Raw genomic sequence first — 72,089 nt, forward strand, 5'->3', positions numbered from 1 at the left:
GATGAGATGCTGAGGCTCATCAAGAAGAGCGAGTATAACGTTGTAGACCAGCTTCTACAAACGCCATCCAAAATCTCCATACTATCCTTGTTGTTGCATTCAGAACCCCATAGGGAGGCTCTGCAGAAAGTCTTGGATCTGGCGTATGTTGATCACGACGTCACTATTGAGCAATTTGATAGTATAGTTGCAAACATCACTGCTTGCAACACCTTGAGTTTCAGTGACGCTGATCTCCCTGAGGAGGGAAGAGACCACAACATGGCTTTACACATATCTCTAAATTGCAAATCTGATGCTATGTCCAACGTGTTGGTGGACACTGGATCGTCTCTTAATGTATTGCCTAAATCCACACTCGCTCGATTGTCACATCAAGGTCCTCCTATGAGGCAGAGTGGGGTTGTTGTGAAGGCATTTGATGGGTCGCGCAAGACCGTGATAGGGGAAGTTGATCTCCCTATCAAAATAGGACCAAGTGATTTCCAAGTTACCTTCCAGGTAATGGACATCCACCCATCATATAGCTGTCTCCTTGGCAGGCCATGGATTCACGAGGCTGGCACCGTGACATCCACCCTACACCAGAAGTTGAAGTTTGTTAAGAATAAAAAACTGGTCGTGGTAGGGGGAGAAAAGGCTCTCCTGGTTAGCCACTTGTCTTCTTTCTCGTATATCGATGCAGAGGATGAAGTTGGAACTCCGTTCCAAGCTTTATCTATTGATGAACCGATTGAGAAGAAGTCTCCTTCATTCACTTCCTACCGTGATGCAAAGCTGGCCATTAAATGTGGTGCAGTAGCTGGATTAGGGAAGGTGATTGAACTGGAAGACAATAAATCCCGGGCTGGCATTGGCTACTGTTCTGGGGCACTTAATGAGCAAGGTTTGTTCACGAGTGGAGGATTCATCCATGATGATCAACCTGAAGAGGAAGCTGCTGCTATCTTGGAAGAAGATACAGAGGATATGAATAATTTCGTCATTCCTGGTGGTGTCTGCCACAATTGGGTCGCTGTAGATGTCCCTACAGTCATCCATAGATCAGAGTAATTGTTCACTTTGTTTAAAACCCTTCTCCCATGCCAAAAGAAGAAGTGATGACATTGTTGGCAGCATATATACAATGATATTTTCATTCAATTAATGCATTGTTAAACATTTGTTTTTCTATTTGTTTTCACTTTTTGCTTTTTTACATGAAATCAGTGATCACAAAAAACCCATAAAAACAAGAATAAAAGCAATCTTTTTCATCTGCATAATGATTTGCTTGCTCAAATTCTAAAGTTTTTCATTAACCAAAATCATTATGCAGGTTGATCTTAAAACCCATTGAACATAATGATCCAACGCCATCTCCCAATTTTGAATCCCCTGTATTCGAGGCAGAGGAAGATGATGTTGAAGGAATTCCTGATGAGATTACCCGTCTCCTTGAGCACGAGAAGAAGATCATTCAGCCGCACCTTGAAGACTTGGAAACAGTCAACTTGGGGTCTGAGGATTGTGTTCGTATGGTGAAGATTGGGGCACTTCTTGAAGAGTCTGTCAAGAAGGATTTGATTGAATTGCTACGAGAATATTCAGATATCTTCGCTTAGTCATATGAAGACATGCCAGGTTTAGATACAGATATTGTGCAACATTTCCTGCCTTTGAAGCCTGAGTGTGTGCCAGTGAAGCAGAAGCTCAGAAGAACTCATCCAGATATGGCAGTGAAGATCAAAGAGGAAGTTCAGAAGCAAATTGATGCGGGGTTTCTGGTGACTTCTACATATCCTCAATGGGTGGCCAATATTGTGCCTGTTCCTAAGAAGGACGGAAAAGTCCGTATGTGCGTTGATTATAGAGATTTGAATAAGGCTAGTCCGAAAGATGATTTTCCTCTACCACACATTGACATGTTGGTAGACAATACAACTAAATTCAAAGTCTTTTCCTTTATGGACGGATTTTCCGGTTACAATCAAATCAAAATGGCACCCGAAGATATGGAGAAGACAACATTCATCACACCTTGGGGAACATTCTGTTATCGAGTGATGCCCTTCGGTTTGGAGAACGCCGGAGCCACGTATCAACGAGCTATGACTACCTTGTTTCATGATATGATGCACAAGGAGATAGAGGTCTATGTTGATGATATGATTGCTAAGTCCCGAACGGAAGTTAAACATGTTGAGCATTTGTTGAAGCTTTTTCAGCGTCTGAGGAAGTTTAGACTTCGTTTGAATCCGAACAAATGTACATTTGGAGTCCGTTCCGGAAAGTTGTTGGGTTTTGTAGTCAGCGAAAGAGGTATTGAGGTTGATCCTGCCAAGGTCAAAGCAATACAAGAGATGCCTGCACCCAAAACTGAAAAGCAAGTCTGAGGTTTTCTTGGCCGCTTGAATTACATTTCCAGATTTATATCCCACATGATTGCCACATGTGCGCCGATATTCAAGCTCCTCCGGAAAGATCAGTCTCATGATTGGACCGAGGATTGCCAGAAAGCTTTCGACAGCATCAAAGAGTATCTGTCTGAACCTCCGATCTTGTCTCCGCCTGTGGAAGGAAGACCTCTGATTATGTATTTGACTGTGCTTGAAGACTCGATGGGTTGTGTCCTCGGTCAACAAGATGAATCAGGGAAGAAAGATTTTGCTATATACTACCTCAGTAAGAAGTTTACTGATTGTGAGTCTCGGTACTCCATGCTTGAGAAGACGTGTTGTGCTTTAGCGTGGGCAGCTAAGCGATTGCGCCAGTACATGATAAATCATACAACTTGGTTGATATCCAGAATGGATCCAATTAAGTATATTTTCGAGAAGCCTGCTTTAACTGGGAGAATTGCCCGTTGGCAGATGTTGTTGTCTGAGTATGATATTGAGTATCGAGCTCAGAAAGCTATCAAAGGTAGTATCTTGGCTGACCATTTAGCGCACCAGCCGATTGAAGATCATCAGTCAGTTCAGTATGACTTCCCTGATGAGGAAATTCTGTATTTGAAAATGAAAGATTGCGATGAGCCTACACTTGATGAAGGTCCGGAACCTGGTTCCAGATGGACGATGGTGTTCGATGGCGATGTAAATCAATACGGAAATGGTATTGGGGCAGTAATCATTACTCCTCATGGCACGCATATTCCGCTTACAGCAAGGCTAACTTTCAAATGCACGAATAATATGGCTGAGTATGAGGCCTGTATTATGGGACTTGAAGAATGTATTGATTTGAGAATCAAACATCTTGATTTATATGGTGATTCGGCCCTGGTTGTCAATCAGATCAAGGGTGAATGGGAGACGAATCAGCCAAGTCTCATTCCGTACAGAGATTATGCAAGAAGGATTTCGACTTTCTTTACAGAAGTTGACTTTCATCACATCCCTCGAGAGGATAATCGGATGGCAGATGCTCTTGCTACGCTTGCTTCCATGATTGTTATCAAGTATTGGAATGAAGTTCCCAATATCGCCGTGATGCGCTTGGATAGACTAGCTCACATATTTGCAATTGAAGAAGTGAAAGATGACAAGCCTTGGTATTTTGATATCAAGAATTTCCTCCAGAACCAGGTCTACCCGCCTGGGGCATCTGTGAAAGATAGGAAAACCCTGAGAAGGTTGTCAGGCAGTTTCTACCTCAGTGGTGAAGTGCTGTATAAAAGGAATTTTGATATGGTTTTGCTCAGATGCGTGGATAGACACGAAGCAAACCTATTGATGACTGAGGTCCATGAGGGTTCATTTGGTACTCATTCCAATGGACATCCCATGGCTAAGAAGATGTTGAGAGCAGGCTACTATTGGCTGACAATGGAGTCCGACTGCTGCAAATATGTGAAGAAATGTCACAAGTGTCAAATTTATGCGGATAAGATTCATATTCCTCCGACACTTCTGAATGTGATTTCATCACCATGGCCTTTCTCCATGTGGGGAATCGACATGATTGGCATGATTGAACCGAAAGCGTCCAACGGACACAGGTTTATTCTCGTAGCAATTGACTACTTCACCAAATGGGTCGAAGCCGCTTCGTATGCGAATGTGACCAGACAGGTGGTTGTGAAATTTATCAAGAACCAGCTGATTTGCCGTTATGGTGTGCCAGAGAGGATCATTACTGATAATGGATCTAATCTGAATAATAAGATGATGGATGAGTTGTGCGCTGAATTCAAGATTGCACACCATAATTCCTCTCCCTACAGACCTAAGATGAATGGGGTTGTTGAAGCTGCTAATAAGAATATCAAGAAGATCATCCAGAAGATGACAGTTACGTACAAAGATTGGCATGAGATGCTGCCATTTGCTTTGCATGGTTATCGTACATCTGTACGCACTTCAACAGGGGCAACCCCTTTCTCTCTTGTTTACGGCATGGAAGCTGTTCTCCCAGTAGAGGTGGAAATCCCATCAATGAGAGTCTTGATGGAAGCCAAGTTGACTGATGTTGAATGGATTCAGAGTCGTTATGACCAGTTGAATCTGATTGAAGAGAAGCGATTAACTGCCATGTGTCATGGTCAGTTATATCAGCAGAGAATGAAGAAAGCATTTGATAAGAAGGTCAAGCCTCGTGTGTTCCGAGAAGGAGACCTTGTGCTCAAGAAAGTTTTGTCTTTCGTGCCCGATTCCAGGGGCAAGTGGACTCCAAACTACGAGGGTCCATATGTTGTTAAGAGAGCCTTTTCAGGCGGAGCTTTGATGCTTACAACAATGGATGGAGAGGATTTCACTCGTCCTGTGAATTCAGATGCAGTCAAGAAATACTTTGCCTAAAAAAAAAGTATATGCAAATGAAAAACAAAATTGCTCGCTAAGTTGAAAACCCGAAAGGGCAGCTTAGGCAAAAATGAGCGTCTCGATGGAGAATCCGCAAGGGTAATCCAGGCAAAAATTAGAGACTTGAAAAAGATATATATTTGCATCCCGCTAGATTGAATACCTCACCCTGGGGAAATCTAGGCAAAAATTAAGGATTCGGCAAGTAACTGCGTCCTGACAAGACTTTCTGGTCACCAGCCGTCTTTTCTTCAGAGGATTCTCGATTCGTCGTCAACTGAAGCTTCGCATACATCGAGATTCAAATTGGTAGAGAAAGGATCATTATGTTCAATGTAGCCCTCTTCCAATATATATCATTGATTTCAAATTTGTACAGATCTATGGAGCCTTGCCATTTGCAGGCTACCATTCTATCAAATAAATTTGAGCTTTTATCCAATTATTTGCACTCTTATTTGTTTTAATTCAACAAATGTTTTGCATGTTTTAATTGATAAAATGTCATTGTTTTAAACAAATAAATTTTTGAAATCGTTGTTTTAGACAAAGTGAATATTCACGATGACAAAAGGATACTCCGGGATGTCTCAGTGCTCTCCCGAGGGTGGTATGATTCCCAACAGGTAAGACATTAGTTCATATTCCTGGCATTTGATTGTATCCTCTTTCTCCCGCTTTGTTGTTGGGGTTGTTCCCCAAGCAGAGGTGGTTGTTGAAGACTCAGTTTCTTCTCCAGCAATAATCTCCTCAGCATATTTGTTCTCCTTGTGGTAGATTCAGTGGTAGGTGGATTGATATCCTGATACTTTACCGCTTTCCTCAGCGTTGTCGCGAGCAGAATTGTTGGTGGGGTTGTTCCCCAGTATAGTCGCAAGCAGAGATGTTGTTGAAGACTTCACGTTCTTCTCCAGCAGCAGTATCTCCCCAGTGCAGTTGCCAGCGGAGTTATTGTTGTGTATCTCCTCAGCATGGTTGCTTTCTCATTTTTTTCCCAGCTTAGTCTGCAGAATGGTTGTTGTGGCAGTTTATGCCTCTTGAAAGCTATCTCAATCTCCAGTAAGGTCGGTTGGTGGCTCTAGCATCCCGAAGATTGGGTTGATTTCCTGATTACTTTGATCCTCAGTAGAGTGGCTTATTTGCAGAATCTACTTGTGTGATCCGTCAGATGTACGTTCTCCCCGAGTAGAGTGGCTTGTTGCAGGATCTACTTGTGTGGTGCTTTCTCCCTCAGTGGGTTGTTCCCCAAGAGGATAGCTGACAGCTTTCCCCAGTAGAGTTGCTTGTGCAGTTAGATTCTACTTGGATGATTCTCCTTCTGTGGGTTGTTCCCCGGAGTTGTTTGGATTTGCTTTTTCAGTAGTTCTTGGTTGAGCCATGAATTTTTGTCTCTCAGTTGATGCTGGGATTCCCTGCAGATATCCTCAGGATTCTCCTGATCCCCTACAGATTGGTCTTGGTGGCGGTTTTGCCTGTTGCGACTTTTTGTACCCTGTCTGGGTTGTTTTGCTGAGTCTCTTGCCTCTGCTTCCCCAGCAGTACCCGCAGATCCTTGCTTTACAGCATGTGGATCTCTAGCAGATTGGCTTTCCAGTAGGTTTTTCCCCTGGAAGTATAGTACCGGGCGTTTGATTCCTGGACCTGGTTGTGTTAGATATGTCTGTTTTGTCAGCATTCATCAAACATAAATCACGCATATTCATGCATATTCATAAAACATTCAGATATACATATTGCATTTTTGCCATATATCTCTTGATTGTTATTCTCCTGCTATGGGTTTCATAGATCTCTTTATAGATCTTCCCAAGCAGATGTCGGGTGGTTAATCTCTCCATATAGAGTCAGCCCATAAGCAGAAAGTGTCTGTCTGTTTTCTTCTGCAGTTCCCCACTGAGATGTCCTCGTGGATGACGGTTTCTTCTGTTTCCTCCCAACACATATATTGGGATGGATTTTCCTATTGAGTTATATCCTCATAGGACGTGTTTTGATTCAGTCTGTCTTTTCGGATCAACCCCGAATCGGCGTTTTGTCAGCTGTTTCTTGTACTTCCCTATGGAAGAAATGGATGGTTTGCCCAGTAACCGGCATTAATTCATTTATCCCCAGCGGAGTTTGTGGGCCTCTACCCTTATACCGGTAGTTGTAAGTCCTATGTTACTTGCTTCTTGGCGGAATTTGTGGTTATATACCTTTTATTCCTCAAGCAAGAGCTGTTGGTCTTCTACCCAGTAGTCGGTAGTTGTAAATCCTGTTTGCCTGCTCTCTAGCAGTTTGTGGTTTGTTATAAACCCTATTTTGTTTCGCGTGCGGATTTGTGATTTTTCCCATCCCCACGTGGAGTTGTTGGTTTTCTATCCAATATTCGGTAGATGTAAACCCTAATTTGTGGTTATTTCCACCAGAGTATGGCTACTACCCCGTATTCGGTAGTTGTAAGTCCTATCTTGTTTTCCCCTAGCAGAGGTAACCTTTGTGGTTCGTTCTGGTTGACGGTGGATTTTTTGTTGTTGTGGTTTTTATCCCCACACAGAGTTTGCGTTTCCCTGTGGTGATTTTTATCCCCAGTGGAGTTTGTGGTCTTCTACCCCGTATTCGGTAGTTATAAATCCCATCTTGTTTTGTTCTCCCCATTGGAGTTTGTGCCTTATAGTACAGTCGGATAATTGCCGGTTGCTAGCAATTTTATCCCAGCTGAGTCTTTGGTTTATACCCAGTAGTCGGTAGTGTTAACCTCTTGTTTCCTCAGCCAGATTTTTGGTATTCTACCCCGTATTCGGTAGTTGTAAACCCTAATTTCTCCTCTTTGCAGAGTTAACCTTGTTGTTCATCCTAACCGATGACGGTTACTCTTTGTGGTTATCTTCATTCGTTGTTCGATGATTGATATTCCTCTTTGCTTTTGGATAATTGCCGGATGCTAGCAATTTATCCCCAGCAAGTTGTCTTCTGGATCATTGCCGTATGCTCGCAATGTTATCCCTTTTGAAGTTGCCAGTGGGTCTTTTCACCGTTTGCTAGTGATTTGTTCCCCGGATCATTGATTGATTCTCAATGTATCCCTAGCCAGTCCCTGTGGATAATTGCCGGATGCTTGCAATTCATTCCCAGCGGATCGCCTTTCATATACCCGTTTGCTCGGCAATGATTGTTGCTCCCTTTGATTGGTCATCATTATATACCTAGTTTGGTATTCCGATGCCTTTCTTTTCGGTCGATTTATCCTTTGTTAACCCTTATACCGGTTGTGGATAATCTTCCATGCGAGTATGTTATCCACGTTTTGACGGTAATGGACAATATATCTCATGCACTCTTCAGCCGAAGCCTTTTGTGTTTCCCTCATCGAGTAAGATTCGTTATTTCCCTTTGTGGAGTCGAATATTTGTTTCGGATAATTGCCGGATGCTTGCAATTTATCCCTTTGAGTTGTCTTTCGTTTACCCGGATGCTTGGTATCGATTGTCTCTCTTTTTGGTTAGTCACCTATTATATACTTCGGTAACTCTGGTGTCTTTTCCTTTCGAGTGTATTATTCACGGTCTGCCGGTAATGAATAATATATCTCTTTCACTCTTTGGTTGGAATCCTTTGTTGATCTTCCCCAGTAGAGTAAGATTCGTATTCTTTGTAGAATCGGATACCCATCCTTTAACCAGTTTGTGTTTTGGATGTTGAGTGTCTTGGCATATATACCAATTCACGTTTTTCGGTAGATCACCTATTATATACCCAGTAACCGGTATCTCTGGTGTCTCTTCCTTTTCGAGTATATTATTCACGGTCTGCCGGTAATGAATAATATGTCTCATGCACTCGTGGATCAATCTTTTGATTGTTTTCTCCGCAGAGTAAGATTCATATTCCTTGTGGAATTGGATATCCATCCTAAACAAGTCTGTTTTTTAGCTTTCTTCAGGATGATGAGTGTCTTGGCATATATACCAATTCACGTTTCGGTCGGTCACCTATTATATACTTCGGTATCCCTGGTGTTCCTTCTTTTCTGCTCCCTATTATGACCTTGGTCCCCTGTGGAGTCAGATTTCCCTGAGTTTATGTACCTTTTTCAGGTCCTTCTCAGATGTTTGGATTGATTGATATCTCTCACCCTTATACCGGTCTTAGATATTCATTCTTCCTGAGTTTGTTGCCCTTATACCGGTAACATCTCATCCTTTGGCTTCCCCTGGAAAGTCTTTCCTAGATTTCCCTAGCGGAGTTGTATTGCTATTTGTGTTGCTGTATTGGTGTTATCCCCAGTACATGCATTTTGTGAGTCAGCTTGATGTCTTTCCAATGGGAGTGTTTTCCTTTGGAAGTGCCTTTTTCCCCGGCTTGAGTCCTTTACTTCCCCAGTGAGGTATCCAGTCTGATTTCTGTTATTCCCTAATCAGAGTCGTGTCTTGCGCACGTTATGTCAGTTTTGTTTCCCCAATTCGAAGTCGTGTCCTGCTCACGCATTCTTTTTCTTTTATTATCCCCAATAAGAATCCCAATGAGAGTCTTGTTAGAGTCTCTGTTCCTGGTGAGTGTATTACTCCGATGGATCGTCTTTTCTTCTGTGTGAACCAGATTCCCCACAGAGTTTGTGTCTTTTACATGCATACATCTGCATCATGAGGTCTCTTAGGGACCAAAATTTGTCTCATTACTGTTATTTAAGCCCACTATACCGCGTCGAGATGAAGATTTCTAAACTTCACTTCTCCGGCTAGAATGACCTTAAATAGGGGCATCTGTAAGACCCCAATTTTGGCCCTAAGATCCCTCATGGCTCATATCATATCATATCATGGCCTCAAGGATCATTGCATGCCCTAGCTTCCCTCCTAGTGGGTGGGTGTCTTGTGAGTGTGATTCTTGATCACCAAGCATGTATTGCATTTGTATATCATTGCTTTTCATATGTTTACTAACCAAAAGTACAAGAAAATATTGTCATCTAACCATGTTTCTTGCAGTTGAAGCAATCATCAGTCAAACAGTCAAAATCAGCCATTGAGCTATATGGTGGCCATTCTTGAAGAATTTGGGCACCATGATCAGTCATAAAGAGTTCATATAACTTGTGATGTCATTTGGAACCAAGATCCCATGTGAAAGAGGCTTGGAATTCATCAGAACATGGCCCAGTCCACCAAAACCCTAGAAAAGTCAACTATGGTCAACTGTGCATTTAATCAGGAATTTGAAGGTGTGAGATGGTTGGAAATGTCTCATTCATGTCTATATAGGTCCCATTTGGCATTTCAAAGATCAAGGTTGAAGGATTTGAAGTCAGGCAAAAAGTTTCCCAAAATGGAAATGACCTGTAATTCTCACCTGCCCAAAATGGAAAGTTATGCTCCCCAAAATTACATCATGAACCAAGCTTCAAATCAAAATTTGTCCAACATGAAAGTTGAAGATCTTGTTCTTGCCTTTCCAAAAAGGTCAAGAACACTCATTTCCCATTTATGGTTGGCAAGATATGGTCAAATCATTTTCAGAAAATGCCCGAATTCAAAGTGGCATAACTTTCACATGGAATGGCCAAATTGGATGGTTCTTCTTTGAGAAAACCACATTTAATATGTACTTTCACAATCCATCATCACATTTTGCCAAAAGCCTTCATATAAAAAGGTCATTTTTTAAGTGAACCAATTAAAATGCAAGGGCAAAATGGTCCAACTTTCAAATTACATAGAATTTTGACATGGGACCAATTCCAATAGCTTCCAAATGAGATTTGTGACTTGTTCAAATTGAAAAATCACTGTTACATTGGTTCTAATCATCCAAGGGCAAAAAGGCCAAATTGCACAAAGAAGCTCATTTTGCTAATTACCAATTTTTGCTAATCATGATTAAAGCTGGGATTAAGAGCACATATAAAAGCTTAATTCTAACAGAAACTCAGGGGCATAATCATTTTTTCAGATTCATCCAAAAAACTCTCAAATTCTCTCACTTTTTCTCCAATTTCCACATACACTTTTTCATCAATTCTTCAATAATTCACTATTGTTTCTGCGAATTCTTGGTTGAATCTTCATTTGCAGGTGATCTTAGAGTTCTGTTTGTAGCAAATTGAAGCAAAAACCGTCCAAAACTCCAACTGTGCAAAGCTTCTTCTTCAATGGCAGTTGGCAAGATCCATTGTTTCGTGCGTTCTTGAACTGAAAGATCATCACCATACACCTTCCTAAGCAACATACTTCATCTGTTTTCATCATTTGGAGTCAAACTCACGCGGATTTCACAGTTGGTTCATCAAGAGGTAAGATTTCAATGTCTTCGATTCTTGCAATTCCTATATGGATCTTGTAGATCATGGCATGTAGGTCACGTTAAACTTCGAATCGTGCGAATCCATTAGATATTGAGCTAGATATGTTGATCTGAATATTTGTATGTGAATCTTCTTTCGATCGGTTCTTTGCGTATGTTAACCTATAGACATTCTCGTTGCCATAATCATGACCTACATGGAGAGACGGTCACGGCGGTATATCGTTTATGCATTTTGGTGAAGGATCGCTCAAAACCGCAGCTGGAGATGGAAGGACGAAGAACACGCGAGCGATGCTTCAGGAAATTCTGGAATCCCGCGTTCAATCCATTTCGCTGCAGTGCCAATTCGAAAACCTGTTTCCCTCCAAGACGGGCGAATCACGCGGTGACAGCACATTAATTGCTGCTGTGTCGTTTTGGCCTTAGACTAGAATATTACAGATATGCCATTCGCTTAATTAATTCCTTTTAATCAATTTAAATAATTATTTCAATAATTAACAAATGTTATAAAAATCATATAAAATCCAATATTAATCCAAATTAGATGGGAGTTTTTTTGTTAGATCCCAATTTTTCTCTAGAATTTTTTTGGCATAGTAACTTAAGTTGTGCCTGGTAATTTTCTGGATTTGTATATTGATCTTTGTCATGTGTGCTATTTTCATATGTTTTACCATTTTAATCACCAAATAATCATGCTAGCTCCAAATTAAATGAAATTTCACATGATGATTCTTGACTCATGCCTGGAGATTTTGATGTATAATTTGTGATTTTTGGATCTCTGGTTTGATAGATATGATTTAATCTTTTTGAGTGTGACAATACGTGTCACACTATGCTATGCTGACTTCATGATTTAATTTTCCATGCTTATGCTTTGCCTATGGCTCTGATTTTTTGCATGAGATATCTTTTATATGTTAGGTTTCACCCTGATTTTTTGTGGATTTAATTGATCCATTTTCTAATTGATTTGGATTTTTGATTGCTGTTTAACATTTTTGGATTATGTCTTGAGTAGCAAATTTACATGTATTGTTAAATCCTAATCCCTTACCATATGAGTATGAAATTTGGTGGAGTGTTTCCTAACATGTATGGCTCTAATTTGGCTTTGGTCCCATTCATTTCTCATTTGATATCACTGTTTTACAATTGATTGAAGTTGACACTTGTTTTGTGACCTAGTTTAGGTTGATTTTTGCATGCCATGACATGTTGAATTTAATTTCCCTACTTCCATATGTCCAAATGCTATGAAATTTGATATGTAGCTCATTAGATATGTTCTGTTTAGAATAGAATTTTTATGGAATTTATTGGGCTGCTTTGGTATTTGTTTGACTGAAATCTTGCTGTTTACTCATTTGTGGTTCATACTTGCTTACTTTGAGTTAAATTGTGCATAAAATGAAATTAGTGCATAGTTTGGATATGAGACCAATTGGGATCTCTTCTTAATTGAATTACCTTGGTTTTGGTTATGTTTCACTTGCTGTTTTAAGATTTTTCCCTCCTTTGGACCCTAGGCTTGTCCTAGTGGTCTTATTACTCATGTTTGAGTTTGACTTTGACTTTTCAGGTTAAGAAGCAAAGTGCTTAAAAGGAATTAATGCAAGTTGAATTGTTTCATTTGACTATTGTGAACTAATTTGTTTGTGTTGTAGGGTGCTTGGTTCACTTGAGCTTTGTGTTATGCACATTATTGTTTGATTGTACATTGTTTATTGATCATTATGTTGTTGTTTTGAGTTAATGATTGGGATGCTGATTATATTTGATTGATTTCAGGTACCCTTTAGTTGCTCAGTTCTCTTAAGAACTTGCATTGCTTTGCTTGTATAGCATTTGCATTGAGGTAGACTTTCTTGTCTCCATGTAGTCTGGAAGACCTGGCTTGTTATTTAGCCAGGCAACTGTCTGAAGTCCTCCTTAAGAGGCGATGTTTGTGATTGTTTATGTTTGTCCCAAGCAGGAAAAGTCCTCATTTGAGGCAATTGGTGGATATAAGAGATATGTAGCCTATCTCCCACTATTCTGTGAGTCTTCTCCTTGCTCCCATTACATGGTTGTAGCATTGAGATCCTAACCCAAGATCTATCGAGTCTAATTTGTGGAGAGAGTTCCATCTTTCTGAACTCCCACACCTTCTGATATTCAATACTCTCCCTGACCAGGGATAAGAGTGATGAGGCACACCCCTCATATCCTTTCATCTGATTCACCTTAGCCCCTCAATGGAAAGGTTAAGAGCGCCATTCACCTATTCCAGTGGACTTTTTAAGTCAAACCCTTTGATTGAGCCTCCTTGTTTGGTTATAGTGGGTGATAAATGACTTTGTTTGCTTGATTGATTGTTGCATTTGTACATGCTTACTTGCCATTGTGCATTCATCATTATTGATTGTCATTTCTTGTATGATCATTATTGTATACCCTTGTGGTTTGTTTGTTTGCCCATTGAGGACCATTGTAAGACCATGTTGATTGGCTTTTGCTCCCATGATGTGGAAGGATAGAATGTGAGACCTCATTGGTCACTCATATCTTCTTTGCTCTTGATTGTTGTATGAGAGGATGCAATTGTAAGTCCCTGTGATGTGGCATTTGTATTCCTATGACCATACTTTGGAGGTTGGTTTAAGTCCAGATAGATTGGCATCCGACTTCCAAGTTTTGTTTTACTTTAGGAGGTTGGTGTAAACCCAGTTATTGGTATCCGACATCCGCTTTTTTGCTTTTGTGAGATTGGTATAAGACCATTGATGGCATCCGGTATCATTGTTTTATTTTAGGAGGTTGGTATAAACCCAGTTATTGGTATCCGACATCCGATTTTGCTTTTGTGAGATTGGTATAAGACCATTGATGGCATCCGGTATCACCTTGTTTTTAGTTTGCTTACTTGCTTCGTTGCCTCATTCCTAAGGACACACTTGAATCATCTTCTATATGATTTCAAGAGGTGAACTTCTAGGAAGTTTTACACTTCATCCACACCCTTTTGTTTCAAAATCCCTCTTTCACTTGTTGACTTTTCCAAACTTGTAAATACATGTTGTGCAAACATTCTCATCCTCCTTTCAAATTAGAAACTTGGACCCTAAGTCCATGACTTTTCAAACTCCATTTCATAACACTTCTTTGAATCAATCTAACCATACTTTGACCATCCTTTTGTGAATAATCATAATCCATTAATCCAACTCACTCAATGATTTTGTGGCTTTGTCCATGCTTGTTAAGTTTTCATACATTAGCCGTAGGTTTGATTTATCCTAGTTGGTTGATGTTAACCTCACCTATTTGTCCTTAGTTGATTGAATTGTAAGTCTTCCTCGCTTATTATAGGGTTAACCCCTCACTAGCGAGTGGAAGCTTTTCTCACATGGTGGACTTGTTGTTTCATAAGGTTGAGTTTTCTCCCGTGGATAACGTAAAACCTTAGTGCTATTGTTTTAAAATGAACTCACAAATATTTTGGAAATCTTTTAGCCGAACTACGGCGTTTTGATCCTTACCTTTGATGGAAGGTACGTAGGCAACGGGTTCATCCGTTCGAACACAAAAATAAATAAAATGTACATTCTTTTCTCATCATCCCACCCATGTTTGCACAATATGTCAAAACAAATAAACATTTTTATACAACAAGTGTGAAAAGGGCTCCCTAGGAGTACCTAGGACGTGATGGGTGCCTAATACCTTCCCATTGCGTAATTTACCCCTTACCCCGATCTCTGATCTTTTTCATTAGTTTTCTACGTGTAAAACTTCTTAGGTTTTTGTTCGCTTTTTAACCAGTCCTTAGGATAAATAAAAGTGCGGTGGCAACTCGAATTCATTGTATACTTTGCTTATGATTTAATCAATAGATCATATAGCGACGAATACACCGCTACACTAAGGAAGGAGAAGTTACAACTGATAAGAAGGCTTAGGATGAATGGACCAAGGAGAAGGATGAACTAGCTCTTGGAAACTCTAAAGCATTGAATGCTATATTCAATGGGGTTGACAAGAACATCTTCAGACCGGTGAACAACTGTGAGGTAGCTAAAGATGCCTGGAATATTCTCAAAACCACTCATGAAGGTACCTCTAGAGTGAAGATGTCTAGATTGCAGCTGCTTACTACTAAGTTTGAGAATTTGAGGATGAAAGAAGATGAAAGTATTCATGACTTCCATATGAATATCCTTGAAATTGCTAATGCCTTAGGAGCCCTGGGTAAGAAGATGTCAGATGAAAAGCTTGTAAGGAAAATTCTCAGGTCACTTCCCAAGAGATTTTCCATGAAAATGACAGCCATAGAAGAATCTCAAGATATCTGCAAGATGAGAGTGGATGAGCTAATTGGATCCCTCCAAACATTCGAGTTGGAAATGAGTGATGGATCTGAAAAGAAAGTCAAAAGCATAGCATTTATGTCAAACACTGAAGAGAAAGAGGAAGACAGTAGTCAGGATACTGATGAAGATCTGGCAAATGATGTAGCATTACTTGGGAGACAATTCAATAAACTCCTGAAGAGGATGGATGTAAGGTCAAAGTCTAATGTCAAGAATAACTCATTTGACATTAGTAGGTCCAATGATGCTGGAAGAAGAACAAAGTATGAGGAAAAATCCAAGCAGGGCAAAGGAATTCAGTGCCATGAATATGAAGGATATGGACACATTAGAGTTGAATGTGGGACCTACCTTAAGAAACAGAAGAAGAGTCTTGCTGCTACTTGGTCTGATGAAAGTGAAACAGAAGGAGAGTCTGTCAATCTTGTGACTGCCTTGACTGGAAGATGGGATTCTGATGAAGACTCTAGTGATGATGAAGTAACTTTTGATGAATTAGCTACTACCTACAGAAAGTTGTGTTTCAGAAGTGAAGAAGTGTGTCAACAAGTGGAGAATCAGAAATAATTGATAACCCAACTAGAGGATGAGAAGAAAGAATACTTAGAAAGCATTTCTAAGTTGAAGATCGAAGTCGTGTTCCTGAACTCCAAACTGGATGAGATGACCAAGTATGTCAGAATACTAAATAGTGGATCTGACACCTTAGACAAAATCCTCCAGACTGGGAAGATGGTAGGAGACATTGTAGCACCTCAAATTTGCCCTCCCCATTCATGCATTCATTTCATTTTTTAGGTCATTCATCATTCCATATTGCATTGCACCATGGCAGTCAGAATTGGCATCAAGAGAATCCTCAGTGCAAAAGAACAAGTCTTTCCTTGAGATGAAGGCCAAATGATTATTCTAAAGAGCTTATATGAGCTAGGGTTCATTTTGAGGCAGTTTTACCAAGTGGCAGAGGCCCAAATTCATCAGTGCATTTCCAGGTCATCTGAGGACCATACAAGTCCACTGTGCAGTCAACTGGGGGCTTTGAGATGAGGAAGTGAGTGGAAGCATCTCAATCATGTTAAAAAAGGCTTATTCATCATGTCAAACATCTATCTTGAAGATTTTGAAGTCAAATCAAAAGTTTCCAAAAATGGAAAGAGACCTATAATTCAAAGTTTCCAAAAATGGCAAGTTTTTTGGTCCACATTCAACTTGACTTTCCAACATCAAAGAAGCTTCAAATGAATTTTTGGTGAACATGAAAGTTGAAGATCTTTCTCTCCTATTTTCAAAAAGTCCTATATCATGATCATCTGATGATTGGTTGAGGAGTTATGGCCAAATGATCACAAAGTATACATGGAAGTTCAACATGGCATAACTTTTGACTCAAAACTCCAATTTGGTCCACTCTTTTTGCAAAATGCCTGTCATGACCAATGCTTTTCAAATCAACCATTGCCTTGCATGAAAGAAGATTACATGATCAAATGTTCATTCATGTACATTTTGGAGGGAAATTGGATAATTTGAATTTGGTGAATCACATGAGCAAAATACCAATTCCATGTTGTTTATTGGCTGATTTTAAGTGGAATTGAACCCTTGCGTGGTACTATTCATGTACACATGATCACATGCTAAGCACACTTGTGTATTTTGCATTCCACCTCATTTCTCCTTAATTTTCAATTAGCCATTGCTTAATTATAATTACAGCATCATTAACACATCATATAAAAGCCTAATCATAACTGCATTTGCGAGAAAACACATTCTAGATCTAGAATTCCATTTTCCCTCCAAAAATTCTCTCACTTTAAACTTTAAATTTCTTCACATAACTCATCAATTTTCTTGCATAATCTTGTTCATTGAGCTTTATTGAGTAGGAATCAAGGATTGGATTGAGGAATTTGGTCAAGAATCGTGCATATTCAAAGCTTGAACATGAACATGGAAGCTTGAAGATGAGCTGGATCTAGGTGAATTCAACGGATAATTCGTGCACAAATCTTCAAATCAAGATTATTGGAGTGGATCTGGAAGTTCTGGAGCCTTGAACACGTGGATTTGAACACTGCACATCAAGTAAGCTTGAAATTCGATCCTCATTATTTGCCTTTTCATGTACATAAACTGATAGATCTCTTGATGCTGATGATGCTGATAGTTTTAGAATTTGAAATGGATAAGTATTGCTCAAGATATGTGGAATTAAAGTTTGTATGCTCAAAATGTTTTCCTTCGATCTGCTTAATCCATGGAGTTTTTGGCTTAGTGAGTATGAGATTCGTGTTCTACGTAGAAAGACGGTTCCAACCATATATAATATGTTAGATTCTGGAAACTTTGTTCATGGAGGTCGTCGGAGAACCACCGGAGAAGACGATCGGAATCACTATTCCGGCCGTCTGGTTCAGCGCCTAGGGTTTCAGTTCAGACGCGCTTGCAACCTTTGAGTCGTCGGTTCGAACCTTTCCTAGCGCTTGTTTTTCCATTTGTTTTCCATTTGAAACGCAGCGTTTCAATTATTAGCGCCTGTAACCATTGAGACCTTGGTTTGATTCCCTGCGTGTGATTTTTGTGATTTCCAATTGTTTTCCATGAAGTTCCTTTGACCTCACTCACCTCAGTTCGATACTCGGCATTGTGATTTGAGAATTCCATTTTGTTTGAGCGCGCTTTGTAACCTGATCCACCTGTGTTCAACACCTGACTATTGCATATTCCATTTTATCTTCACATTTCATTATTTTCCACATTATTTCATGTTAATTCATTTTTTTCTTCAAATTCCAAAAATCATAAAAAATAGTATACATGTCCAAATCAATCCAAACTTTTTTCCACATGCTTGTGTTGATGTCTATTATTTTTTAATATTAATTTCCTGATTTTTGTGCTGCTGGATTTTTAATTGTGCTTGATTGTTTGAACATGATGCCAATATGACATGTTGTGCTAATTGCTTTGTAAAATACTCATGGTTTATCCAATTGCCTTGAAATTTGACATGCCTGACCCTAACATGTTACATGATGTTTTGGCTTTTGTTTGGAATTTTTACTATTTAATACCACTGTTTTGGACACATGGACATATGTTGTAACATTTGGTGTCACATTCTTGTACCTTGTACTTGTGCATTTTCATTCACACACCATTTGTTTGCTTTTGGACTTAAATTTTGGCATGATGCTTTTCCATAACATGTTAAGTGCACATAAAAATTTTCATGATCATTGGATTCATTTCTGTTTTAATGTGGATTTTCAATTCTTGATGTCCAATTTTGATCACATTGTTTGCCTTTGCCTTATCTTGATTAATTGATGGCTTTGCTTAATGATTTGGCTTTGTTCCTTTTGAGGCTTTCTTCTTGTTTGATTGAATGTGCTTCATGTGAAATATTGACTTCTGTTTTGACTATTTGACTTGCCTTTGACCCTAGTCTTTGTACTAGTGGTTTGTACTCACCAATTGTGTTTTGTGTTTCAGGTATTTAGCACTAATGGTTGGTGATCTCATTACATGAGATGCCATTTGCTTTGATCACTAACTCTTGATGTTTTCTAGGTTCTAATTGATGCTCATTGCCTCACTTGATTGCTTGAGCATTGTTCATTGAGTTGTTGTTTGGTTTCTCTGTTTGCTGTTTGACTGTCTGACTGAGATACTAACTGGTTAGCTTTTGTACAGGTACATTAGTCGCTTTTAGCTCTTGCTTGAGCTTTGCTTTGGTTTGTGGTTGGTATACCACTTAAGTAACCATTCTGTTTCTCCATGTAGTCTGGAAGTCCTGCCACCTTTTTGGCATGCATTTGGCTGAAGTCCTCCTTATGAGGCCATGATTGTGTATGTTTACATTTGTGCTAAAGACCTCTAAATGAGGTATGTTACTTGTTAAGTCCTCCTAAGTGAAGAGGCAATTGACAGATAGAAGGGATTTTCATTCAATCCCCTGTTATTCAGTTGAGTCTTTCATTATGCTCGCACTACGTGCTGATGCTTTTGAATAAACACCCAAGATCTTGTATAGAGTCAGTCAAGTGGAATAGGGTCCCTCATTCTGGATCCCCATGCTTTCTTTGATTTAAGCTCACCCAGGCCAGGGTTAAGAGCATGAGGTCTAATCCTCATTACCTTTCATCAGCTTCACCCTAACTCTCAATGTTAGTGGTTAAGAGCTTCAAAACACCCCTATAGTTTTGGCTTGTTTGTCGAGGTTGATATGACCCCTTGACTAAAGCCTAACCTTTTGTCTGAGCCTCTTGTTTGTATATAGAGTGTGATGATTGCATTTTTGTGTGTTTACATTTGTTGCTTGATTGTTTTAGGAGTTAGATGTAAGACCATTGATTGGCTTTCTGTTTCCTATCTGTTTTGTGGAGTTGGATATAAGACCATTGATTGGCATTCCGTTTCTGTTTATTTTGTCGTTTAGGAGTTAGATGTAAGCCCAGCCGTTGGCATTCTGTTTCCTGTTTGTTGTGTGGAGTTGGATGTAAGTCCATTGATTGGCATTCTGTTTCCAGTTTTTGTTGTTCTCTTATGAGACTTGCTTATAGTCTCCCCATAGGATTGCTAGACTTCGTATAGTCTCTCGTTTGCATGTCAATTAAGGTAGCATGGTTCCTTCGTCTAGGACTTCCTTTCTTGCATGCGCATTCCTAAAACACAAACAAACTCTATCTTGTCTTAAGGACACGTTAACTCCTTCTACTACAGGTGAGTAAGTCTCCAAAGGTCGAGCATCCGGTAGATTGTGTAGTAACGTCGTTCACCTAAAAAACACAAAGCAAACAGAAATAGGTTAGTCGAGCTACGGTGCTCTGATTCTCAATCCTTCTTGAGATACGTATGCAGCAGGGTAGGGCCTGTGTGAGCAATAACTCTTTATTTTCCCTACTTTGATTTTCTCTCTTTTGCATTGCATGTAGGACTTTTTACACACACTTTAGACATAAATAGCAAACGTGGATCCTGTCGAGTACCACAGACGTGAAGGGGTGCGATAACCTTCCCTTCACGTAACCGGCCCCCTTACTCAGTTTTCTTTGGTTCGAGACTTTGTTTTATCCGTTCCCTCTAGGTTATGATGTACTACCTTTCCCTCCTCTTGAGATAAAAGTACATAGCTGGCGACTCTACCCTTTTTGTTTCTCGCCGCTCTTTTTCGCGTTTGTACCTGGATTCGGGAAATTCTGGGGAGCGACAGCTGGCGACTCTGCTGGGGACTTATTTTCCCTAGCGGGCTTTTCCTAGCGTTTGTTTGTTTACTGTCTATTGTGTGTTGTTTATTTATTGCTTTGCATACTTATCTGCTTACATTGCATCCTATGTGCGCTTCACTGTTTCATGTATACTGTGCTGGCGGTGTATCTGTTTCACTGTTGGGTGGGAATCACAAGAGGTAAAAGGCCCAATACACAGGCTACGAGTGAACTTTAGGACACCTAGGAATAGAGTGATTCATGGGAAGCGGGTGGTATGGCGCCACTTAGCGGAACATGGTATCACGAGCAGTTCAGATTCTGATGGGGTATTATCGTTGCACACACCTGGTGTGTATATGATGATATTCTTGAAAGGATCATTTATCCTGCGTTTCTCTTGACCTTACCTTGGCCTAGATGACACCCATGAGTGGGGCGGGAATGAATCATTTACAGGTACTGATGGTGACTTGTTCTGTTGGTGACCGTGTCTTGTTGGTGACTCTTTGATGGTGACTTGTTCTGTTGGTGACCGTGTCTTGTTGGTGACTCTTTGATGGTGACTATTGGTTCAGTTCTTAATCTGGGTCCTATTGATAAGTTGGATTTATGGAGTTATTTCTGACACGCCGGGGTTCTGTCCGTGGTATTTATCAGCGGGTTCCGTTTATTTCGGATCCCCGAGTTGAATTTGGGGTTGCTTGTCCAGATGATCAGTGATTTACCTATGATGATGGTGGTATATCCTCCGTTCCGTTTATTTCAGAACCCTGAGTTGGATTTGTGGTTACTCGGTCCCTCAGATGGTTGGGATCAGTTCAGAGACCAGAACTTCCACACAGTTGATGTTCAGATGACTTGGAGGATGGCACTGTGACTTGCATTCATGCATCTGCATCATTCCCATTTTGTATTCATCCGCATCTAACTCATGTCTATCCATACTCAGGGTACATTCTTAATTGAGATTCTGATTGAGAGACATCCTGATGTCAGAATGTTGTTGTCGAATTATTATCCGTCTCAATGAAGCCAGAATCGAAGGACAGAATGTTCCTCATACGGATAGATATTGCATGCATGCGTATGTCATAATAACCTGTCTTCTGTTTTGTAGGTGTCAGTTTCTAACGTGTTTGATCCACTTAGGAATCATTGCTCGCGCACGCCGAGTCATTCCTCTGCACATAACTCGTCCGCTCAGATATCCTGCCAGACTCAACAAACCCAGACTAATGGATCCACCCAACGCTGACATTCTCGAGCTGAAAGAGAAGATGAGTGAGTTGATCAGCGCCATGCAAGGGTTCGCCTTGGGGCAGCAAGCAATCGTCGTGAAAAATGGAGAGGCCCCAGGCTGGGGAAGAATGATAGACATTGCAGTGAAAGCAGATAGGTTCGGGGTTGGCTACCAGTCGGACCAAGGCTCGTCTGGGCAGAATAGAGGACGTCGTCAACCGTCCACGTTCACCAGTGCTGGAATGTTGGATCCAGATCGCGTCTGTGCGGTGGGTGAAGAGATTGACAGTGACTACGAGCTCGAATCATGGACAAAACCGTGCGTACCAGGAATGGAGATCCATAACTGGATGGCCGAAAAGATCATCACTATCACTCTGCGTGAAGAGTAATATTTCTGTTTTTCAATTCTGTTTGCATGAAAGCCATACGTTTTGCCCGAAACGTAATGGTCCATTGTAAGGGTCACCTCATGTGTTTCATTTTGCAACATTTTGCATCATTAATAAATGGATGTTTTTTACATTAAAAGCGGCGTTCCTTGTTTTTCATTTATTTTTGCAGTTTAAAAAATAAAAAGTGGCAATGCTTGTTTTCATTTTCCTTCCTTTTGATTTGTCTCGTTCCGACCTCAAAAGCAATGCATGAATCAATATTCATGCAGATGCGATCATTCTCCGGATCTCATTGATAACAATTCGGTTACACCTTTGTATGACTTCGACAACCCGATCTATCATGCCGAAGATGAAGGCGAAGAAGATTGTGAACTGCCGGAAGAACTAACCAGGTTGTTAAAACAAGAGGAGAAGGTGATTCAACCGCACGAGGAGCGAGTTGAGATCGTTAATCCAGGCACCGAGGAGGTCAAATTGGGGCCGCATTGGAGGCAAATGCCAAGAGCAGAATGGTAGCACTGTTGAAAGAGTATGTTGATATCTTCGCCTGGTCTTATCAAGATATGCCAGGGTTGGATACCAATATTGTTGGGCACAAGTTGCCATTGAGAGAAGACTGTCCTCCAGTGAAGCAGAAGTTGCGCAGAACTCGACCCGAGATGGCCATGAAAATCAAAGAGGAAGTACAAAAGCAGTTGGATGCTGGTTTCCTAGCTGTCACTAATTATCCGCCTTGGGTCGCGAATATTGTGTCGGTGCCAAAGAAGGATGAAAGGTGAGGATGTGTGTGGACTATCGGGATTTGAACAGAGCTAGCCCGAAAGATGATTTCCCATTACCTCACATCGATGTGTTGGTAGATAATATAGCTCAATTCTAGGTGTTTTGCTTCATGGATGGCTTTTCTGGCTATAATCAAATTAAAATGTCGCCAGATGATATGGAGAAAACAACGTTCACCACACCGTGGGGCACTTTTCGTTATAAGGTGATGCCATTCGGTCTCAAGAACGCCGGTGCCACGTATCAGAGAGCTATGGTGACTTTGTTTCATGATATGATTCATCATGAAATTGAATGCTATGTTGATGACATGATAGCAAAGTCCCAAACAGAAGAGGGGCATCTGGTTGACTTGGCCAAGTTATTTGACCGGTTGAGACAATTCAAACTGAGGTTGAATCCGAATAAGTGCACTTTCGGGGTGCGGTCCTGGGGTTTATTGTAAGTGAAAGAGGAATCAAGGTTGATCCTGCTAAAGTAAAAGCGATACAAGAAATGCCTGAACCGAGAACAGAAAAGGAGGTTCGTGGTTTCTTAGGTAGATTGAACTGCATTTCACGGTTCATATCTCATCTAACAGCCACGTGTGAACCCATATTCAAGTTGTTGAGAAAAGATCAAACGGTCAGGTGGAATGATGATTGCCAAGCGGCATTTGAAAAAATAAAAGAATGTTTGTAGGAGCCTCCGATTCTGATGCCTCCTGTGGAGGGACGACCGTTAATCCTGTACTTGATAGTCCTCGAGGGGTCTATGGGGTGTGTACTGGGGTAGCATGATGAGTCTGGTCGAAAAGAGCATGCAATTTACTACTTTAGCAAAAAGTTTACCGACTGTGAAACAAGATATTCACTGCTCGAGAAAACTTGTTGTGCTTTGGTATGGGTTGCTCACCGACTGAGACAGTATATGCTGGTTCATACCACTTTATTGATTTCCAAGATGGATCTGATCAAGTATATATTTGAGAAGCCAGCATTGACCGGACGGGTTGCGAGATGGCAAATGATTTTGACTGAGTACGATATCCAGTACACTTCGCAAAAAGCAATCAAGGGGAGTGTATTGTCTAATTACCTCGCCCAGCAACCCATTGAGGATTATCAATCGATGAAGTTTGAGTTCCCTGATGAGGACATCATGTTTCTCAAATCGAAAGATTGTGAGGAACCGATCCCGGAGGAGGGGCCTGACCCTGAATCCGAGTGGATTCTGATGTTTGATGGGGCTGTTAATGTGAATGGTAGTGGAGTTGGTGTTGTTTTGGTTACGCCGAAGGGATCCAACATTCCTTTTGCTTCCCGGCTAACGTTTGAATGCACCAACAATGTGGCTGCGTACGAAGCTTGTATCCTGGGTATCGAACCTCGGTGCGTACATCTACTGGGGCAACGCCTTTTTCGCTTGTGTATGGAATGGAAGCCGTGCTACCGGTTGAGGTCCAGATTCCGTCGTTGAGAGTCCTTATGGATGTGAAATTGAAGGAGGCTGAATGGGTAAGGACTCGGTATGAAGAGTTGAGCCTGATTGAGGAAAAGAGGCTGGCGGCCATTTGTCATGGGCAGTTGTGCCAGCAGCGAATGAAGCGTGCCTTGACCGAAAAGTGCAACCTCGTGTATATCATATGGGAGACATGGTGGTGAAAAGGATCCTTCCTCCTCAGAACGATCATCGGGGCAAGTGGACACCCAATTATGAAGGTCCATTCGTGGTCAAGAAGGTTTTCTCTGGCGGAGCCTTGTTATTGATCGACCATGGATGGCGAGGATTTTCCATCCCCTTTGAATGCGGACGCAGTTAAAAAATACTTCGTATAAGAGACCCGCTGGACGAAAAGAATAAAATAGTCCAGGAAAAAAGGGGCATCCCGGCGAACCGAAAAAAAAAATTAAAAAAAGGTTCGGGCAAAAATTAGGGATAAAAAGAAAAAAAACTGTACACCCGGCAAGTCGAAAACCCCACAAGGGCGGCTTGGGAAAAAAAGGGTATCCCAGTGGACTGAAAGCCCGAAAGGGCGGTCCAGGAAAAAGAGGGAATGAAACGAACAACTGCGTCCAGCATGATCGTTTGTACTTTGGTTAAGACACCTAGATAATCCCCAGCAGGGATCGATCGAAAGCGTCTTGTTCAGAAGGCAGAAAGTGCGGAGAGTCTTGAGGACATATGGGGTGTAACCGAGTTGGAACTCGATGAGATCACGAGTTCACATTGCCATTAGGATAGATTTTTCTTTTGTGCGCAATTACCTCTTTCAGGGATTGATTCCTGTGTACTGCTCAGTTATGAGCCACCACCTTTTTCAATCAATAAAATGCATATTCAGTCAAATAATTTTGTTTTTGTTTTCATTACCGCTTTGATTGCAAAAACATCCGTTTATTTTGATAAGAATCTTTGCATTTTGAGACATAGGGGTCCCTTCCAATGCATGTTTATAAGATTGAAAACCGGAAATCTTATTCGGAAGGTTGAGTGACCTGGGTGTTGAAATTTTGGCACGCCTGGGGCACGTTTTATCTAACGATCTGTTTTACAGGTGCTGTCGGTTATTTTCACTCACTTGCAGGTTGTGATATGAAGCCTTTTGACAAAAGAATCCTTTGAAGTCCAATCAGGGACGAGGGATAGAAGAATGGTGAAAAGACGGCGAAAGGATTGCGACGATCCTAGAGAGTTAATCAAGAAGACTCTTCAAAGTCTGAGGACTAGAGAGTTGGCCCGGGTCTGAGGAGATCGATTGTCTCGAAGTAGAGAGAAGTCGAGAATACAAGGTGATGAATCAGAAGAGACTGGATGAGTCTAGGAGCTCTCAAAGGGGGAAAGCTGACACTGTGGTTAGATGTTGAACACCAGTGCTCGACGAGTCGACGGGCGTTCCATGTCAAAAATTCTGTACCTCCCCAGCGGATTCGAGATCGGTGTTCCCTAGCAGGTTTGAGGTTGTTATCTCTCCAGCGGATTCGAGATCGGTGTCGCTTCAGCAGCCAGGCCTGAAGTTTGCTGTTTCCCCTAGCAGGGTTGAGAGTGTTATTTCCCCAGCAAGTCTGAAGGTTGCTGTTTCCCCAACGGAGGTGTGCGTTGGTGGTTTTTCCCCAGTGAAATCCCCAAGCAGATCGGGTTCAGTGGAGGTCGTCCCAGTGAGGGTTATCCTTTCCCCAGCAGCAGTACTATTCCCCAGCAGGGTGGAGATTGGAGTGATATTAAGTTCCGCAGCAGAGTTGCTCATGCTGTCCCCAGAGGGGGATATTTTTTATGCATTCATCATTTAGAGAAGCATAACATATTGCATCATTAATTGCGTGGCATTTCCATGGTTATGGAGCATTACGCTGTAAAATTCATGCATCAGCATTGCAAGCATAAGCTAGTCCCAAGCCGTGGTTACCGTTTGAGGATTCGTTTAGCTGGTAGGTGAAGATGTTACTCTGAGGAGTTTAGCATCGCGACGTTGGGTCATCTAGGTCGATTTCAGAATTTGTTTCTCCAGCATGATTGAGAGGTTGGTGTTTCCCCAACAAGTGACTCCATAGTTGAGTTGGTTTCTCTGCCGTTCTGAGAATGTCAGATCAGTAAGTATCCCCAACAGTGCTACTCCCCACAGAGTTGGGAGATCGAATCAGGAATTGTATGCTCAGCAAAGTGATCATTTGCTTTCCCAGCAAGAGTTTTCCTCCCCTTGCATCTTGCAGGCTTGGATCATTTCCCCAGCAGAGGTGGATCATTTTTCCACATCGGTGTAGCACATTTGCAGCGGTTGCTCTTGGCAATATTCATGATCGATAATCCCCAGAGAGATTTATTTCCTCACCCGTCCGTGAAAGGAAAGCTTGATTATCTCCCTAGTTAGTCCCTGGCAAGCGTCTGCCTTGTTTTGGCATATGTAGAAGTCTTCCTCGCGATACCGGTAAGTGTCGTGTTGGTCCCCGTGTGTCCTTCCTTCGATGTCGGTAAACATCATTGTTCGATGTCGGTAACATCGAGTCCTTTCCCGGTCATCGGTAGATGTCTGGTCGTGTATCATTTCTTCCCAGTCATCGGTAAATGTCTGGTCATGTATGTTTTCTTCCCAGTCATCGGTAAATGTCTGGTCATGTATCATTTCTTCCCAGTCATCGGTAAATATCCGGTCATGTATCTTTTCTTCCCAGTCATCGGTAAATATCTGGTCATGTATCATTTCTTCCCAGTCATCGATAAATGTATGGTCATGTATCCTTTCTTCCCAGTCATCGGTAGATGTCTGGTCGTGGTTTCTTTCTTCCCGGTCATCGGTAAATGTCTGGTCGTGGTTCTTTTCTTCCCAGTCATCGGTAAATGTCTGGCCGTGTATCCTTTCTTTGATAAATATCAATTCCTCAGTAGAGTCATCGGTAAATGACTGGTCTGGTTCCAATTGTAAACATCTTTTTCCTCCAGCAAAGCCGCCATCGGTAAATGGCCTCGCTTTCCTCCTGTTAAAGCCGCCATCGGTAAATGGCCTCGCTTTCCTTGATATCAGTGAATATCAAGTCTTGTGTTGAAGCCGCCATCGGTAAATGGCCTCGCTTTCCTTGATATCAGTGAATATCAAGTCTTGTGTTGAAGCCGCCATCGGTAAATGGCCTCGCTTTCCTTGATATCAGTGAATATCAAGTCTTGTGTTGAAGCCGCCATCGGTAAATGGCCTCGCTTTCCTTGATATCAGTGAATATCAAGTCTTGTGTTGAAGCCGCCATCGGTAAATGGCCTCCCTTTCCTTGATATTAGTGAATATCAAGTCTTGTGTTGAAGCCGCCATCGGTAAATGGCCTCACTTTCCTTGATATCAGTGAATATCAAGTCTTGTACTGAAGCCGCCATCGGTAAATGGCCCCACTTTCCTTGATATCAGTGAATATCAAGTCTTGTTTTGAAGCCGCCATCGGTAAATGGCCTCGCTTTCCTTGATATCAGTGAATATCAAGTCTTGAGTTGAAGCCGCCATCGATAAATGGCCTCGCTTTCCTTGATATCAGTGAATATCAAGTCTTGTGTTGAAGCCGCCATCGGTAAATGGCCTCGCTTTCCTTGATATCAGTGAATATCAAGTCTTGTGTTGAAGCCGTCATCGGTAAATGGCCTCGCTTTCCTTGATATCAGTGAATATCAAGTCTTGTGTTGAAGCCGCCATCGGTAAACGACCTCGCTTTCCTTGATATCAGTGAATATCAAGTCTTGTGTTGAAGCCGCCATCGGTAAATGGCCTCGCTTTCCTTGATATCAGTGAATATCAAGTCTTGTGTTGAAGCCGCCATCGGTAAATGACCTCGCTTTCCTTGATATCAGTGAATTTCAAGTCTTGTGTTGAAGTCGCCATCGGTAAATGGCCTCGTTTTCCTTGATATCAGTGAGTATCAAGTCTTGTGTTGAAGCCGTCATCGTTAAATGGCCTCGCTTTCCTTGATATCAGTGAATACCAAGTCTTGTGTTGAAGCCGCCATCGGTAAATGGCCTCGCTTTCCTTGATATCAGTGATTATCAAGTCTTGTGTTGAAGCCGCCATCGGTAAATGGCCTCGCTTTCCTTGATATCAGTGAATATTAAGTCTTGTGCTGAAGCCTCCATCGGTAAATGGCCTCGCTTTCCTTGATATCAGTGAATATCAAGTCTTGTGTTGAAGCCGCCATCGGTAAATGGCCTCGCTTTCCTTGATATCAGTGAATATCAAGTCTTGTTTTGAAGCCGTCATCGGTAAATGGCCTCGCTTTCCTTGATATCAGTGAATATCAAGTCTTGTGTTGAAGCCGCCATCGGTAAATGGCCTTGCTTTCCTTGATATCAGTGAATATCAAGTCTTGTGTTGAATCCGCCATCGGTAAATGGCCTCGCTTTCCTTGATATGAGTGAATATCAAGTCTTGTGCTGAAGCCGCCATCGGTAAATGGCCTCGCTTTCCTTGATATCAGTGAATATCAAGTCTTGTGTTGAAGCTGCCATCGGTAAATGGCCTCGCTTTCCTAATATCAGTGAATATCAAGTCTTGTGTTGAAGCCGCCATCGGTAAATGGCCTCGCTTTCCTTGATATCAGTGAATATCAAGTCTTGTGCTGAAACCGCCATCGGTAAATGGCCTTGCTTTCCTTGATATCAGTGAATATCAAGTCTTGTGTTGAAGTCGCCATCGGTAAATGGCCTCGCTTTCTTTGATATCAGTGAATATCAAGTCTTGTTTTGAAGCCGCCATCGGTAAATGGCCTCGCTTTCCTTGATATCAGTGAATATCAAGTCTTGTGTTGAAGCCGCTATCGGTAAATGGCCTCGCTTTCCTTGATATCAGTGAATATCAAGTCTTGTGTTGAAGCCGCCATCGGAAAATGGCCTCGCTTTCCTTGATATCAGTGAATATCAAGTCTTGTGCTGAAACCGCCATCGGTAAATGGCCTTGCTTTCCTTGATATCAGTGAATATCAAGTCTTGTGTTGAAGTCGCCATCGGTAAATGGCCTCGCTTTCTTTGATATCAGTGAATATCAAGTCTTGTTTTAAAGCCGCCATCGGTAAATGGCCTCTCTTTCCTTGATATCAGTGAATTTCAAGTCTTGTGTTGAAGCCGCTATCGGTAGATGGCCTCGCTTTCCTTGATATCAGTGAATATCAAGTCTTGTGTTGAAGCCGCCATCGGAAAATGGCCTCGCTTTCCTTGATATCAGTGAATATCAAGTCTTGTGTTGAAGCCGCCATCGGTAAATGACCTCGCTTTCCTTGATATCAGTGAATTTCAAGTCTTGTGTTGAAGCCGCCATCGGTAAATGGCCTCGTTTTCCTTGATATCAGTGAGTATCAAGTCTTGTGTTGAAGCCGTCATCGTTAAATGGCCTCGCTTTCCTTGATATCAGTGAATACCAAGTCTTGTGTTGAAGCCGCCATCGGTAAATGGCCTCGCTTTCCTTGATATCAGTGATTATCAAGTCTTGTGTTGAAGCCGCCATCGGTAAATGGCCTCGCTTTCCTTGATATCAGTGAATATTAAGTCTTGTGCTGAAGCCGCCATCGGTAAATGGCCTCGCTTTCCTTGATATCAGTGAATATCAAGTCTTGTGTTGAAGCCGCCATCGGTAAATGGCCTCGCTTTCCTTGATATCAGTGAATATCAAGTCTTGTTTTGAAGCCGTCATCGGTAAATGGCCTCGCTTTCCTTCATATCAGTGAATATCAAGTCTTGTGTTGAAGCCGCCATCGGTAAATGGCCTTGCTTTCCTTGATATCAGTGAATATCAAGTCTTGTGTTGAAGCCGCCATCGGTAAATGGCCTCGCTTTCCTTGATATCAGTGAATATCAAGTCTTGTGCTGAAGCCGCCATCGGTAAATGGCCTCGCTTTCCTTGATATCAGTGAATATCAAGTCTTGTGTTGAAGCCGCCATCGGTAAATGGCCTCGCTTTCCTGATATCAGTGAATATCAAGTCTTGTGTTGAAGCCGCCATCGGTAAATGGCCTCGCTTTCCTTGATATCAGTGAATATCAAGTCTTGTGTTGAAGCCGCCATCGGTAAATGGCCTTGCTTTCCTTGATATCAGTGAATATCAAGTCTTGTTTTGAAGCCGCCATCGGTAAATGGCCTCGCTTTCCTTGATATCAGTGAATATCAAGTCTTGTTTTGAAGCCGCCATCGGTAAATGGCCTCGCTTTCCTTGATATCAGTGAATATCAAGTCTTGTGTTGAAGCCGCCATCGGTAAATGGCCTCGCTTTCCTTGATATCAGTGAATATCAAGTCTTGTGTTGAAGCCGCCATCGGAAAATGGCCTCGCTTTCCTTGATATCAGTGAATATCAAGTCTTGTGTTGAAGTCGCCATCGGTAAATGGCCTCGCTTTCCTTGATATCAGTGAATATCAAGTCTTGTGTTGAAGCCGCCATCGGTAAATGGCCTCGCTTTCCTTGATATCAGTGAATATCAAGTCTTGTTTTGAAGCCGCCATCGGTAAATGGCCTCGCTTTCCTTGATATCAGTGAATATCAAGTCTTGTGTTGAAGCCGCCATCGGTAAATGGCCTCGCTTTCCTTGATATCAGTGAATATCAAGTCTTGTGTTGAAGCCGCCATCGGTAAATGGCCTCGCTTTCCTTGATATCAGTGAATATCAAGTCTTGTGTTGAAGCCGCCATCGGTAAATGGCCTCGCTTTCCTTGATATCAGTGAATATCAAGTCTTGTGTTGAAGCCGCCATCGGTAAATGGCCTCGCTTTCCTTGATATCAGTGAATATCAAGTCTTGTGTTGAAGCCGCCATCGGTAAATGGCCTCGCTTTCCTTGATATCAGTGAATATCAAGTCTTGTGTTGAAGCCGCCATCGGTAAATGGCCTCGCTTTCCTTGATATCAGTGAATATCAAGTCTTGTGTTGAAGCCGCCATCGGTAAATGGCCTCGCTTTCCTTGATATCAGTGAATATCAAGTCTTGTGTTGAAGCCGCCATCGGTAAATGGCCTCGCTTTCCTTGATATCAGTGAATATCAAGTCTTGTGTTGAAGCCGCCATCGGTAAATGGCCTCGCTTTCCTTGATATCAGTGAATATCAAGTCTTGTTTGAAGCCGCCATCGGTAAATGGCCTCGCTTTCCTTGATATCAGTGAATATCAAGTCTTGTGTTGAAGCCGCCATCGGTAAATGGCCTCGCTTTCCTTGATATCAGTGAATATCAAGTCTTGTGTTGAAGCCGCCATCGGTAAATGGCCTCGCTTTCCTTGATATCAGTGAATATCAAGTCTTGTGTTGAAGCCGCCATCGGTAAATGGCCTCGCTTTCCTTGATATCAGTGAATATCAAGTCTTGTGTTGAAGCCGCCATCGGTAAATGGCCTCGCTTTCCTTGATATCAGTGAATATCAAGTCTTGTGTTGAAGCCGCCATCGGTAAATGGCCTCGCTTTCCTTGATATCAGTGAATATCAAGTCTTGTGTTGAAGCCGCCATCGGTAAATGGCCTCGCTTTCCTTGATATCAGTGAATATCAAGTCTTGTGTTGAAGCCGCCATCGGTAAATGGCCTCGCTTTCCTTGATATCAGTGAATATCAAGTCTTGTGTTGAAGCCGCCATCGGTAAATGGCCTCGCTTTCCTTGATATCAGTGAATATCAAGTCTTGTGTTGAAGCCGCCATCGGTAAATGGCCTCGCTTTCCTTGATATCAGTGAATATCAAGTCTTGTGTTGAAGCCGCCATCGGTAAATGGCCTCGCTTTCCTTGATATCAGTGAATATCAAGTCTTGTGTTGAAGCCGCCATCGGTAAATGGCCTCGCTTTCCTTGATATCAGTGAATATCAAGTCTTGTGTTGAAGCCGCCATCGGTAAATGGCCTCGCTTTCCTTGATATCAGTGAATATCAAGTCTTGTGTTGAAGCCGCCATCGGTAAATGGCCTCGCTTTCCTTGATATCAGTGAATATCAAGTCTTGTGTTGAAGCCGCCATCGGTAAATGGCCTCGCTTTCCTTGATATCAGTGAATATCAAGTCTTGTGTTGAAGCCGCCATCGGTAAATGGCCTCGCTTTCCTTGATATCAGTGAATATCAAGTCTTGTGTTGAAGCCGCCATCGGTAAATGGCCTCGCTTTCCTTGATATCAGTGAATATCAAGTCTTGTGTTGAAGCCGCCATCGGTAAATGGCCTCGCTTTCCTTGATATCAGTGAATATCAAGTCTTGTGTTGAAGCCGCCATCGGTAAATGGCCTCGCTTTCCTTGATATCAGTGAATATCAAGTCTTGTGTTGAAGCCGCCATCGGTAAATGGCCTCGCTTTCCTTGATATCAGTGAATATCAAGTCTTGTGTTGAAGCCGCCATCGGTAAATGGCCTCGCTTTCCTTGATATCAGTGAATATCAAGTCTTGTGTTGAAGCCGCCATCGGTAAATGGCCTCGCTTTCCTTGATATCAGTGAATATCAAGTCTTGTGTTGAAGCCGCCATCGGTAAATGGCCTCGCTTTCCTTGATATCAGTGAATATCAAGTCTTGTGTTGAAGCCGCCATCGGTAAATGGCCTCGCTTTCCTTGATATCAGTGAATATCAAGTCTTGTGTTGAAGCCGCCATCGGTAAATGGCCTCGCTTTCCTTGATATCAGTGAATATCAAGTCTTGTGTTGAAGCCGCCATCGGTAAATGGCCTCGCTTTCCTTGATATCAGTGAATATCAAGTCTTGTGTTGAAGCCGCCATCGGTAAATGGCCTCGCTTTCCTTGATATCAGTGAATATCAAGTCTTGTGTTGAAGCCGCCATCGGTAAATGGCCTCGCTTTCCTTGATATCAGTGAATATCAAGTCTTGTGTTGAAGCCGCCATCGGTAAATGGCCTCGCTTTCCTTGATATCAGTGAATATCAAGTCTTGTGTTGAAGCCGCCATCGGTAAATGGCCTCGCTTTCCTTGATATCAGTGAATATCAAGTCTTGTGTTGAAGCCGCCATCGGTAAATGGCCTCGCTTTCCTTGATATCAGTGAATATCAAGTCTTGTGTTGAAGCCGCCATCGGTAAATGGCCTCGCTTTCCTTGATATCAGTGAATATCAAGTCTTGTGTTGAAGCCGCCATCGGTAAATGGCCTCGCTTTCCTTGATATCAGTGAATATCAAGTCTTGTGTTGAAGCCGCCATCGGTAAATGGCCTCGCTTTCCTTGATATCAGTGAATATCAAGTCTTGTGTTGAAGCCGCCATCGGTAAATGGCCTCGCTTTCCTTGATATCAGTGAATATCAAGTCTTGTGTTGAAGCCGCCATCGGTAAATGGCCTCGCTTTCCTTGATATCAGTGAATATCAAGTCTTGTGTTGAAGCCGCCATCGGTAAATGGCCTCGCTTTCCTTGATATCAGTGAATATCAAGTCTTGTGTTGAAGCCGCCATCGGTAAATGGCCTCGCTTTCCTTGATATCAGTGAATATCAAGTCTTGTGTTGAAGCCGCCATCGGTAAATGGCCTCGCTTTCCTTGATATCAGTGAATATCAAGTCTTGTGTTGAAGCCGCCATCGGTAAATGGCCTCGCTTTCCTTGATATCAGTGAATATCAAGTCTTGTGTTGAAGCCGCCATCGGTAAATGGCCTCGCTTTCCTTGATATCAGTGAATATCAAGTCTTGTGTTGAAGCCGCCATCGGTAAATGGCCTCGCTTTCCTTGATATCAGTGAATATCAAGTCTTGTGTTGAAGCCGCCATCGGTAAATGGCCTCGCTTTCCTTGATATCAGTGAATATCAAGTCTTGTGTTGAAGCCGCCATCGGTAAATGGCCTCGCTTTCCTTGATATCAGTGAATATCAAGTCTTGTGTTGAAGCCGCCATCGGTAAATGGCCTCGCTTTCCTTGATATCAGTGAATATCAAGTCTTGTGTTGAAGCCGCCATCGGTAAATGGCCTCGCTTTCCTTGATATCAGTGAATATCAAGTCTTGTGTTGAAGCCGCCATCGGTAAATGGCCTCGCTTTCCTTGATATCAGTGAATATCAAGTCTTGTGTTGAAGCCGCCATCGGTAAATGGCCTCGCTTTCCTTGATATCAGTGAATATCAAGTCTTGTGTTGAAGCCGCCATCGGTAAATGGCCTCGCTTTCCTTGATATCAGTGAATATCAAGTCTTGTGTTGAAGCCGCCATCGGTAAATGGCCTCGCTTTCCTTGATATCAGTGAATATCAAGTCTTGTGTTGAAGCCGCCATCGGTAAATGGCCTCGCTTTCCTTGATATCAGTGAATATCAAGTCTTGTGTTGAAGCCGCCATCGGTAAATGGCCTCGCTTTCCTTGATATCAGTGAATATCAAGTCTTGTGTTGAAGCCGCCATCGGTAAATGGCCTCGCTTTCCTTGATATCAGTGAATATCAAGTCTTGTGTTGAAGCCGCCATCGGTAAATGGCCTCGCTTTCCTTGATATCAGTGAATATCAAGTCTTGTGTTGAAGCCGCCATCGGTAAATGGCCTCGCTTTCCTTGATATCAGTGAATATCAAGTCTTGTGTTGAAGCCGCCATCGGTAAATGGCCTCGCTTTCCTTGATATCAGTGAATATCAAGTCTTGTGTTGAAGCCGCCATCGGTAAATGGCCTCGCTTTCCTTGATATCAGTGAATATCAAGTCTTGTGTTGAAGCCGCCATCGGTAAATGGCCTCGCTTTCCTTGATATCAGTGAATATCAAGTCTTGTGTTGAAGCCGCCATCGGTAAATGGCCTCGCTTTCCTTGATATCAGTGAATATCAAGTCTTGTGTTGAAGCCGCCATCGGTAAATGGCCTCGCTTTCCTTGATATCAGTGAATATCAAGTCTTGTGTTGAAGCCGCCATCGGTAAATGGCCTCGCTTTCCTTGATATCAGTGAATATCAAGTCTTGTGTTGAAGCCGCCATCGGTAAATGGCCTCGCTTTCCTTGATATCAGTGAATATCAAGTCTTGTGTTGAAGCCGCCATCGGTAAATGGCCTCGCTTTCCTTGATATCAGTGAATATCAAGTCTTGTGTTGAAGCCGCCATCGGTAAATGGCCTCGCTTTCCTTGATATCAGTGAATATCAAGTCTTGTGTTGAAGCCGCCATCGGTAAATGGCCTCGCTTTCCTTGATATCAGTGAATATCAAGTCTTGTGTTGAAGCCGCCATCGGTAAATGGCCTCGCTTTCCTTGATATCAGTGAATATCAAGTCTTGTGTTGAAGCCGCCATCGGTAAATGGCCTCGCTTTCCTTGATATCAGTGAATATCAAGTCTTGTGTTGAAGCCGCCATCGGTAAATGGCCTCGCTTTCCTTGATATCAGTGAATATCAAGTCTTGTGTTGAAGCCGCCATCGGTAAATGGCCTCGCTTTCCTTGATATCAGTGAATATCAAGTCTTGTGTTGAAGCCGCCATCGGTAAATGGCCTCGCTTTCCTTGATATCAGTGAATATCAAGTCTTGTGTTGAAGCCGCCATCGGTAAATGGCCTCGCTTTCCTTGATATCAGTGAATATCAAGTCTTGTGTTGAAGCCGCCATCGGTAAATGGCCTCGCTTTCCTTGATATCAGTGAATATCAAGTCTTGTGTTGAAGCCGCCATCGGTAAATGGCCTCGCTTTCCTTGATATCAGTGAATATCAAGTCTTGTGTTGAAGCCGCCATCGGTAAATGGCCTCGCTTTCCTTGATATCAGTGAATATCAAGTCTTGTGTTGAAGCCGCCATCGGTAAATGGCCTCGCTTTCCTTGATATCAGTGAATATCAAGTCTTGTGTTGAAGCCGCCATCGGTAAATGGCCTCGCTTTCCTTGATATCAGTGAATATCAAGTCTTGTGTTGAAGCCGCCATCGGTAAATGGCCTCGCTTTCCTTGATATCAGTGAATATCAAGTCTTGTGTTGAAGCCGCCATCGGTAAATGGCCTCGCTTTCCTTGATATCAGTGAATATCAAGTCTTGTGTTGAAGCCGCCATCGGTAAATGGCCTCGCTTTCCTTGATATCAGTGAATATCAAGTCTTGTGTTGAAGCCGCCATCGGTAAATGGCCTCGCTTTCCTTGATATCAGTGAATATCAAGTCTTGTGTTGAAGCCGCCATCGGTAAATGGCCTCGCTTTCCTTGATATCAGTGAATATCAAGTCTTGTGTTGAAGCCGCCATCGGTAAATGGCCTCGCTTTCCTTGATATCAGTGAATATCAAGTCTTGTGTTGAAGCCGCCATCGGTAAATGGCCTCGCTTTCCTTGATATCAGTGAATATCAAGTCTTGTGTTGAAGCCGCCATCGGTAAATGGCCTCGCTTTCCTTGATATCAGTGAATATCAAGTCTTGTGTTGAAGCCGCCATCGGTAAATGGCCTCGCTTTCCTTGATATCAGTGAATATCAAGTCTTGTGTTGAAGCCGCCATCGGTAAATGGCCTCGCTTTCCTTGATATCAGTGAATATCAAGTCTTGTGTTGAAGCCGCCATCGGTAAATGGCCTCGCTTTCCTTGATATCAGTGAATATCAAGTCTTGTGTTGAAGCCGCCATCGGTAAATGGCCTCGCTTTCCTTGATATCAGTGAATATCAAGTCTTGTGTTGAAGCCGCCATCGGTAAATGGCCTCGCTTTCCTTGATATCAGTGAATATCAAGTCTTGTGTTGAAGCCGCCATCGGTAAATGGCCTCGCTTTCCTTGATATCAGTGAATATCAAGTCTTGTGTTGAAGCCGCCATCGGTAAATGGCCTCGCTTTCCTTGATATCAGTGAATATCAAGTCTTGTGTTGAAGCCGCCATCGGTAAATGGCCTCGCTTTCCTTGATATCAGTGAATATCAAGTCTTGTGTTGAAGCCGCCATCGGTAAATGGCCTCGCTTTCCTTGATATCAGTGAATATCAAGTCTTGTGTTGAAGCCGCCATCGGTAAATGGCCTCGCTTTCCTTGATATCAGTGAATATCAAGTCTTGTGTTGAAGCCGCCATCGGTAAATGGCCTCGCTTTCCTTGATATCAGTGAATATCAAGTCTTGTGTTGAAGCCGCCATCGGTAAATGGCCTCGCTTTCCTTGATATCAGTGAATATCAAGTCTTGTGTTGAAGCCGCCATCGGTAAATGGCCTCGCTTTCCTTGATATCAGTGAATATCAAGTCTTGTGTTGAAGCCGCCATCGGTAAATGGCCTCGCTTTCCTTGATATCAGTGAATATCAAGTCTTGTGTTGAAGCCGCCATCGGTAAATGGCCTCGCTTTCCTTGATATCAGTGAATATCAAGTCTTGTGTTGAAGCCGCCATCGGTAAATGGCCTCGCTTTCCTTGATATCAGTGAATATCAAGTCTTGTGTTGAAGCCGCCATCGGTAAATGGCCTCGCTTTCCTTGATATCAGTGAATATCAAGTCTTGTGTTGAAGCCGCCATCGGTAAATGGCCTCGCTTTCCTTGATATCAGTGAATATCAAGTCTTGTGTTGAAGCCGCCATCGGTAAATGGCCTCGCTTTCCTTGATATCAGTGAATATCAAGTCTTGTGTTGAAGCCGCCATCGGTAAATGGCCTCGCTTTCCTTGATATCAGTGAATATCAAGTCTTGTGTTGAAGCCGCCATCGGTAAATGGCCTCGCTTTCCTTGATATCAGTGAATATCAAGTCTTGTGTTGAAGCCGCCATCGGTAAATGGCCTCGCTTTCCTTGATATCAGTGAATATCAAGTCTTGTGTTGAAGCCGCCATCGGTAAATGGCCTCGCTTTCCTTGATATCAGTGAATATCAAGTCTTGTGTTGAAGCCGCCATCGGTAAATGGCCTCGCTTTCCTTGATATCAGTGAATATCAAGTCTTGTGTTGAAGCCGCCATCGGTAAATGGCCTCGCTTTCCTTGATATCAGTGAATATCAAGTCTTGTGTTGAAGCCGCCATCGGTAAATGGCCTCGCTTTCCTTGATATCAGTGAATATCAAGTCTTGTGTTGAAGCCGCCATCGGTAAATGGCCTCGCTTTCCTTGATATCAGTGAATATCAAGTCTTGTGTTGAAGCCGCCATCGGTAAATGGCCTCGCTTTCCTTGATATCAGTGAATATCAAGTCTTGTGTTGAAGCCGCCATCGGTAAATGGCCTCGCTTTCCTTGATATCAGTGAATATCAAGTCTTGTGTTGAAGCCGCCATCGGTAAATGGCCTCGCTTTCCTTGATATCAGTGAATATCAAGTCTTGTGTTGAAGCCGCCATCGGTAAATGGCCTCGCTTTCCTTGATATCAGTGAATATCAAGTCTTGTGTTGAAGCCGCCATCGGTAAATGGCCTCGCTTTCCTTGATATCAGTGAATATCAAGTCTTGTGTTGAAGCCGCCATCGGTAAATGGCCTCGCTTTCCTTGATATCAGTGAATATCAAGTCTTGTGTTGAAGCCGCCATCGGTAAATGGCCTCGCTTTCCTTGATATCAGTGAATATCAAGTCTTGTGTTGAAGCCGCCATCGGTAAATGGCCTCGCTTTCCTTGATATCAGTGAATATCAAGTCTTGTGTTGAAGCCGCCATCGGTAAATGGCCTCGCTTTCCTTGATATCAGTGAATATCAAGTCTTGTGTTGAAGCCGCCATCGGTAAATGGCCTCGCTTTCCTTGATATCAGTGAATATCAAGTCTTGTGTTGAAGCCGCCATCGGTAAATGGCCTCGCTTTCCTTGATATCAGTGAATATCAAGTCTTGTGTTGAAGCCGCCATCGGTAAATGGCCTCGCTTTCCTTGATATCAGTGAATATCAAGTCTTGTGTTGAAGCCGCCATCGGTAAATGGCCTCGCTTTCCTTGATATCAGTGAATATCAAGTCTTGTGTTGAAGCCGCCATCGGTAAATGGCCTCGCTTTCCTTGATATCAGTGAATATCAAGTCTTGTGTTGAAGCCGCCATCGGTAAATGGCCTCGCTTTCCTTGATATCAGTGAATATCAAGTCTTGTGTTGAAGCCGCCATCGGTAAATGGCCTCGCTTTCCTTGATATCAGTGAATATCAAGTCTTGTGTTGAAGCCGCCATCGGTAAATGGCCTCGCTTTCCTTGATATCAGTGAATATCAAGTCTTGTGTTGAAGCCGCCATCGGTAAATGGCCTCGCTTTCCTTGATATCAGTGAATATCAAGTCTTGTGTTGAAGCCGCCATCGGTAAATGGCCTCGCTTTCCTTGATATCAGTGAATATCAAGTCTTGTGTTGAAGCCGCCATCGGTAAATGGCCTCGCTTTCCTTGATATCAGTGAATATCAAGTCTTGTGTTGAAGCCGCCATCGGTAAATGGCCTCGCTTTCCTTGATATCAGTGAATATCAAGTCTTGTGTTGAAGCCGCCATCGGTAAATGGCCTCGCTTTCCTTGATATCAGTGAATATCAAGTCTTGTGTTGAAGCCGCCATCGGTAAATGGCCTCGCTTTCCTTGATATCAGTGAATATCAAGTCTTGTGTTGAAGCCGCCATCGGTAAATGGCCTCGCTTTCCTTGATATCAGTGAATATCAAGTCTTGTGTTGAAGCCGCCATCGGTAAATGGCCTCGCTTTCCTTGATATCAGTGAATATCAAGTCTTGTGTTGAAGCCGCCATCGGTAAATGGCCTCGCTTTCCTTGATATCAGTGAATATCAAGTCTTGTGTTGAAGCCGCCATCGGTAAATGGCCTCGCTTTCCTTGATATCAGTGAATATCAAGTCTTGTGTTGAAGCCGCCATCGGTAAATGGCCTCGCTTTCCTTGATATCAGTGAATATCAAGTCTTGTGTTGAAGCCGCCATCGGTAAATGGCCTCGCTTTCCTTGATATCAGTGAATATCAAGTCTTGTGTTGAAGCCGCCATCGGTAAATGGCCTCGCTTTCCTTGATATCAGTGAATATCAAGTCTTGTGTTGAAGCCGCCATCGGTAAATGGCCTCGCTTTCCTTGATATCAGTGAATATCAAGTCTTGTGTTGAAGCCGCCATCGGTAAATGGCCTCGCTTTCCTTGATATCAGTGAATATCAAGTCTTGTGTTGAAGCCGCCATCGGTAAATGGCCTCGCTTTCCTTGATATCAGTGAATATCAAGTCTTGTGTTGAAGCCGCCATCGGTAAATGGCCTCGCTTTCCTTGATATCAGTGAATATCAAGTCTTGTGTTGAAGCCGCCATCGGTAAATGGCCTCGCTTTCCTTGATATCAGTGAATATCAAGTCTTGTGTTGAAGCCGCCATCGGTAAATGGCCTCGCTTTCCTTGATATCAGTGAATATCAAGTCTTGTGTTGAAGCCGCCATCGGTAAATGGCCTCGCTTTCCTTGATATCAGTGAATATCAAGTCTTGTGTTGAAGCCGCCATCGGTAAATGGCCTCGCTTTCCTTGATATCAGTGAATATCAAGTCTTGTGTTGAAGCCGCCATCGGTAAATGGCCTCGCTTTCCTTGATATCAGTGAATATCAAGTCTTGTGTTGAAGCCGCCATCGGTAAATGGCCTCGCTTTCCTTGATATCAGTGAATATCAAGTCTTGTGTTGAAGCCGCCATCGGTAAATGGCCTCGCTTTCCTTGATATCAGTGAATATCAAGTCTTGTGTTGAAGCCGCCATCGGTAAATGGCCTCGCTTTCCTTGATATCAGTGAATATCAAGTCTTGTGTTGAAGCCGCCATCGGTAAATGGCCTCGCTTTCCTTGATATCAGTGAATATCAAGTCTTGTGTTGAAGCCGCCATCGGTAAATGGCCTCGCTTTCCTTGATATCAGTGAATATCAAGTCTTGTGTTGAAGCCGCCATCGGTAAATGGCCTCGCTTTCCTTGATATCAGTGAATATCAAGTCTTGTGTTGAAGCCGCCATCGGTAAATGGCCTCGCTTTCCTTGATATCAGTGAATATCAAGTCTTGTGTTGAAGCCGCCATCGGTAAATGGCCTCGCTTTCCTTGATATCAGTGAATATCAAGTCTTGTGTTGAAGCCGCCATCGGTAAATGGCCTCGCTTTCCTTGATATCAGTGAATATCAAGTCTTGTGTTGAAGCCGCCATCGGTAAATGGCCTCGCTTTCCTTGATATCAGTGAATATCAAGTCTTGTGTTGAAGCCGCCATCGGTAAATGGCCTCGCTTTCCTTGATATCAGTGAATATCAAGTCTTGTGTTGAAGCCGCCATCGGTAAATGGCCTCGCTTTCCTTGATATCAGTGAATATCAAGTCTTGTGTTGAAGCCGCCATCGGTAAATGGCCTCGCTTTCCTTGATATCAGTGAATATCAAGTCTTGTGTTGAAGCCGCCATCGGTAAATGGCCTCGCTTTCCTTGATATCAGTGAATATCAAGTCTTGTGTTGAAGCCGCCATCGGTAAATGGCCTCGCTTTCCTTGATATCAGTGAATATCAAGTCTTGTGTTGAAGCCGCCATCGGTAAATGGCCTCGCTTTCCTTGATATCAGTGAATATCAAGTCTTGTGTTGAAGCCGCCATCGGTAAATGGCCTCGCTTTCCTTGATATCAGTGAATATCAAGTCTTGTGTTGAAGCCGCCATCGGTAAATGGCCTCGCTTTCCTTGATATCAGTGAATATCAAGTCTTGTGTTGAAGCCGCCATCGGTAAATGGCCTCGCTTTCCTTGATATCAGTGAATATCAAGTCTTGTGTTGAAGCCGCCATCGGTAAATGGCCTCGCTTTCCTTGATATCAGTGAATATCAAGTCTTGTGTTGAAGCCGCCATCGGTAAATGGCCTCGCTTTCCTTGATATCAGTGAATATCAAGTCTTGTGTTGAAGCCGCCATCGGTAAATGGCCTCGCTTTCCTTGATATCAGTGAATATCAAGTCTTGTGTTGAAGCCGCCATCGGTAAATGGCCTCGCTTTCCTTGATATCAGTGAATATCAAGTCTTGTGTTGAAGCCGCCATCGGTAAATGGCCTCGCTTTCCTTGATATCAGTGAATATCAAGTCTTGTGTTGAAGCCGCCATCGGTAAATGGCCTCGCTTTCCTTGATATCAGTGAATATCAAGTCTTGTGTTGAAGCCGCCATCGGTAAATGGCCTCGCTTTCCTTGATATCAGTGAATATCAAGTCTTGTGTTGAAGCCGCCATCGGTAAATGGCCTCGCTTTCCTTGATATCAGTGAATATCAAGTCTTGTGTTGAAGCCGCCATCGGTAAATGGCCTCGCTTTCCTTGATATCAGTGAATATCAAGTCTTGTGTTGAAGCCGCCATCGGTAAATGGCCTCGCTTTCCTTGATATCAGTGAATATCAAGTCTTGTGTTGAAGCCGCCATCGGTAAATGGCCTCGCTTTCCTTGATATCAGTGAATATCAAGTCTTGTGTTGAAGCCGCCATCGGTAAATGGCCTCGCTTTCCTTGATATCAGTGAATATCAAGTCTTGTGTTGAAGCCGCCATCGGTAAATGGCCTCGCTTTCCTTGATATCAGTGAATATCAAGTCTTGTGTTGAAGCCGCCATCGGTAAATGGCCTCGCTTTCCTTGATATCAGTGAATATCAAGTCTTGTGTTGAAGCCGCCATCGGTAAATGGCCTCGCTTTCCTTGATATCAGTGAATATCAAGTCTTGTGTTGAAGCCGCCATCGGTAAATGGCCTCGCTTTCCTTGATATCAGTGAATATCAAGTCTTGTGTTGAAGCCGCCATCGGTAAATGGCCTCGCTTTCCTTGATATCAGTGAATATCAAGTCTTGTGTTGAAGCCGCCATCGGTAAATGGCCTCGCTTTCCTTGATATCAGTGAATATCAAGTCTTGTGTTGAAGCCGCCATCGGTAAATGGCCTCGCTTTCCTTGATATCAGTGAATATCAAGTCTTGTGTTGAAGCCGCCATCGGTAAATGGCCTCGCTTTCCTTGATATCAGTGAATATCAAGTCTTGTGTTGAAGCCGCCATCGGTAAATGGCCTCGCTTTCCTTGATATCAGTGAATATCAAGTCTTGTGTTGAAGCCGCCATCGGTAAATGGCCTCGCTTTCCTTGATATCAGTGAATATCAAGTCTTGTGTTGAAGCCGCCATCGGTAAATGGCCTCGCTTTCCTTGATATCAGTGAATATCAAGTCTTGTGTTGAAGCCGCCATCGGTAAATGGCCTCGCTTTCCTTGATATCAGTGAATATCAAGTCTTGTGTTGAAGCCGCCATCGGTAAATGGCCTCGCTTTCCTTGATATCAGTGAATATCAAGTCTTGTGTTGAAGCCGCCATCGGTAAATGGCCTCGCTTTCCTTGATATCAGTGAATATCAAGTCTTGTGTTGAAGCCGCCATCGGTAAATGGCCTCGCTTTCCTTGATATCAGTGAATATCAAGTCTTGTGTTGAAGCCGCCATCGGTAAATGGCCTCGCTTTCCTTGATATCAGTGAATATCAAGTCTTGTGTTGAAGCCGCCATCGGTAAATGGCCTCGCTTTCCTTGATATCAGTGAATATCAAGTCTTGTGTTGAAGCCGCCATCGGTAAATGGCCTCGCTTTCCTTGATATCAGTGAATATCAAGTCTTGTGTTGAAGCCGCCATCGGTAAATGGCCTCGCTTTCCTTGATATCAGTGAATATCAAGTCTTGTGTTGAAGCCGCCATCGGTAAATGGCCTCGCTTTCCTTGATATCAGTGAATATCAAGTCTTGTGTTGAAGCCGCCATCGGTAAATGGCCTCGCTTTCCTTGATATCAGTGAATATCAAGTCTTGTGTTGAAGCCGCCATCGGTAAATGGCCTCGCTTTCCTTGATATCAGTGAATATCAAGTCTTGTGTTGAAGCCGCCATCGGTAAATGGCCTCGCTTTCCTTGATATCAGTGAATATCAAGTCTTGTGTTGAAGCCGCCATCGGTAAATGGCCTCGCTTTCCTTGATATCAGTGAATATCAAGTCTTGTGTTGAAGCCGCCATCGGTAAATGGCCTCGCTTTCCTTGATATCAGTGAATATCAAGTCTTGTGTTGAAGCCGCCATCGGTAAATGGCCTCGCTTTCCTTGATATCAGTGAATATCAAGTCTTGTGTTGAAGCCGCCATCGGTAAATGGCCTCGCTTTCCTTGATATCAGTGAATATCAAGTCTTGTGTTGAAGCCGCCATCGGTAAATGGCCTCGCTTTCCTTGATATCAGTGAATATCAAGTCTTGTGTTGAAGCCGCCATCGGTAAATGGCCTCGCTTTCCTTGATATCAGTGAATATCAAGTCTTGTGTTGAAGCCGCCATCGGTAAATGGCCTCGCTTTCCTTGATATCAGTGAATATCAAGTCTTGTGTTGAAGCCGCCATCGGTAAATGGCCTCGCTTTCCTTGATATCAGTGAATATCAAGTCTTGTGTTGAAGCCGCCATCGGTAAATGGCCTCGCTTTCCTTGATATCAGTGAATATCAAGTCTTGTGTTGAAGCCGCCATCGGTAAATGGCCTCGCTTTCCTTGATATCAGTGAATATCAAGTCTTGTGTTGAAGCCGCCATCGGTAAATGGCCTCGCTTTCCTTGATATCAGTGAATATCAAGTCTTGTGTTGAAGCCGCCATCGGTAAATGGCCTCGCTTTCCTTGATATCAGTGAATATCAAGTCTTGTGTTGAAGCCGCCATCGGTAAATGGCCTCGCTTTCCTTGATATCAGTGAATATCAAGTCTTGTGTTGAAGCCGCCATCGGTAAATGGCCTCGCTTTCCTTGATATCAGTGAATATCAAGTCTTGTGTTGAAGCCGCCATCGGTAAATGGCCTCGCTTTCCTTGATATCAGTGAATATCAAGTCTTGTGTTGAAGCCGCCATCGGTAAATGGCCTCGCTTTCCTTGATATCAGTGAATATCAAGTCTTGTGTTGAAGCCGCCATCGGTAAATGGCCTCGCTTTCCTTGATATCAGTGAATATCAAGTCTTGTGTTGAAGCCGCCATCGGTAAATGGCCTCGCTTTCCTTGATATCAGTGAATATCAAGTCTTGTGTTGAAGCCGCCATCGGTAAATGGCCTCGCTTTCCTTGATATCAGTGAATATCAAGTCTTGTGTTGAAGCCGCCATCGGTAAATGGCCTCGCTTTCCTTGATATCAGTGAATATCAAGTCTTGTGTTGAAGCCGCCATCGGTAAATGGCCTCGCTTTCCTTGATATCAGTGAATATCAAGTCTTGTGTTGAAGCCGCCATCGGTAAATGGCCTCGCTTTCCTTGATATCAGTGAATATCAAGTCTTGTGTTGAAGCCGCCATCGGTAAATGGCCTCGCTTTCCTTGATATCAGTGAATATCAAGTCTTGTGTTGAAGCCGCCATCGGTAAATGGCCTCGCTTTCCTTGATATCAGTGAATATCAAGTCTTGTGTTGAAGCCGCCATCGGTAAATGGCCTCGCTTTCCTTGATATCAGTGAATATCAAGTCTTGTGTTGAAGCCGCCATCGGTAAATGGCCTCGCTTTCCTTGATATCAGTGAATATCAAGTCTTGTGTTGAAGCCGCCATCGGTAAATGGCCTCGCTTTCCTTGATATCAGTGAATATCAAGTCTTGTGTTGAAGCCGCCATCGGTAAATGGCCTCGCTTTCCTTGATATCAGTGAATATCAAGTCTTGTGTTGAAGCCGCCATCGGTAAATGGCCTCGCTTTCCTTGATATCAGTGAATATCAAGTCTTGTGTTGAAGCCGCCATCGGTAAATGGCCTCGCTTTCCTTGATATCAGTGAATATCAAGTCTTGTGTTGAAGCCGCCATCGGTAAATGGCCTCGCTTTCCTTGATATCAGTGAATATCAAGTCTTGTGTTGAAGCCGCCATCGGTAAATGGCCTCGCTTTCCTTGATATCAGTGAATATCAAGTCTTGTGTTGAAGCCGCCATCGGTAAATGGCCTCGCTTTCCTTGATATCAGTGAATATCAAGTCTTGTGTTGAAGCCGCCATCGGTAAATGGCCTCGCTTTCCTTGATATCAGTGAATATCAAGTCTTGTGTTGAAGCCGCCATCGGTAAATGGCCTCGCTTTCCTTGATATCAGTGAATATCAAGTCTTGTGTTGAAGCCGCCATCGGTAAATGGCCTCGCTTTCCTTGATATCAGTGAATATCAAGTCTTGTGTTGAAGCCGCCATCGGTAAATGGCCTCGCTTTCCTTGATATCAGTGAATATCAAGTCTTGTGTTGAAGCCGCCATCGGTAAATGGCCTCGCTTTCCTTGATATCAGTGAATATCAAGTCTTGTGTTGAAGCCGCCATCGGTAAATGGCCTCGCTTTCCTTGATATCAGTGAATATCAAGTCTTGTGTTGAAGCCGCCATCGGTAAATGGCCTCGCTTTCCTTGATATCAGTGAATATCAAGTCTTGTGTTGAAGCCGCCATCGGTAAATGGCCTCGCTTTCCTTGATATCAGTGAATATCAAGTCTTGTGTTGAAGCCGCCATCGGTAAATGGCCTCGCTTTCCTTGATATCAGTGAATATCAAGTCTTGTGTTGAAGCCGCCATCGGTAAATGGCCTCGCTTTCCTTGATATCAGTGAATATCAAGTCTTGTGTTGAAGCCGCCATCGGTAAATGGCCTCGCTTTCCTTGATATCAGTGAATATCAAGTCTTGTGTTGAAGCCGCCATCGGTAAATGGCCTCGCTTTCCTTGATATCAGTGAATATCAAGTCTTGTGTTGAAGCCGCCATCGGTAAATGGCCTCGCTTTCCTTGATATCAGTGAATATCAAGTCTTGTGTTGAAGCCGCCATCGGTAAATGGCCTCGCTTTCCTTGATATCAGTGAATATCAAGTCTTGTGTTGAAGCCGCCATCGGTAAATGGCCTCGCTTTCCTTGATATCAGTGAATATCAAGTCTTGTGTTGAAGCCGCCATCGGTAAATGGCCTCGCTTTCCTTGATATCAGTGAATATCAAGTCTTGTGTTGAAGCCGCCATCGGTAAATGGCCTCGCTTTCCTTGATATCAGTGAATATCAAGTCTTGTGTTGAAGCCGCCATCGGTAAATGGCCTCGCTTTCCTTGATATCAGTGAATATCAAGTCTTGTGTTGAAGCCGCCATCGGTAAATGGCCTCGCTTTCCTTGATATCAGTGAATATCAAGTCTTGTGTTGAAGCCGCCATCGGTAAATGGCCTCGCTTTCCTTGATATCAGTGAATATCAAGTCTTGTGTTGAAGCCGCCATCGGTAAATGGCCTCGCTTTCCTTGATATCAGTGAATATCAAGTCTTGTGTTGAAGCCGCCATCGGTAAATGGCCTCGCTTTCCTTGATATCAGTGAATATCAAGTCTTGTGTTGAAGCCGCCATCGGTAAATGGCCTCGCTTTCCTTGATATCAGTGAATATCAAGTCTTGTGTTGAAGCCGCCATCGGTAAATGGCCTCGCTTTCCTTGATATCAGTGAATATCAAGTCTTGTGTTGAAGCCGCCATCGGTAAATGGCCTCGCTTTCCTTGATATCAGTGAATATCAAGTCTTGTGTTGAAGCCGCCATCGGTAAATGGCCTCGCTTTCCTTGATATCAGTGAATATCAAGTCTTGTGTTGAAGCCGCCATCGGTAAATGGCCTCGCTTTCCTTGATATCAGTGAATATCAAGTCTTGTGTTGAAGCCGCCATCGGTAAATGGCCTCGCTTTCCTTGATATCAGTGAATATCAAGTCTTGTGTTGAAGCCGCCATCGGTAAATGGCCTCGCTTTCCTTGATATCAGTGAATATCAAGTCTTGTGTTGAAGCCGCCATCGGTAAATGGCCTCGCTTTCCTTGATATCAGTGAATATCAAGTCTTGTGTTGAAGCCGCCATCGGTAAATGGCCTCGCTTTCCTTGATATCAGTGAATATCAAGTCTTGTGTTGAAGCCGCCATCGGTAAATGGCCTCGCTTTCCTTGATATCAGTGAATATCAAGTCTTGTGTTGAAGCCGCCATCGGTAAATGGCCTCGCTTTCCTTGATATCAGTGAATATCAAGTCTTGTGTTGAAGCCGCCATCGGTAAATGGCCTCGCTTTCCTTGATATCAGTGAATATCAAGTCTTGTGTTGAAGCCGCCATCGGTAAATGGCCTCGCTTTCCTTGATATCAGTGAATATCAAGTCTTGTGTTGAAGCCGCCATCGGTAAATGGCCTCGCTTTCCTTGATATCAGTGAATATCAAGTCTTGTGTTGAAGCCGCCATCGGTAAATGGCCTCGCTTTCCTTGATATCAGTGAATATCAAGTCTTGTGTTGAAGCCGCCATCGGTAAATGGCCTCGCTTTCCTTGATATCAGTGAATATCAAGTCTTGTGTTGAAGCCGCCATCGGTAAATGGCCTCGCTTTCCTTGATATCAGTGAATATCAAGTCTTGTGTTGAAGCCGCCATCGGTAAATGGCCTCGCTTTCCTTGATATCAGTGAATATCAAGTCTTGTGTTGAAGCCGCCATCGGTAAATGGCCTCGCTTTCCTTGATATCAGTGAATATCAAGTCTTGTGTTGAAGCCGCCATCGGTAAATGGCCTCGCTTTCCTTGATATCAGTGAATATCAAGTCTTGTGTTGAAGCCGCCATCGGTAAATGGCCTCGCTTTCCTTGATATCAGTGAATATCAAGTCTTGTGTTGAAGCCGCCATCGGTAAATGGCCTCGCTTTCCTTGATATCAGTGAATATCAAGTCTTGTGTTGAAGCCGCCATCGGTAAATGGCCTCGCTTTCCTTGATATCAGTGAATATCAAGTCTTGTGTTGAAGCCGCCATCGGTAAATGGCCTCGCTTTCCTTGATATCAGTGAATATCAAGTCTTGTGTTGAAGCCGCCATCGGTAAATGGCCTCGCTTTCCTTGATATCAGTGAATATCAAGTCTTGTGTTGAAGCCGCCATCGGTAAATGGCCTCGCTTTCCTTGATATCAGTGAATATCAAGTCTTGTGTTGAAGCCGCCATCGGTAAATGGCCTCGCTTTCCTTGATATCAGTGAATATCAAGTCTTGTGTTGAAGCCGCCATCGGTAAATGGCCTCGCTTTCCTTGATATCAGTGAATATCAAGTCTTGTGTTGAAGCCGCCATCGGTAAATGGCCTCGCTTTCCTTGATATCAGTGAATATCAAGTCTTGTGTTGAAGCCGCCATCGGTAAATGGCCTCGCTTTCCTTGATATCAGTGAATATCAAGTCTTGTGTTGAAGCCGCCATCGGTAAATGGCCTCGCTTTCCTTGATATCAGTGAATATCAAGTCTTGTGTTGAAGCCGCCATCGGTAAATGGCCTCGCTTTCCTTGATATCAGTGAATATCAAGTCTTGTGTTGAAGCCGCCATCGGTAAATGGCCTCGCTTTCCTTGATATCAGTGAATATCAAGTCTTGTGTTGAAGCCGCCATCGGTAAATGGCCTCGCTTTCCTTGATATCAGTGAATATCAAGTCTTGTGTTGAAGCCGCCATCGGTAAATGGCCTCGCTTTCCTTGATATCAGTGAATATCAAGTCTTGTGTTGAAGCCGCCATCGGTAAATGGCCTCGCTTTCCTTGATATCAGTGAATATCAAGTCTTGTGTTGAAGCCGCCATCGGTAAATGGCCTCGCTTTCCTTGATATCAGTGAATATCAAGTCTTGTGTTGAAGCCGCCATCGGTAAATGGCCTCGCTTTCCTTGATATCAGTGAATATCAAGTCTTGTGTTGAAGCCGCCATCGGTAAATGGCCTCGCTTTCCTTGATATCAGTGAATATCAAGTCTTGTGTTGAAGCCGCCATCGGTAAATGGCCTCGCTTTCCTTGATATCAGTGAATATCAAGTCTTGTGTTGAAGCCGCCATCGGTAAATGGCCTCGCTTTCCTTGATATCAGTGAATATCAAGTCTTGTGTTGAAGCCGCCATCGGTAAATGGCCTCGCTTTCCTTGATATCAGTGAATATCAAGTCTTGTGTTGAAGCCGCCATCGGTAAATGGCCTCGCTTTCCTTGATATCAGTGAATATCAAGTCTTGTGTTGAAGCCGCCATCGGTAAATGGCCTCGCTTTCCTTGATATCAGTGAATATCAAGTCTTGTGTTGAAGCCGCCATCGGTAAATGGCCTCGCTTTCCTTGATATCAGTGAATATCAAGTCTTGTGTTGAAGCCGCCATCGGTAAATGGCCTCGCTTTCCTTGATATCAGTGAATATCAAGTCTTGTGTTGAAGCCGCCATCGGTAAATGGCCTCGCTTTCCTTGATATCAGTGAATATCAAGTCTTGTGTTGAAGCCGCCATCGGTAAATGGCCTCGCTTTCCTTGATATCAGTGAATATCAAGTCTTGTGTTGAAGCCGCCATCGGTAAATGGCCTCGCTTTCCTTGATATCAGTGAATATCAAGTCTTGTGTTGAAGCCGCCATCGGTAAATGGCCTCGCTTTCCTTGATATCAGTGAATATCAAGTCTTGTGTTGAAGCCGCCATCGGTAAATGGCCTCGCTTTCCTTGATATCAGTGAATATCAAGTCTTGTGTTGAAGCCGCCATCGGTAAATGGCCTCGCTTTCCTTGATATCAGTGAATATCAAGTCTTGTGTTGAAGCCGCCATCGGTAAATGGCCTCGCTTTCCTTGATATCAGTGAATATCAAGTCTTGTGTTGAAGCCGCCATCGGTAAATGGCCTCGCTTTCCTTGATATCAGTGAATATCAAGTCTTGTGTTGAAGCCGCCATCGGTAAATGGCCTCGCTTTCCTTGATATCAGTGAATATCAAGTCTTGTGTTGAAGCCGCCATCGGTAAATGGCCTCGCTTTCCTTGATATCAGTGAATATCAAGTCTTGTGTTGAAGCCGCCATCGGTAAATGGCCTCGCTTTCCTTGATATCAGTGAATATCAAGTCTTGTGTTGAAGCCGCCATCGGTAAATGGCCTCGCTTTCCTTGATATCAGTGAATATCAAGTCTTGTGTTGAAGCCGCCATCGGTAAATGGCCTCGCTTTCCTTGATATCAGTGAATATCAAGTCTTGTGTTGAAGCCGCCATCGGTAAATGGCCTCGCTTTCCTTGATATCAGTGAATATCAAGTCTTGTGTTGAAGCCGCCATCGGTAAATGGCCTCGCTTTCCTTGATATCAGTGAATATCAAGTCTTGTGTTGAAGCCGCCATCGGTAAATGGCCTCGCTTTCCTTGATATCAGTGAATATCAAGTCTTGTGTTGAAGCCGCCATCGGTAAATGGCCTCGCTTTCCTTGATATCAGTGAATATCAAGTCTTGTGTTGAAGCCGCCATCGGTAAATGGCCTCGCTTTCCTTGATATCAGTGAATATCAAGTCTTGTGTTGAAGCCGCCATCGGTAAATGGCCTCGCTTTCCTTGATATCAGTGAATATCAAGTCTTGTGTTGAAGCCGCCATCGGTAAATGGCCTCGCTTTCCTTGATATCAGTGAATATCAAGTCTTGTGTTGAAGCCGCCATCGGTAAATGGCCTCGCTTTCCTTGATATCAGTGAATATCAAGTCTTGTGTTGAAGCCGCCATCGGTAAATGGCCTCGCTTTCCTTGATATCAGTGAATATCAAGTCTTGTGTTGAAGCCGCCATCGGTAAATGGCCTCGCTTTCCTTGATATCAGTGAATATCAAGTCTTGTGTTGAAGCCGCCATCGGTAAATGGCCTCGCTTTCCTTGATATCAGTGAATATCAAGTCTTGTGTTGAAGCCGCCATCGGTAAATGGCCTCGCTTTCCTTGATATCAGTGAATATCAAGTCTTGTGTTGAAGCCGCCATCGGTAAATGGCCTCGCTTTCCTTGATATCAGTGAATATCAAGTCTTGTGTTGAAGCCGCCATCGGTAAATGGCCTCGCTTTCCTTGATATCAGTGAATATCAAGTCTTGTGTTGAAGCCGCCATCGGTAAATGGCCTCGCTTTCCTTGATATCAGTGAATATCAAGTCTTGTGTTGAAGCCGCCATCGGTAAATGGCCTCGCTTTCCTTGATATCAGTGAATATCAAGTCTTGTGTTGAAGCCGCCATCGGTAAATGGCCTCGCTTTCCTTGATATCAGTGAATATCAAGTCTTGTGTTGAAGCCGCCATCGGTAAATGGCCTCGCTTTCCTTGATATCAGTGAATATCAAGTCTTGTGTTGAAGCCGCCATCGGTAAATGGCCTCGCTTTCCTTGATATCAGTGAATATCAAGTCTTGTGTTGAAGCCGCCATCGGTAAATGGCCTCGCTTTCCTTGATATCAGTGAATATCAAGTCTTGTGTTGAAGCCGCCATCGGTAAATGGCCTCGCTTTCCTTGATATCAGTGAATATCAAGTCTTGTGTTGAAGCCGCCATCGGTAAATGGCCTCGCTTTCCTTGATATCAGTGAATATCAAGTCTTGTGTTGAAGCCGCCATCGGTAAATGGCCTCGCTTTCCTTGATATCAGTGAATATCAAGTCTTGTGTTGAAGCCGCCATCGGTAAATGGCCTCGCTTTCCTTGATATCAGTGAATATCAAGTCTTGTGTTGAAGCCGCCATCGGTAAATGGCCTCGCTTTCCTTGATATCAGTGAATATCAAGTCTTGTGTTGAAGCCGCCATCGGTAAATGGCCTCGCTTTCCTTGATATCAGTGAATATCAAGTCTTGTGTTGAAGCCGCCATCGGTAAATGGCCTCGCTTTCCTTGATATCAGTGAATATCAAGTCTTGTGTTGAAGCCGCCATCGGTAAATGGCCTCGCTTTCCTTGATATCAGTGAATATCAAGTCTTGTGTTGAAGCCGCCATCGGTAAATGGCCTCGCTTTCCTTGATATCAGTGAATATCAAGTCTTGTGTTGAAGCCGCCATCGGTAAATGGCCTCGCTTTCCTTGATATCAGTGAATATCAAGTCTTGTGTTGAAGCCGCCATCGGTAAATGGCCTCGCTTTCCTTGATATCAGTGAATATCAAGTCTTGTGTTGAAGCCGCCATCGGTAAATGGCCTCGCTTTCCTTGATATCAGTGAATATCAAGTCTTGTGTTGAAGCCGCCATCGGTAAATGGCCTCGCTTTCCTTGATATCAGTGAATATCAAGTCTTGTGTTGAAGCCGCCATCGGTAAATGGCCTCGCTTTCCTTGATATCAGTGAATATCAAGTCTTGTGTTGAAGCCGCCATCGGTAAATGGCCTCGCTTTCCTTGATATCAGTGAATATCAAGTCTTGTGTTGAAGCCGCCATCGGTAAATGGCCTCGCTTTCCTTGATATCAGTGAATATCAAGTCTTGTGTTGAAGCCGCCATCGGTAAATGGCCTCGCTTTCCTTGATATCAGTGAATATCAAGTCTTGTGTTGAAGCCGCCATCGGTAAATGGCCTCGCTTTCCTTGATATCAGTGAATATCAAGTCTTGTGTTGAAGCCGCCATCGGTAAATGGCCTCGCTTTCCTTGATATCAGTGAATATCAAGTCTTGTGTTGAAGCCGCCATCGGTAAATGGCCTCGCTTTCCTTGATATCAGTGAATATCAAGTCTTGTGTTGAAGCCGCCATCGGTAAATGGCCTCGCTTTCCTTGATATCAGTGAATATCAAGTCTTGTGTTGAAGCCGCCATCGGTAAATGGCCTCGCTTTCCTTGATATCAGTGAATATCAAGTCTTGTGTTGAAGCCGCCATCGGTAAATGGCCTCGCTTTCCTTGATATCAGTGAATATCAAGTCTTGTGTTGAAGCCGCCATCGGTAAATGGCCTCGCTTTCCTTGATATCAGTGAATATCAAGTCTTGTGTTGAAGCCGCCATCGGTAAATGGCCTCGCTTTCCTTGATATCAGTGAATATCAAGTCTTGTGTTGAAGCCGCCATCGGTAAATGGCCTCGCTTTCCTTGATATCAGTGAATATCAAGTCTTGTGTTGAAGCCGCCATCGGTAAATGGCCTCGCTTTCCTTGATATCAGTGAATATCAAGTCTTGTGTTGAAGCCGCCATCGGTAAATGGCCTCGCTTTCCTTGATATCAGTGAATATCAAGTCTTGTGTTGAAGCCGCCATCGGTAAATGGCCTCGCTTTCCTTGATATCAGTGAATATCAAGTCTTGTGTTGAAGCCGCCATCGGTAAATGGCCTCGCTTTCCTTGATATCAGTGAATATCAAGTCTTGTGTTGAAGCCGCCATCGGTAAATGGCCTCGCTTTCCTTGATATCAGTGAATATCAAGTCTTGTGTTGAAGCCGCCATCGGTAAATGGCCTCGCTTTCCTTGATATCAGTGAATATCAAGTCTTGTGTTGAAGCCGCCATCGGTAAATGGCCTCGCTTTCCTTGATATCAGTGAATATCAAGTCTTGTGTTGAAGCCGCCATCGGTAAATGGCCTCGCTTTCCTTGATATCAGTGAATATCAAGTCTTGTGTTGAAGCCGCCATCGGTAAATGGCCTCGCTTTCCTTGATATCAGTGAATATCAAGTCTTGTGTTGAAGCCGCCATCGGTAAATGGCCTCGCTTTCCTTGATATCAGTGAATATCAAGTCTTGTGTTGAAGCCGCCATCGGTAAATGGCCTCGCTTTCCTTGATATCAGTGAATATCAAGTCTTGTGTTGAAGCCGCCATCGGTAAATGGCCTCGCTTTCCTTGATATCAGTGAATATCAAGTCTTGTGTTGAAGCCGCCATCGGTAAATGGCCTCGCTTTCCTTGATATCAGTGAATATCAAGTCTTGTGTTGAAGCCGCCATCGGTAAATGGCCTCGCTTTCCTTGATATCAGTGAATATCAAGTCTTGTGTTGAAGCCGCCATCGGTAAATGGCCTCGCTTTCCTTGATATCAGTGAATATCAAGTCTTGTGTTGAAGCCGCCATCGGTAAATGGCCTCGCTTTCCTTGATATCAGTGAATATCAAGTCTTGTGTTGAAGCCGCCATCGGTAAATGGCCTCGCTTTCCTTGATATCAGTGAATATCAAGTCTTGTGTTGAAGCCGCCATCGGTAAATGGCCTCGCTTTCCTTGATATCAGTGAATATCAAGTCTTGTGTTGAAGCCGCCATCGGTAAATGGCCTCGCTTTCCTTGATATCAGTGAATATCAAGTCTTGTGTTGAAGCCGCCATCGGTAAATGGCCTCGCTTTCCTTGATATCAGTGAATATCAAGTCTTGTGTTGAAGCCGCCATCGGTAAATGGCCTCGCTTTCCTTGATATCAGTGAATATCAAGTCTTGTGTTGAAGCCGCCATCGGTAAATGGCCTCGCTTTCCTTGATATCAGTGAATATCAAGTCTTGTGTTGAAGCCGCCATCGGTAAATGGCCTCGCTTTCCTTGATATCAGTGAATATCAAGTCTTGTGTTGAAGCCGCCATCGGTAAATGGCCTCGCTTTCCTTGATATCAGTGAATATCAAGTCTTGTGTTGAAGCCGCCATCGGTAAATGGCCTCGCTTTCCTTGATATCAGTGAATATCAAGTCTTGTGTTGAAGCCGCCATCGGTAAATGGCCTCGCTTTCCTTGATATCAGTGAATATCAAGTCTTGTGTTGAAGCCGCCATCGGTAAATGGCCTCGCTTTCCTTGATATCAGTGAATATCAAGTCTTGTGTTGAAGCCGCCATCGGTAAATGGCCTCGCTTTCCTTGATATCAGTGAATATCAAGTCTTGTGTTGAAGCCGCCATCGGTAAATGGCCTCGCTTTCCTTGATATCAGTGAATATCAAGTCTTGTGTTGAAGCCGCCATCGGTAAATGGCCTCGCTTTCCTTGATATCAGTGAATATCAAGTCTTGTGTTGAAGCCGCCATCGGTAAATGGCCTCGCTTTCCTTGATATCAGTGAATATCAAGTCTTGTGTTGAAGCCGCCATCGGTAAATGGCCTCGCTTTCCTTGATATCAGTGAATATCAAGTCTTGTGTTGAAGCCGCCATCGGTAAATGGCCTCGCTTTCCTTGATATCAGTGAATATCAAGTCTTGTGTTGAAGCCGCCATCGGTAAATGGCCTCGCTTTCCTTGATATCAGTGAATATCAAGTCTTGTGTTGAAGCCGCCATCGGTAAATGGCCTCGCTTTCCTTGATATCAGTGAATATCAAGTCTTGTGTTGAAGCCGCCATCGGTAAATGGCCTCGCTTTCCTTGATATCAGTGAATATCAAGTCTTGTGTTGAAGCCGCCATCGGTAAATGGCCTCGCTTTCCTTGATATCAGTGAATATCAAGTCTTGTGTTGAAGCCGCCATCGGTAAATGGCCTCGCTTTCCTTGATATCAGTGAATATCAAGTCTTGTGTTGAAGCCGCCATCGGTAAATGGCCTCGCTTTCCTTGATATCAGTGAATATCAAGTCTTGTGTTGAAGCCGCCATCGGTAAATGGCCTCGCTTTCCTTGATATCAGTGAATATCAAGTCTTGTGTTGAAGCCGCCATCGGTAAATGGCCTCGCTTTCCTTGATATCAGTGAATATCAAGTCTTGTGTTGAAGCCGCCATCGGTAAATGGCCTCGCTTTCCTTGATATCAGTGAATATCAAGTCTTGTGTTGAAGCCGCCATCGGTAAATGGCCTCGCTTTCCTTGATATCAGTGAATATCAAGTCTTGTGTTGAAGCCGCCATCGGTAAATGGCCTCGCTTTCCTTGATATCAGTGAATATCAAGTCTTGTGTTGAAGCCGCCATCGGTAAATGGCCTCGCTTTCCTTGATATCAGTGAATATCAAGTCTTGTGTTGAAGCCGCCATCGGTAAATGGCCTCGCTTTCCTTGATATCAGTGAATATCAAGTCTTGTGTTGAAGCCGCCATCGGTAAATGGCCTCGCTTTCCTTGATATCAGTGAATATCAAGTCTTGTGTTGAAGCCGCCATCGGTAAATGGCCTCGCTTTCCTTGATATCAGTGAATATCAAGTCTTGTGTTGAAGCCGCCATCGGTAAATGGCCTCGCTTTCCTTGATATCAGTGAATATCAAGTCTTGTGTTGAAGCCGCCATCGGTAAATGGCCTCGCTTTCCTTGATATCAGTGAATATCAAGTCTTGTGTTGAAGCCGCCATCGGTAAATGGCCTCGCTTTCCTTGATATCAGTGAATATCAAGTCTTGTGTTGAAGCCGCCATCGGTAAATGGCCTCGCTTTCCTTGATATCAGTGAATATCAAGTCTTGTGTTGAAGCCGCCATCGGTAAATGGCCTCGCTTTCCTTGATATCAGTGAATATCAAGTCTTGTGTTGAAGCCGCCATCGGTAAATGGCCTCGCTTTCCTTGATATCAGTGAATATCAAGTCTTGTGTTGAAGCCGCCATCGGTAAATGGCCTCGCTTTCCTTGATATCAGTGAATATCAAGTCTTGTGTTGAAGCCGCCATCGGTAAATGGCCTCGCTTTCCTTGATATCAGTGAATATCAAGTCTTGTGTTGAAGCCGCCATCGGTAAATGGCCTCGCTTTCCTTGATATCAGTGAATATCAAGTCTTGTGTTGAAGCCGCCATCGGTAAATGGCCTCGCTTTCCTTGATATCAGTGAATATCAAGTCTTGTGTTGAAGCCGCCATCGGTAAATGGCCTCGCTTTCCTTGATATCAGTGAATATCAAGTCTTGTGTTGAAGCCGCCATCGGTAAATGGCCTCGCTTTCCTTGATATCAGTGAATATCAAGTCTTGTGTTGAAGCCGCCATCGGTAAATGGCCTCGCTTTCCTTGATATCAGTGAATATCAAGTCTTGTGTTGAAGCCGCCATCGGTAAATGGCCTCGCTTTCCTTGATATCAGTGAATATCAAGTCTTGTGTTGAAGCCGCCATCGGTAAATGGCCTCGCTTTCCTTGATATCAGTGAATATCAAGTCTTGTGTTGAAGCCGCCATCGGTAAATGGCCTCGCTTTCCTTGATATCAGTGAATATCAAGTCTTGTGTTGAAGCCGCCATCGGTAAATGGCCTCGCTTTCCTTGATATCAGTGAATATCAAGTCTTGTGTTGAAGCCGCCATCGGTAAATGGCCTCGCTTTCCTTGATATCAGTGAATATCAAGTCTTGTGTTGAAGCCGCCATCGGTAAATGGCCTCGCTTTCCTTGATATCAGTGAATATCAAGTCTTGTGTTGAAGCCGCCATCGGTAAATGGCCTCGCTTTCCTTGATATCAGTGAATATCAAGTCTTGTGTTGAAGCCGCCATCGGTAAATGGCCTCGCTTTCCTTGATATCAGTGAATATCAAGTCTTGTGTTGAAGCCGCCATCGGTAAATGGCCTCGCTTTCCTTGATATCAGTGAATATCAAGTCTTGTGTTGAAGCCGCCATCGGTAAATGGCCTCGCTTTCCTTGATATCAGTGAATATCAAGTCTTGTGTTGAAGCCGCCATCGGTAAATGGCCTCGCTTTCCTTGATATCAGTGAATATCAAGTCTTGTGTTGAAGCCGCCATCGGTAAATGGCCTCGCTTTCCTTGATATCAGTGAATATCAAGTCTTGTGTTGAAGCCGCCATCGGTAAATGGCCTCGCTTTCCTTGATATCAGTGAATATCAAGTCTTGTGTTGAAGCCGCCATCGGTAAATGGCCTCGCTTTCCTTGATATCAGTGAATATCAAGTCTTGTGTTGAAGCCGCCATCGGTAAATGGCCTCGCTTTCCTTGATATCAGTGAATATCAAGTCTTGTGTTGAAGCCGCCATCGGTAAATGGCCTCGCTTTCCTTGATATCAGTGAATATCAAGTCTTGTGTTGAAGCCGCCATCGGTAAATGGCCTCGCTTTCCTTGATATCAGTGAATATCAAGTCTTGTGTTGAAGCCGCCATCGGTAAATGGCCTCGCTTTCCTTGATATCAGTGAATATCAAGTCTTGTGTTGAAGCCGCCATCGGTAAATGGCCTCGCTTTCCTTGATATCAGTGAATATCAAGTCTTGTGTTGAAGCCGCCATCGGTAAATGGCCTCGCTTTCCTTGATATCAGTGAATATCAAGTCTTGTGTTGAAGCCGCCATCGGTAAATGGCCTCGCTTTCCTTGATATCAGTGAATATCAAGTCTTGTGTTGAAGCCGCCATCGGTAAATGGCCTCGCTTTCCTTGATATCAGTGAATATCAAGTCTTGTGTTGAAGCCGCCATCGGTAAATGGCCTCGCTTTCCTTGATATCAGTGAATATCAAGTCTTGTGTTGAAGCCGCCATCGGTAAATGGCCTCGCTTTCCTTGATATCAGTGAATATCAAGTCTTGTGTTGAAGCCGCCATCGGTAAATGGCCTCGCTTTCCTTGATATCAGTGAATATCAAGTCTTGTGTTGAAGCCGCCATCGGTAAATGGCCTCGCTTTCCTTGATATCAGTGAATATCAAGTCTTGTGTTGAAGCCGCCATCGGTAAATGGCCTCGCTTTCCTTGATATCAGTGAATATCAAGTCTTGTGTTGAAGCCGCCATCGGTAAATGGCCTCGCTTTCCTTGATATCAGTGAATATCAAGTCTTGTGTTGAAGCCGCCATCGGTAAATGGCCTCGCTTTCCTTGATATCAGTGAATATCAAGTCTTGTGTTGAAGCCGCCATCGGTAAATGGCCTCGCTTTCCTTGATATCAGTGAATATCAAGTCTTGTGTTGAAGCCGCCATCGGTAAATGGCCTCGCTTTCCTTGATATCAGTGAATATCAAGTCTTGTGTTGAAGCCGCCATCGGTAAATGGCCTCGCTTTCCTTGATATCAGTGAATATCAAGTCTTGTGTTGAAGCCGCCATCGGTAAATGGCCTCGCTTTCCTTGATATCAGTGAATATCAAGTCTTGTGTTGAAGCCGCCATCGGTAAATGGCCTCGCTTTCCTTGATATCAGTGAATATCAAGTCTTGTGTTGAAGCCGCCATCGGTAAATGGCCTCGCTTTCCTTGATATCAGTGAATATCAAGTCTTGTGTTGAAGCCGCCATCGGTAAATGGCCTCGCTTTCCTTGATATCAGTGAATATCAAGTCTTGTGTTGAAGCCGCCATCGGTAAATGGCCTCGCTTTCCTTGATATCAGTGAATATCAAGTCTTGTGTTGAAGCCGCCATCGGTAAATGGCCTCGCTTTCCTTGATATCAGTGAATATCAAGTCTTGTGTTGAAGCCGCCATCGGTAAATGGCCTCGCTTTCCTTGATATCAGTGAATATCAAGTCTTGTGTTGAAGCCGCCATCGGTAAATGGCCTCGCTTTCCTTGATATCAGTGAATATCAAGTCTTGTGTTGAAGCCGCCATCGGTAAATGGCCTCGCTTTCCTTGATATCAGTGAATATCAAGTCTTGTTTGAAGCCGCCATCGGTAAATGGCCTCGCTTTCCTTGATATCAGTGAATATCAAGTCTTGTGTTGAAGCCGCCATCGGTAAATGGCCTCGCTTTCCTTGATATCAGTGAATATCAAGTCTTGTGTTGAAGCCGCCATCGGTAAATGGCCTCGCTTTCCTTGATATCAGTGAATATCAAGTCTTGTGTTGAAGCCGCCATCGGTAAATGGCCTCGCTTTCCTTGATATCAGTGAATATCAAGTCTTGTGTTGAAGCCGCCATCGGTAAATGGCCTCGCTTTCCTTGATATCAGTGAATATCAAGTCTTGTGTTGAAGCCGCCATCGGTAAATGGCCTCGCTTTCCTTGATATCAGTGAATATCAAGTCTTGTTTTGAAGCCGCCATCGGTAAATGGCCTCGCTTTCCTTGATATCAGTGAATATCAAGTCTTGTGTTGAAGCCGCCATCGGTAAATGGCCTCGCTTTCCTTGATATCAGTGAATATCAAGTCTTGTGTTGAAGCCGCCATCGGTAAATGGCCTCGCTTTCCTTGATATCAGTGAATATCAAGTCTTGTGTTGAAGCCGCCATCGGTAAATGGCCTCGCTTTCCTTGATATCAGTGAATATCAAGTCTTGTGTTGAAGCCGCCATCGGTAAATGGCCTCGCTTTCCTTGATATCAGTGAATATCAAGTCTTGTGTTGAAGCCGCCATCGGTAAATGGCCTCGCTTTCCTTGATATCAGTGAATATCAAGTCTTGTGTTGAAGCCGCCATCGGTAAATGGCCTCGCTTTCCTTGATATCAGTGAATATCAAGTCTTGTGTTGAAGCCGCCATCGGTAAATGGCCTCGCTTTCCTTGATATCAGTGAATATCAAGTCTTGTGTTGAAGCCGCCATCGGTAAATGGCCTCGCTTTCCTTGATATCAGTGAATATCAAGTCTTGTGTTGAAGCCGCCATCGGTAAATGGCCTCGCTTTCCTTGATATCAGTGAATATCAAGTCTTGTGTTGAAGCCGCCATCGGTAAATGGCCTCGCTTTCCTTGATATCAGTGAATATCAAGTCTTGTGTTGAAGCCGCCATCGGTAAATGGCCTCGCTTTCCTTGATATCAGTGAATATCAAGTCTTGTGTTGAAGCCGCCATCGGTAAATGGCCTCGCTTTCCTTGATATCAGTGAATATCAAGTCTTGTGTTGAAGCCGCCATCGGTAAATGGCCTCGCTTTCCTTGATATCAGTGAATATCAAGTCTTGTGTTGAAGCCGCCATCGGTAAATGGCCTCGCTTTCCTTGATATCAGTGAATATCAAGTCTTGTGTTGAAGCCGCCATCGGTAAATGGCCTCGCTTTCCTTGATATCAGTGAATATCAAGTCTTGTGTTGAAGCCGCCATCGGTAAATGGCCTCGCTTTCCTTGATATCAGTGAATATCAAGTCTTGTGTTGAAGCCGCCATCGGTAAATGGCCTCGCTTTCCTTGATATCAGTGAATATCAAGTCTTGTGTTGAAGCCGCCATCGGTAAATGGCCTCGCTTTCCTTGATATCAGTGAATATCAAGTCTTGTGTTGAAGCCGCCATCGGTAAATGGCCTCGCTTTCCTTGATATCAGTGAATATCAAGTCTTGTGTTGAAGCCGCCATCGGTAAATGGCCTCGCTTTCCTTGATATCAGTGAATATCAAGTCTTGTGTTGAAGCCGCCATCGGTAAATGGCCTCGCTTTCCTTGATATCAGTGAATATCAAGTCTTGTGTTGAAGCCGCCATCGGTAAATGGCCTCGCTTTCCTTGATATCAGTGAATATCAAGTCTTGTGTTGAAGCCGCCATCGGTAAATGGCCTCGCTTTCCTTGATATCAGTGAATATCAAGTCTTGTGTTGAAGCCGCCATCGGTAAATGGCCTCGCTTTCCTTGATATCAGTGAATATCAAGTCTTGTGTTGAAGCCGCCATCGGTAAATGGCCTCGCTTTCCTTGATATCAGTGAATATCAAGTCTTGTTTGAAGCCGCCATCGGTAAATGGCCTCGCTTTCCTTGATATCAGTGAATATCAAGTCTTGTGTTGAAGCCGCCATCGGTAAATGGCCTCGCTTTCCTTGATATCAGTGAATATCAAGTCTTGTGTTGAAGCCGCCATCGGTAAATGGCCTCGCTTTCCTTGATATCAGTGAATATCAAGTCTTGTGTTGAAGCCGCCATCGGTAAATGGCCTCGCTTTCCTTGATATCATGAATATCAAGTCTTGTGTTGAAGCCGCCATCGGTAAATGGCCTCGCTTTCCTTGATATCAGTGAATATCAAGTCTTGTGTTGAAGCCGCCATCGGTAAATGGCCTCGCTTTCCTTGATATCAGTGAATATCAAGTCTTGTGTTGAAGCCGCCATCGGTAAATGGCCTCGCTTTCCTTGATATCAGTGAATATCAAGTCTTGTGTTGAAGCCGCCATCGGTAAATGGCCTCGCTTTCCTTGATATCAGTGAATATCAAGTCTTGTGTTGAAGCCGCCATCGGTAAATGGCTCGCTTTCCTTGATATCAGTGAATATCAAGTCTTGTTTGAAGCCGCCATCGGTAAATGGCCTCGCTTTCCTTGATATCAGTGAATATCAAGTCTTGTGTTGAAGCCGCCATCGGTAAATGGCCTCGCTTTCCTTGATATCAGTGAATATCAAGTCTTGTGTTGAAGCCGCCATCGGTAAATGGCCTCGCTTTCCTTGATATCAGTGAATATCAAGTCTTGTGTTGAAGCCGCCATCGGTAAATGGCCTCGCTTTCCTTGATATCAGTGAATATCAAGTCTTGTGTTGAAGCCGCCATCGGTAAATGGCCTCACTTTCCTTGATATCAGTGAATATCAAGTCTTGTGTTGAAGCCGCCATCGGTAAATGGCCTCGCTTTCCTTGATATCAGTGAATATCAAGTCTTGTGTTGAAGCCGCCATCGGTAAATGGCCTCGCTTTCCTTGATATCAGTGAATATCAAGTCTTGTGTTGAAGCCGCCATCGGTAAATGGCCTCGCTTTCCTTGATATCAGTGAATATCAAGTCTTGTGTTGAAGCCGCCATCGGTAAATGGCCTCGCTTTCCTTGATATCAGTGGAATATCAAGTCTTGTTTTGAAGCCGCCATCGGTAAATGGCCTCGCTTTTCTTGATATCAGTGAATATCAAGTCTTGTGTTGAAGCCGCCATCGGTAAATGGCCTCGCTTTCCTTGATATCAGTGAATATCAAGTCTTGTGTTGAAGCCGCCATCGGTAAATGGCCTCGCTTTCCTTGATATCAGTGAATATCAAGTCTTGTGTTGAAGCCGCCATCGGTAAATGGCCTCGCTTTCCTTGATATCATGGAATATCAAGTCTTGTTTTGAAGCCGCCATCGGTAAATGGCCTCGCTTTCCTTGATATCAGTGAATATCAAGTCTTGTGTTGAAGCCGCCATCGGTAAATGGCCTCGCTTTCCTTGATATCAGTGAATATCAAGTCTTGTGTTGAAGCCGCCATCGGTAAATGGCCTCGCTTTCCTTGATATCAGTGAATATCAAGTCTTGTGTTGAAGCCGCCATCGGTAAATGGCCTCGCTTTCCTTGATATCAGTGAATATCAAGTCTTGTGTTGAAGCCGCCATCGGTAAATGGCTCGCTTTCCTTGATATCAGTGAATATCAAGTCTTGTTTGAAGCCGCCATCGGTAAATGGCCTCGCTTTCCTTGATATCAGTGAATATCAAGTCTTGTGTTGAAGCCGCCATCGGTAAATGGCCTCGCTTTCCTTGATATCAGTGAATATCAAGTCTTGTGTTGAAGCCGCCATCGGTAAATGGCCTCGCTTTCCTTGATATCAGTGAATATCAAGTCTTGTGTTGAAGCCGCCATCGGTAAATGGCCTCGCTTTCCTTGATATCAGTGAATATCAAGTCTTGTGTTGAAGCCGCCATCGGTAAATGGCCTCGCTTTCCTTGATATCAGTGAATATCAAGTCTTGTGTTGAAGCCGCCATCGGTAAATGGCCTCGCTTTCCTTGATATCAGTGAATATCAAGTCTTGTTTTGAAGCCGCCATCGGTAAATGGCCTCGCTTTCCTTGATATCAGTGAATATCAAGTCTTGTGTGAAGCCGCCATCGGTAAATGGCCTCGCTTTCCTTGATATGAGTGAATATCAAGTCTTGTGCTGAAGCCGCCATCGGTAAATGGCCTCGCTTTCCTTGATATCATGGAATATCAAGTCTTGTTTTGAAGCCGCCATCGGTAAATGGCCTCTCTTTCCTTGATATCAGTGAATATCAAGTCTTGTGTTGAAGCCGCCATCGGTAAATGGCCTCGCTTTCCTTGATATCAGTGAATATCAAGTCTTGTGTTGAAGCCGCCATCGGTAAATGGCCTCGCTTTCCTTGATATCAGTGAATATCAAGTCTTGTGTTGAAGCCGCCATCGGTAAATGGCCTCGCTTTCCTTGATATCATGGAATATCAAGTCTTGTTTTGAAGCCGCCATCGGTAAATGGCCTCGCTTTCCTTGATATCAGTGAATATCAAGTCTTGTGTTGAAGCCGCCATCGGTAAATGGCCTCGCTTTCCTTGATATCAGTGAATATCAAGTCTTGTGTTGAAGCCGCCATCGGTAAATGGCCTCGCTTCCTTGATATCAGTGAATATCAAGTCTTGTGTGAAGCCGCCATCGGTAAATGGCCTCGTTTTCCTTGATATCAGTGAATATCAAGTCTTGTTTTGAAGCCGCCATCGGTAAATGGCCTCGCTTTCCTTGATATCAGTGAATATCAAGTCTTGTGTTGAAGCCGCCATCGGTAAATGAGCTCGCTTTCCTTGATATCAGTGAATATCAAGTCTTGTTTGAAGCCGCCATCGGTAAATGGCCTCGCTTTCCTTGATATCAGTGAATATCAAGTCTTGTGTTGAAGCCGCCATCGGTAAATGGCCTCGCTTTCCTTGATATCAGTGAATATCAAGTCTTGTGTTGAAGCCGCCATCGGTAAATGGCCTCGCTTTCCTTGATATCAGTGAATATCAAGTCTTGTGTTGAAGCCGCCATCGGTAAATGGCCTCGTTTTCTTGATATCAGTGAATATCAAGTCTTGTTTGAAGCCGCCATCGGTAAATGGCCTCGCTTTCCTTGATATCAGTGAATATCAAGTCTTGTGTTGAAGCCGCCATCGGTAAATGGCCTCGCTTCCTTGATATCAGTGAATATCAAGTCTGTGTTGAAGCCGCCATCGGTAAATGGCCTCGCTTTCCTTGATATCAGTGAATATCAAGTCTTGTGTTGAAGCCGCCATCGGTAAATGGCCTCGCTTTCCTTGATATCAGTGAATACCGAGTCTTCTGTTGAAGCCGCCATCGGTAAATGGCCCGCTTTCCTTGATATCAGTGAATATCAAGTCTTGTGTTGAAGCCGCCATCGGTAAATGGCCTGCTTCCTTGATATCAGTGAATATCAAGTCTTGTGTTGAAGCCGCCATCGGTAAATGGCCTCACTTTCCTTGATATCAGTGAATATCAAGTCTTGGTTGAAGCCGCCATCGATAAATGGCCTCGCTTTCTTGATATCAATGAATATCAAGTCTTGTTTTGAAGCCGCCATCGGTAAATGGCCTCGCTTTCCTTGATATCAGTGAATATCAAGTCTTGTGGTAAAGCCGCCATCAGTAAATGGCCTCGCTTTCCTTGATATGAGTGAATATCAAGTCTTGTGCTGAAGCCGCCATCGGTAAATGGCCTCGCTTTCCTTGATATCATGGAATATCAAGTCTTGTTTTGAAGCCGCCATCGGTAAATGGCCTCTCTTTTCTTGATATCAGTGAATATAGAGTCTTGTGTTGAAGCTGCCATCGGTAAATGGCCTCGCTTTCCTTAATATCAGTGAATATCAAGTCTTGTGTTGAAGCCGCCATCGGTAAATGGCCTCGCTTTCCTTGATATGAGTGAATATCAAGTCTTGTGCTGAAGCCGCCATCGGTAAATGGCCTCGCTTTCCTTGATATCATGGAATATCAAGTCTTGTTTTGAAGCCGCCATCGGTAAATGGCCTCGCTTTCCTTGATATCAGTGAATATCAAGTCTTGTGTTGAAGCCGCCATCGGTAAATGGCCTCGCTTTCCTTGATATCAGTGAATATCAAGTCTTGTGTTGAAGCCGCCAACGGTAAATGGCCTCGCTTTCCTTGATATCAGTGAATATCAAGTCTTGTGTTGAAGCCGCCATTGGTAAATGGCCTCGTTTCCTTGATCAGTGAATATCAAGTCTTATTTTGAAGCCGCCATCGGTAAATGGCCTCGCTTTCCTTGATATCAGTGAATATCAAGTCTTGTGTTGAAGCCGCCATCGGTAAATGAGCTCGCTTTCCTTGATATCAGTGAATATCAAGTCTTGTTTTGAAGCCGCCATCGGTAAATGGCCTCGCTTTCCTTGATATCAATGAATATCAAGTCTTGTGTTGAAGCCGCCATCGGTAAATGGCCTCGCTTTCCTTGATATCAGTGAATATCAAGTCTTGTGTTGAAGCCGCCATCGGTAAATGGCCTCGCTTTCCTTGATATCAGTGAATATCAAGTCTTGTGATGAAGCCGCCATCGGTAAATGGCCTCGTTTTCCTTGATATCAGTGAATATCAAGTCTTATTTTGAAGCCGCCATCGGTAAATGGCCTCGCTTTCCTTGATATCAGTGAATATCAAGTCTTGTGTTGAAGCCGTCATCGATAAACAACCTCGCTTTCCTTGATATCAGTGAATATCAAGTTGTGTTGAAGCCGCCATCGGTAAATCGCCTCGCTTTCCTGATATCAGTGAAATCAAGTCTTGTGTTGAACCCGCCATCGGTAAATGACCTCGCTTTCTTTGATATCAGTGAATATCAAGTCTTGTGTTGAAGCCGCCATCGGTAAATCGCCTCGCTTTCCTTGATATCAGTGAATATCAAGTCTTGTGTTGAACCCGCCATCGGTAAATGACCTCGCTTTCTTTGATATCAGTGAATATCAAGGCTTGTGTTGAAGCCGCCATCGGTAAATGGCCTCGCTTTCCTTGATATCAGTGAATATCAAGTCTTGTGTTGAAGCCGCCATCGGTAAATGGCCTCGCTTTCCTTGATATCAGTGAATACCAAGTCTTGTGTTGAAGCCGCCATCGGTAAATGGCCTCGCTTTCCTTGATATCAGTGAATATCAAGTCTTGTGTTGAAGCCGCAATCGGTAAATGGCCTTGCTTTCCTGTATATCAGTGAATATCAAGTCTTGTGTTGAAGCCGCCATCGGTAAATGGCCTCACTTTCCTTGATATCAGTGAATATCAAGTCTTGTGTTGAAGCCGCCATCGGTAAATGGCCTCGCTTTCCTTGATATCAATGAATATCAAGTCTTGTTTTGAAGCCGCCATCGGTAAATGGGCTCGCTTTCCTTGATATTAGTGAATATCGAGTCTTTTGATGAATCTGCCATCGGTAAATGGCCTCGCTTTCCTTGATATCAGTGAATATCAAGTCTTGTGTTGAAGCCGCCATCGGTAAATAGCCTCGCTTTCCTTGATATGAGTGAATATCAAGTCTTGTGCTGAAGCCGCCATCGGTAAATGGACTCGCTTTCCTTGATATCATGGAATATCAAGTCTTGTTTTGAAGCCGCCATCGGTAAATGGCCTCTCTTTCCTTGAAGTATGTGTGAATATTTGGGAGCGTTCGGTCGGTATGTGAAGCCTCGTTTCCTGATATCAGTGAATATCAAGTCTTGTGTGTTGAAGCCGCCATCGGTAAATGGCCTCGCTTTCCTTAATATCAGTGAATATCAAGCCTTGTGTTGAAGCCGCCATCGGTAAATGGCCTCACTTTCCTTTGGGGGGGGGGGGGGGGGGGGGGGGGGGGGGGGGGGGGGTGGGGGGGGGGGGGGGGGGGGGGATATGAGTGAATATCAAGTCTTGTGCTGAAGCCGTCATCGGTAAATGGCCTTGCATTCCTTGATATCAGTGAAATTCAAGTCTTGTGTTGAATCCGCCATCGATATGGCCTCGCTTTCGCTGATATCAGTGAATATCAAGTCTTGTTTTGAAGCCGCATCGGTAAATGGCCTCGCTTTCCTTGATATCAGTGAATATCAAGTCTGGGTTGAAGCGTCATCGGTAAATGGCCTCGCTTTCCTTGATATCAGTGAATATCAAGTCTTGTGTTGAAGCCGCCATCGGTTTTTTTAAAAAAAAGTATTACTAAAATAAAAAATTTTGTTTGAAATGGCCTCGCTTTCCTGATATCAGTGAATATCAAGTCTTGTGTTGAATCCGCCATCGGTAAATGGCCTCGCTTTCCTTGATATCAGTGAATATCAAGTCTTGTGTTGAAGCCGCCATCAGTAAATGGCCTCGTTTTCCATGATATCAGTGAATATCAAGTCTTGTGTTGATGCCGCCAGCGGTAAATGGCCTTGCTTTCCTTGATATCAGTTAATATCAAGTCTTGTGTTGAAGCCGCCATCGGTAAATGGCCTCGCTTTCCTTGATATCAGTGAATATCATGTCTTGTGTTGAAGCCGCCATCGGTAAATGGCCTCGCTTTCCTTGATATCAGTGAATACCGAGTCTTGTGTTGAAGTCGCCATCGTTAAATGGCCTCGCTTTCCTTGATATCAAGGAATATCAAGTCTTGTGTTGAAGCCGCCATCGGTAAATGGCCTTGCTTTCCTTGATATCAGTGAATATCAAGTCTTGTGTTGAAGCCGCCATCGGTAAATGGCCTCACTTTCCTTGATATCAGTGAATATCAAGTCTTGTGTTGAAGCCGCCATCGATAAATGGCCTCGCTTTCCTTGATATCAATGAATATCAAGTCTTGTTTTGAAGCCGCCATCGGTAAATGGCCTCGCTTTCCTTGATATCAGTAAATATCAAGTCTTGTGGTAAAGTCGCCATCAGTAAATGGCCTCGCTTTCCTTGATATGAGTGAATATCAAGTCTTCTGCTGAAGCCGCCATCGGTAAATGGCCTCGCTTTCCTTGATATCATGGAATATCAAGTCTTGTTTTGAAGCCGCCATCGGTAAATGGCCTCTCTTTTCTTGATATCAGTGAATATAGAGTCTTGTGTTGAAGCTGCCATCGGTAAATGGCCTCGCTTTCCTTAATATCAGTGAATATCAAGTCTTGTGTTGAAGCCGCCATCGGTAAATGGCCTCGCTTTCCTTGATATGAGTGAATATCAAGTCTCGTGCTGAAGCCGCCATCGGTAAATGGCCTCGCTTTCCTTGATATCATGGAATATCAAGTCTGTTTGAAGCCGCCATCGGTAAATGGCCTCGCTTTCCTTGATATCAGTGAATATCAAGTCTTGTGTTGAAGCCGCCATCAGTAAATGGCCTCGCTTTCCTTGATATCAGTGAATATCAAGTCTTGTGTTGAAGCCGCCATCGGTAAATGGCCTCGCTTTCCTTGATATCAGTGAATATCAAGTCTTGTGTTGAAGCCGCCATCGGTAAATGGCCTCGTTTTCCTTGATATCAGTGAATATCAAGTCTTATTTTGAAGCCGCCATCGGTAAATGGCCTCGCTTTCCTTGATATCAGTGAATATCAAGTCTTGTGTTGAAGCCGCCATCGGTAAATGAGCTCGCTTTCCTTGATATCAGTGAATATCAAGTCTTGTTTTGAAGCCGCCATCGGTAAATGGCCTCGCTTTCCTTGATATCAGTGAATTTCAAGTCTTGTGTTGAAGCCGCCATCGGTAAATGGCCTCGCTTCCTTGATATCAGTGAATATCAAGTCTTGTGTTGAAGCCGCCATCGGTAAATGGCCTCGCTTTCCTTGATATGAGTGAATATAAACTTTGTGCTGAAACCGCCATCGGTAATGGCTCGCTTTCCTTGATATCATAGAATATCAAGTCTTGTTTTGAAGCCGCCATCGGTAAATGGCCTCTTTCCTTGATATCAGTGAATATCAAGTCTTGTGTTGAAGCTGCCATCGGTAAATGGCCTCGCTTTCCTTAATATCAGTGAATATCAAGTCTTGTGTGAAGCCGCCATCGGTAAATGGCCCACTTTCCTTGATATCAGTGAATATCAAGTCTTGTGCTGAAGCCGTCATCGGTAAATGGCTCGCTTTCCTTGATATCTGTGAATATCAAGTCTGTGTTTGAAAGCCGCCATCAGTAATGGCCTCGTTTTCCTTGATATCAGGAAATATCAAGGCTTTTTTAAGCCCAAGTCTGGTTGTGTTGAAGCCGCCATCGGTAATGGCCTCGTTTTCCTTGATATCAGTAAATATCAAGTCTTGTTTGAAGCCGCCATCGGTAAATGGCCTCGCTTTCCTTGATATCAGTGAATATCAAGTCTTGTGTTGAAGCCGCCATCGGTAAATGGCTCGCTTCCTTGATATCAGTGAATATCAAGTCTTGTGTTGAAGCCGCCATCCGTAAATGACCGCGTTCCTTGATATCAGTGAGTATCAAGTCTTGTGTTGAAGCCGCCATCGGTAAATGGCCACGCTTTCCATGATATCAGTGAATATCAAGTCTTGTTTTGAAACGCCATCGGTAAATGGCCTCGCTTTCCTGATATCAGTGAATATCAAGTCTGTGTTGTGAAGCCGCCATCGGTAAATGGCCTCGCTTTCCTTGATATCAGTGAATATCAAGTCTGGTTGAAAGCGCCATCGGTAAATGGCCTCGCTTTCCTTGATATCAGTGAATATGAAGTCTTGTGTTGAAGCCGCCATCGGTAAATGGCCTCGCTTTCCTTGATATCAGTGAATATCAAGTCTTGTGTTGAAGCACCATCGGTAAATGGCCTCGCTTTCCTTGATATCAATGAATATCAAGTCTTGTTTTGAAGCCGCCATCGGTAAATGGCCTCGCTTTCCTTGATATCAGGAATATCAAGTCTTGTGTTGAAGCCGCCATCGGTAAATGGCCTCGCTTTCCTTGATATCAGTGATATCAAGTCTTGTGTTGAAGCCGCCATCGGTAAATGGCCTCGTTCCTTGATATGAGTGAATATCAAGTATATCAGTGAATATCAAGTCTTGTGTTGAAGCTGCCATCCCGCCATCGGTAAATGGCCTCACTTTCCTTGATATCAGTGAATATCAAGTCTGTGCTGAAGACCGTCATCGGTAAATGGCTCGCTTTCCTTGATATCAGTGAATATCAAGTCCTGTGTTGAAGCCGCCATCGGTAAATGGCCTCTCTTTCTTGATATCAGTGAATATCAAGCTTGTTTTGAAGCCGCCATCGGTAAATGGCCTCGTTTTCCTTGATATCAGTGAATATCAAGTCTTGTGTTCAAGCCGCCATCGGTAATGGCCTCGCTTCCTTGATATGAGTGAATATCAAGTCTTGTGGTGAAGCCGCCATCGGTAAATGCAGCTTTCCTTGATATCATGGAATATCAAGTCTTGTTTTGAAGCCGCCATCGGTAAATGGCCTCTCTTTTTCCTGATTCAGTGAATATCAAGTCTGGTGTTGAAGCTGCCATCGGTAAAGGGCCGCGCTTTCCTTAATATCAGTGAATATCAAGTCTTGTGTTGAAGCCGCCGCATCGGTAAATGGCCTCACTTTCCTGAATATCAGTGAATATCAAGTTGTGCTGAAGCCGTCATCGGTAAATGGCCTCGCTTTCCTTGATATCAG

This window comes from Lathyrus oleraceus, chromosome 5 (genome assembly GCF_024323335.1).
Source record: "Lathyrus oleraceus cultivar Zhongwan6 chromosome 5, CAAS_Psat_ZW6_1.0, whole genome shotgun sequence".
NCBI lineage: Eukaryota > Viridiplantae > Streptophyta > Magnoliopsida > Fabales > Fabaceae > Lathyrus > Lathyrus oleraceus.